The 62179-nt window shown below is 52.4% G+C and overlaps 23 protein-coding genes across 23 annotated transcripts in view; 10 read left to right on the plus strand and 13 right to left on the minus strand.

The window, feature by feature from the left end:
* Nucleotides 1-285, minus strand: part of BDV59DRAFT_145569 (putative 1-phosphatidylinositol-4,5-bisphosphate phosphodiesterase Plc1) — a 4057-nt gene extending 3772 nt beyond the window's left edge. The window contains exon 1 of the mRNA XM_073687265.1: nt 1-285. This exon is cut by the window's left edge and continues 3772 nt beyond it. The gene's annotated coding sequence lies outside the window, so the exon portion shown is untranslated.
* A 10565-nt stretch (nt 286-10850) lies between these two features.
* BDV59DRAFT_173336 (putative adenosine deaminase) lies at nt 10851-12317 on the plus strand. The gene is made up of 4 exons (XM_073688879.1): nt 10851-11032; nt 11116-11258; nt 11320-11986; nt 12058-12317. The coding sequence occupies exons 1-4, from the start codon at nt 10976-10978 to the stop codon at nt 12247-12249; spliced, it is 1059 nt and encodes a 352-aa protein (XP_073550644.1). The 5' UTR covers nt 10851-10975; the 3' UTR covers nt 12250-12317.
* A 45-nt stretch (nt 12318-12362) lies between these two features.
* BDV59DRAFT_199858 (uncharacterized protein) lies at nt 12363-14284 on the minus strand (the record flags this gene model as incomplete). The annotated part of the gene is made up of 5 exons (XM_073693444.1): nt 12363-13121; nt 13184-13401; nt 13428-13964; nt 14019-14169; nt 14231-14284. The coding sequence occupies 5 exons, from the start codon at nt 14282-14284 to the stop codon at nt 12363-12365; spliced, it is 1719 nt and encodes a 572-aa protein (XP_073550645.1).
* Nucleotides 14285-16784: 2500 nt separating this feature from the next.
* BDV59DRAFT_145643 (uncharacterized protein) lies at nt 16785-18125 on the plus strand. Its single transcript, XM_073687267.1, has 2 exons — nt 16785-17274; nt 17331-18125. Exons 1-2 carry the CDS (start codon nt 16905-16907, stop codon nt 17864-17866), a joined length of 906 nt encoding a protein of 301 aa, XP_073550646.1. The 5' UTR covers nt 16785-16904; the 3' UTR covers nt 17867-18125.
* Nucleotides 18126-18384: 259 nt separating this feature from the next.
* On the plus strand, nt 18385-19329 carry BDV59DRAFT_199860 (uncharacterized protein; the record flags this gene model as incomplete). The annotated part of the gene is made up of 4 exons (XM_073693445.1): nt 18385-18725; nt 18792-18950; nt 19021-19091; nt 19154-19329. 4 exons carry the CDS (start codon nt 18385-18387, stop codon nt 19327-19329), a joined length of 747 nt encoding a protein of 248 aa, XP_073550647.1.
* Nucleotides 19330-19398: 69 nt separating this feature from the next.
* On the minus strand, nt 19399-21865 carry BDV59DRAFT_173341 (nucleobase cation symporter-1 family protein). Its single transcript, XM_073688880.1, has 5 exons — nt 21390-21865; nt 21191-21261; nt 20879-21128; nt 20098-20822; nt 19399-20042 (listed from the first exon to the last, which is right to left on the minus strand). The coding sequence occupies exons 1-5, from the start codon at nt 21487-21489 to the stop codon at nt 19515-19517; spliced, it is 1674 nt and encodes a 557-aa protein (XP_073550648.1). The 5' UTR covers nt 21490-21865; the 3' UTR covers nt 19399-19514.
* Nucleotides 21866-22180: 315 nt separating this feature from the next.
* On the minus strand, nt 22181-26788 carry BDV59DRAFT_199862 (ribosome biogenesis protein URB2; the record flags this gene model as incomplete). The annotated part of the gene is made up of 3 exons (XM_073693446.1): nt 22181-25768; nt 25824-26669; nt 26771-26788. The coding sequence occupies 3 exons, from the start codon at nt 26786-26788 to the stop codon at nt 22181-22183; spliced, it is 4452 nt and encodes a 1483-aa protein (XP_073550649.1).
* Nucleotides 26789-26945: 157 nt separating this feature from the next.
* Nucleotides 26946-27980, plus strand: BDV59DRAFT_173345 (MICOS complex subunit MIC10). The gene is made up of 4 exons (XM_073688881.1): nt 26946-27010; nt 27069-27156; nt 27319-27469; nt 27544-27980. Exons 2-4 carry the CDS (start codon nt 27079-27081, stop codon nt 27591-27593), a joined length of 279 nt encoding a protein of 92 aa, XP_073550650.1. The 5' UTR covers nt 26946-27010; nt 27069-27078; the 3' UTR covers nt 27594-27980.
* A 31-nt stretch (nt 27981-28011) lies between these two features.
* On the minus strand, nt 28012-30274 carry mac1 (putative copper-activated transcription factor GRISEA). The gene is made up of 3 exons (XM_073687268.1): nt 29795-30274; nt 29579-29739; nt 28012-29523 (listed from the first exon to the last, which is right to left on the minus strand). Exons 1-3 carry the CDS (start codon nt 29827-29829, stop codon nt 28139-28141), a joined length of 1581 nt encoding a protein of 526 aa, XP_073550651.1. The 5' UTR covers nt 29830-30274; the 3' UTR covers nt 28012-28138.
* Nucleotides 30275-30436: 162 nt separating this feature from the next.
* Nucleotides 30437-31767, plus strand: BDV59DRAFT_145691 (putative mitochondrial outer membrane protein (Sam35)). Its single transcript, XM_073687269.1, has 3 exons — nt 30437-30819; nt 30897-31136; nt 31198-31767. The coding sequence occupies exons 1-3, from the start codon at nt 30565-30567 to the stop codon at nt 31591-31593; spliced, it is 891 nt and encodes a 296-aa protein (XP_073550652.1). The 5' UTR covers nt 30437-30564; the 3' UTR covers nt 31594-31767.
* BDV59DRAFT_173351 (class I SAM-dependent DNA methyltransferase) lies at nt 31125-32741 on the minus strand. The gene is made up of 2 exons (XM_073688883.1): nt 32483-32741; nt 31125-32425 (listed from the first exon to the last, which is right to left on the minus strand). The coding sequence occupies exons 1-2, from the start codon at nt 32573-32575 to the stop codon at nt 31718-31720; spliced, it is 801 nt and encodes a 266-aa protein (XP_073550653.1). The 5' UTR covers nt 32576-32741; the 3' UTR covers nt 31125-31717.
* A 244-nt stretch (nt 32742-32985) lies between these two features.
* On the minus strand, nt 32986-34377 carry BDV59DRAFT_145705 (cell division control protein 14). Its single transcript, XM_073687271.1, has 2 exons — nt 33959-34377; nt 32986-33895 (listed from the first exon to the last, which is right to left on the minus strand). Exons 1-2 carry the CDS (start codon nt 34212-34214, stop codon nt 33282-33284), a joined length of 870 nt encoding a protein of 289 aa, XP_073550654.1. The 5' UTR covers nt 34215-34377; the 3' UTR covers nt 32986-33281.
* A 631-nt stretch (nt 34378-35008) lies between these two features.
* On the plus strand, nt 35009-36488 carry BDV59DRAFT_145696 (FPP/GGPP synthase family protein). The gene is made up of 2 exons (XM_073687270.1): nt 35009-35432; nt 35504-36488. Exons 1-2 carry the CDS (start codon nt 35110-35112, stop codon nt 36264-36266), a joined length of 1086 nt encoding a protein of 361 aa, XP_073550655.1. The 5' UTR covers nt 35009-35109; the 3' UTR covers nt 36267-36488.
* A 114-nt stretch (nt 36489-36602) lies between these two features.
* Nucleotides 36603-37572, minus strand: BDV59DRAFT_199869 (Smr domain-containing protein; the record flags this gene model as incomplete). The annotated part of the gene is made up of 4 exons (XM_073693447.1): nt 36603-36942; nt 37056-37306; nt 37372-37472; nt 37542-37572. 4 exons carry the CDS (start codon nt 37570-37572, stop codon nt 36603-36605), a joined length of 723 nt encoding a protein of 240 aa, XP_073550656.1.
* Nucleotides 37573-40182: 2610 nt separating this feature from the next.
* gpaA (guanine nucleotide-binding protein subunit alpha gpaA) lies at nt 40183-41419 on the plus strand (the record flags this gene model as incomplete). Its single annotated transcript, XM_073691943.1, has 4 exons — nt 40183-40300; nt 40364-40706; nt 40758-41314; nt 41376-41419. The coding sequence occupies 4 exons, from the start codon at nt 40183-40185 to the stop codon at nt 41417-41419; spliced, it is 1062 nt and encodes a 353-aa protein (XP_073550657.1).
* A 160-nt stretch (nt 41420-41579) lies between these two features.
* On the plus strand, nt 41580-42147 carry BDV59DRAFT_145732 (uncharacterized protein). Its single transcript, XM_073687272.1, has one exon. It carries the CDS (start codon nt 41744-41746, stop codon nt 42044-42046), a length of 303 nt encoding a protein of 100 aa, XP_073550658.1. The 5' UTR covers nt 41580-41743; the 3' UTR covers nt 42047-42147.
* A 101-nt stretch (nt 42148-42248) lies between these two features.
* BDV59DRAFT_199871 (uncharacterized protein) lies at nt 42249-43435 on the minus strand (the record flags this gene model as incomplete). Its single annotated transcript, XM_073693448.1, has 2 exons — nt 42249-43058; nt 43217-43435. 2 exons carry the CDS (start codon nt 43433-43435, stop codon nt 42249-42251), a joined length of 1029 nt encoding a protein of 342 aa, XP_073550659.1.
* A 463-nt stretch (nt 43436-43898) lies between these two features.
* BDV59DRAFT_199872 (uncharacterized protein) lies at nt 43899-44720 on the minus strand (the record flags this gene model as incomplete). Its single annotated transcript, XM_073693449.1, has 1 exon — nt 43899-44720. One exon carries the CDS (start codon nt 44718-44720, stop codon nt 43899-43901), a length of 822 nt encoding a protein of 273 aa, XP_073550660.1.
* Nucleotides 44721-46449: 1729 nt separating this feature from the next.
* Nucleotides 46450-48360, minus strand: BDV59DRAFT_199873 (acyl--CoA ligase; the record flags this gene model as incomplete). Its single annotated transcript, XM_073693450.1, has 4 exons — nt 46450-46684; nt 46757-46860; nt 46947-47235; nt 47300-48360. The coding sequence occupies 4 exons, from the start codon at nt 48358-48360 to the stop codon at nt 46450-46452; spliced, it is 1689 nt and encodes a 562-aa protein (XP_073550661.1).
* A 205-nt stretch (nt 48361-48565) lies between these two features.
* On the minus strand, nt 48566-54657 carry BDV59DRAFT_173367 (nucleoporin). The gene is made up of 4 exons (XM_073688884.1): nt 54490-54657; nt 53487-54426; nt 50332-53433; nt 48566-50277 (listed from the first exon to the last, which is right to left on the minus strand). The coding sequence occupies exons 1-4, from the start codon at nt 54555-54557 to the stop codon at nt 48913-48915; spliced, it is 5475 nt and encodes a 1824-aa protein (XP_073550662.1). The 5' UTR covers nt 54558-54657; the 3' UTR covers nt 48566-48912.
* Nucleotides 54658-54792: 135 nt separating this feature from the next.
* On the plus strand, nt 54793-57456 carry BDV59DRAFT_173369 (bifunctional anthranilate synthase/indole-3-glycerol-phosphate synthase). Its single transcript, XM_073688885.1, has 2 exons — nt 54793-54870; nt 54934-57456. Exon 2 carries the CDS (start codon nt 54943-54945, stop codon nt 57238-57240), a length of 2298 nt encoding a protein of 765 aa, XP_073550663.1. The 5' UTR covers nt 54793-54870; nt 54934-54942; the 3' UTR covers nt 57241-57456.
* A 167-nt stretch (nt 57457-57623) lies between these two features.
* On the plus strand, nt 57624-58746 carry BDV59DRAFT_199876 (BRCT domain protein; the record flags this gene model as incomplete). The annotated part of the gene is made up of 5 exons (XM_073693451.1): nt 57624-57798; nt 57862-58077; nt 58138-58176; nt 58228-58328; nt 58393-58746. The coding sequence occupies 5 exons, from the start codon at nt 57624-57626 to the stop codon at nt 58744-58746; spliced, it is 885 nt and encodes a 294-aa protein (XP_073550664.1).
* Nucleotides 58747-59062: 316 nt separating this feature from the next.
* Nucleotides 59063-60325, minus strand: BDV59DRAFT_173373 (snoRNA-binding rRNA-processing protein IMP4). Its single transcript, XM_073688886.1, has 2 exons — nt 60174-60325; nt 59063-60107 (listed from the first exon to the last, which is right to left on the minus strand). Exons 1-2 carry the CDS (start codon nt 60177-60179, stop codon nt 59214-59216), a joined length of 900 nt encoding a protein of 299 aa, XP_073550665.1. The 5' UTR covers nt 60180-60325; the 3' UTR covers nt 59063-59213.
* Between the last annotated feature and the right edge of the window lie 1854 nt (nt 60326-62179).

The following is a 62179-nucleotide window of genomic DNA, read 5'->3' on the forward strand; positions in this document are numbered from 1 at the left end:
AGGGCGAATGAGCAGACCAGCCTTGGACAAGCGGCAGTGTTGGTTCTGGGAATGGGGAGCCAATGGCCAGGATGCAATACGAGCTGAGAAAGGGAACGTGTCTGGCTGAGCGCTGCAAAAGCCACGTCCTTAGCGGGATAGTTCAGTTTTTGATATCTGCATCTTGGCCCGCCTGTGGTGCAATGCGAAGGACCCTGCCGGAGAGCACTCGCGAAAAGGACAACGGAGAGGGAGAGAGAGAAAAGGATAAAAAAGGAAATCCCGATCCCTGATAACAATTGCGATGGACACGGGGTGCCGTGTAACCAAAGCTCCGCGGGGGAGATAGCTGCGAGGTTTTAATCGTCACTTCACGTTACCAAATGGAATGGCTTCGGCTTCCCCCCTGGGATCCGCTATTAGGAACTGATCTTCGAGCCGCGGATGTATTTCTTTTTCTCGTTTGTCTTGTCGTCGATGACCCCTCCTTCAGATCGTTGATCGTCCAGTACGCGGGGAAAGCTGCCTCTCTCTCTTTTTCTGCAGCCGGTGCGGAGGCGGACCAATTGGGAGAGTAGACTGGAAGAAACGGATGAGGTTCTGCTCTGGTGGAAGTCGAAACCACTAGTGAAATTTCACCGGGGTGGTAAGGAATAAAAAAGAGCAAAACAAGAATTACAAAGAAATTATGCAGGCGATCACGACGAACGGGCTGAAAATGCGGCGCAGGTGCTTCGTTGTCAGTCAGCAACGCCTCTCCACCTCCGGATGGAGTCAAAGGAGGCAATCGGCGTTGCGGCGGTTGGCGGAGGAGTCAGAGAAGCGGGAGACAGGAGCCACGGGCAAGGCCGATGCAAGCTGTGGTTGCAGGACAACTAGCCAACGCGCAGTATGAGGACGATGCAGGTGGTCCAAAAGGGGAAGGTTGACGGTGATGGGGAACAACCGGCGAGAACGTGGATTCGCGATTGACCGACCTAGTGCGGTTTCAATGATGTCGCTGTTGCTCCGGAGGGCTGCACGGTTACGTGGGATGTTATGTTGACCAGGACCTGCAGCGACAGCCGCCAGGATTGATGTAGGTCAGAGTCGGCGCGCGATGATCATGCGACGAGGGTGGAGGGTGTAGTGATGTTCGTATGTATGTATGTAGGTAGGTACTTTGTAGGCGAGGTCACGGTGCCCAGGAATCGAATCCGGCGATGACGAACTATTTCCGATAGGGCCGACAATGGCGAAGGAGAGAACGATTCGACACTGGGAGTTGGTAAGAAGGATGTCTGCTTGATTCTGTAGAGGAGAAAGAATGAGGGGGAAAAGAAAAAAAAAACGCCGGACAGGGGAGAAAAGGCGCTTTTTTGGGGGTGGGAAAAGAAGGATTTTTGGAAGGCTCGAAATTCGAAGAATGTTTCAATAATAATAATTATTGGGGAAAAGAAGCTGCAGTGGAGAAAACGACGAACGTGCCTTCCGTAAAGTAAAACGCTGACGTTGGTATTTCGGTTTTATAACCGTAAGACCGTTTTGGGTAACTTCAGTTGTTTCAATCGTAACGGGCGGTAAGAACTTCCAATTGGAACGGGAAGGAATCGATACGAAAACGACGGGCAGCGTTGGTACCACCATGGACTAGCAGATATAATGATGATCCAACAGACCATAGCCCGGAATGAATGAGGATAGAGGGTGGTGTTGAATCCAAAGAATATCAAAGCAACAAGATAGCTGCAAGTGTCAAGAATCCTCCGGGTGAACAACGATGGGGAGGAATCGGCGCGAGCAAAGGAGGAAGCCCTACGATCTATATACTAGCGAGAACCCCAGGAAGGGATGATGATTTGTTGGGTTAGGTATGTAGTCTAATCAAACCGGGCCGTTGTCGCTGGGCATTCATTCATCATCCATTCATTCATTCATTTCCCTCTTCTAATGACATGATTGCATACCGGACACCGCCTAGGACAATAACCCAATGACCGAATTCCACGGTATCTTCCAACGGCTTCACCACGACCACCGGGTGATGAGCTGACAATTTCTTCTTTCCCGCACTTGCCAGAATCCCGTGCCAACCGACAACTTGCCATCCGGGGACCTCCCAATTTCCCTTCATTGGATAGAGAGACCCCGGTCAGGGTTAAACAAGAGCCGCGGAGGCCAACGCGGTACCGTCATTTGTCCACCACCGATCACCCAACTTTACTCAATAATGGGCGACGACCTGGGAATTCTTTTCCATTGGACGATCATCCCTTGAACAGATGTCACCGTCAATCTTGCAGGCACGTAGGTTGACGATAGAGTGTTTCAGGTTTTTTAGGGGGCTCCATTGGAAAAGAAAATTATCGAGAAGAGAAAGGGGGAAAGGGGAGGATTCTCACGCCATGTTACCTCGTAGGACATTACCTCGTAGAACTCTGACGCTCATCCGCCGATTGTGGATACACATTCTAGAATCCCCTGAGTCTGTAACAGATTCATAGCCCTACTCTGGGAACATGTAACAAAATCTCCCTTGGTCAGATTCCCCTTGAGTCGATCCAAAAGGCCGCTATTCCACCTTAATAAACTCCTTCCAACCCGTTACCCACAATAATCCTTTGTCGCAGAAATTCCCTCCTGCTATTCTCGCCCCGACAGAGTGGTCTCCCCGGGGAAGAAGCAGACGGTGGATCTTCCACCGTCCTAACATCTTCCCTTCATTCTTCCTGGCTCCCCCATTCTCACCTCTGACGTGATGACCTCACGACCTCCTATCCCTGTCCATTGAAACTTTGCTTCTAGTGGCGCCCATCACTTTAGCCCAGCGTCCCCTGCCCTTCCAGCATCTCCATTTGCCGACGCAAATCCGTTTGGAACCCACGCTGATATGAACCGAACAGCTGGCCCAATGAGAGAATCCTGGGATTGACGTCCGACTATGGGTCACCTGATAGCAGGGACAGGGGCCGCTAGCACATCCAATGACTTGAGTTTTTTTTTTTTTTTTAATCAAAATAACGGCACGATAATAGACATGGTGGTTCTACGACGATGACGAAACTGCGGGTGCGACCTGGAAACGACACCGCCGGAAGAAAATCATCAACCAGACTGGAGACGGCTGAAGCCGCCCATCCTTGGACGACATCACAGTGGAGCTGGGAGCGGCACTCTCATGCCTCAACTCAACCACCTCAGATTTGTTGGTCGCTAGTTACAAAGGGACACTCTTACTGGACGCTAGTAGTCATAGGCATTCCAAATTGCGTTCAAGTTCAAGGGTAACAACCGTGATTTCGTCAGGAATTAGACAGGGACAGAAGAATTTTCCTAGGGTGATTTGAGTCATTCCAAAGGTGAACGCGGGGAAGAACCTCTGCCGAGTATTCGGATTACGAGAAAGAGTCTGAATTGCTCCAATTTTTTCTCGGTTGAGGCTGGGGCGTGGCGGTTGAAGCTGGCCGAGGCGGTGCGAAAAGGGGCCAGGATGGGGACGGATCGGCAAGAGAATGGAGCAGTAAGAATGATGAAACCATGATCTTAAACACTAGTTGGCAGATCCTTTGCAGATGGCCCAAAGTCAACTCCCAGGAGTCAACTATGGACAGCGACCGCAAAGGGACTATTACCTCATTCCCAACCAACGCAGTATGGAGAAGTCGCCTAACATTAAGGGGGATATGTAGTCATACCTTCCAGTAAGGTACAAGGTAAGGTACACATAACTCAGTTACAGAATACAGCTAGCGCAGCGATTCCCTAACCAGGATTATCCACGGTCCACTCCAAATCCACCACCTCACTCGTCCTCCTTCGGAGGGAGTTGACGCAAAGGCAAAATGGTTGCTCGACATCCTCACGTCACACGGGGGTTGACGATTACCACACCACCATTTCCGTGATTTATTACTGACAAGTTAGAAGAGCGGTCAGAAAATTCTCGTCTTGTGTTCTCTTCTACTTTCATTGGACGGCACGATTGATTGTGATTTGCACGTTGGCCGACAACGATGACGAAGATGGGAATGCGGATTCCCGCTGGCCAATTCTCCAGTTCGTTTCCTTCTTCTCTGCCCTATGAGTCCAGTGATCCCGAATCTTTCTTGGCTTTGGCCCTTCAGTGGACGTCGTGGTATTTTTAGCCTAACCACGCTGGCGCCCACTCTACTCCATCCTCGTGGGGGCTGCGGGACGGACTAGGACCTCCCAACTCCGTCCCGAGTCAGACGAGATTCCAGAAATTTTTGGACAGTGGGGAAGACGGGAAGGAATCATTTCATCAGCGTGGGTGACACACCGCGAACACCGGAAACGGTAACCAGAACACGACTCTATCTATGTCCTCTGTCCGTGTGCGCCGTATGGGTGAAGCATCGTCTGCGGGGCGGTTCCTCAACCCCGCACCTGGCTGAGCCTTGCTTGCTGCGTTGGCGAAGCTATCGTCCTCTTATCATCCAGGTTCTGTTGTATTATCGTGTGTTCAGCTCTCCATTTTCCGATGATGAGGCAATCTATCACACTTGTCTAAAGCCAATGAGCAATCTTTCACCCTGTCGACAAAGGGCGTCTTACTAAGCAGTCCCTCCCTGCTGCCTGTTACATTGGCGTGATAAAAGAATCATATGAAAGAGAACGCGATAGTTACGAGATTTCGGTAAAACAGGTCGTCATCTAGGTAAACCGGTCTAGTCGCCCGCGAAATACAGCCCTGGATCCAATCCTCACACCGCTACTAATCGAAGGTTCTCTCACCCTTCCACGGAGCATCCAGAGCACAGTGAGATTAACTATACGTGCCGAACTTAAATGTCTCACTTCTTCGGCACCCGTTAGCCTCTTCAGGATAAGGGTGCCCCGTCGATCCAATGACAGACACATGTGAGATCCAGATGACCTGGCATATCTGGTCTCCGTCAGGGCCTCTGCAGGTTTTGAATCCAAAACGTCGGTGACCAGGAATGTTGCGGGTGCGCACGTGTGTTGGCAGACAAAAGCGGGCAGCCCCATCGTCAACTCATCGGGCCATATTGCCCAAGTCAACTAAGAGGCTATCTCTTCTCCGACCGATCCGTGCATCGTGCTGTTGATGTCGCGGCTGTGGCGGGATCTGCTGTAAGCCAAACCTAGGTAGGGTGTTTCCTTATTGTCCCTCGTACTTGCCCATGACGCAATGCAGCCGCTGCAAAAACCGGGGGTATGAAGAAGGCTGCCAGGTGTAGCATAAATCCCGGGCATGCATATGGCACCTAAGATTTCCTGCCCCTCGAGGAAATTGCCGAACCGGTGATTTTCCCTAGCACATGTCTTGGGGTACATGGAAGTAGAACCCTTGAAGCACTTACATAGGATAGGAGTACATGCATCACGCAGGATAAATGCCTGTAAGTGAAGACTATGTATTACTTTTACCCCTCCTCCGCAGCCGATAACAAGAGGGATGATCAGAGGGGTTTTCTGTTTAGGTTGTGGCCGCCTTGCGTGCTTGCTTCACGAGTTCTGACCGCTTCCTAGGCAAGTCCCCAGGATCAGACCCTCAATCCCGTCAGCGGTCGACTGGGAGACCGGTGCTGCCAATCGTGGTCCACAAGCGGCCCTCCCACGGGCATCGTCGAATGGACTTGCGAGTCCGGCTCATGACTACTCAATGAGGAGAGATGAGGCATCGTGGTGTTGGAACCCGTGACCAACAGTTGACTTTTCTCATTCGTGTCGGCAAAGTCGGATGCCGGGCACTGCCGTTTTTACCGACTCAATACAGTAGGAAGCAGGTAGGACCGTTTTATGATGATCGGAGAGGCTATGGCTGGCTGACTGGCTGGGATAATGGTCGGGGAAATTGCCCACCTCCATTGACGGAAACAGAATGACCGCGAGGGGGGAGAGGAGGGGTGTATCTCTCTTACCAACGCTCCGTTCGTTGCTGCTGACGAACTGACGCCAAGGTTGGCGACTTACCTAAGCCAGACAGTGGCCGGAGAGGGTAAAGCTGGAGTCCTGAGTCCACAGGATATAACAAGCGAGGGGGTTGATTGGACCAGGAGCGGAAACAGGCAACGGGGACCCACTCTTGACAGCTTCCAAGCCTTTTCCCATTGCGGTCTTCCTTCTGCCCAGGATCTTGCATCCGAGACCTTGCTACGATCACACAAATTGGTTTGACGGTTGAATGAACGCTACGAACCACCGTCGTCCACCTTTCCCCTCCTATCATGGCCTATCAATTTACATCGGTGCCTAACTAATTCCAAGTGGATTCTTTTCCAGAGAGCGTTTGGTTTAATTTCCTGTATTTCAATACAACGTACCAAAGGAACTCCGTATTCAAATCTCCAGCTACCCCTCTTCCTCCTTTCCCCCCAGCGACTTTGGACTCTGGGGTTGAAAATAGGGGAAGTCTCTGAAACTTTATCAAACAACACATCAAATATGAGGTACATGTCTGCTGGTGTAACACGTTTAGTTTACATTACTTACAGGGAGGCTGTCCCAATGGTCCCTCAACTCTGTCTCCTGCGAGCGCATACTTAGTTAATCAACTCGGCGGAGGGTTTTTATGACGTCATGGATAGTGAAGCACGCAAGAGCGTATCGCCGAATAACAGCCATAGGGCTTGACTCTGCGTACCCCGGTGAGTTCGAAAGAAACAAAGGAAATTGACAGTATGGTATGCAGTATGACTGGAGACAGGGGGTAGACGGAAGAGCAGACATACTCCTTACACTATCTTCTATCACTTCCCGCCATTGTGGTTAGCAACCTCCCACATTAACTGCATTAGCGCGTACTCCGTACTGAGGTAATGGTAATCCATCGCGTCTGTATTTCGTTCAAAATTACCTGACCGTCTCGCATGACCGTATATCCAATACCTCCCCTCTGACTCAATACCAACGCTTTTCCTCCCTCATCATAGAACGCCGAGCGTTTACCCAAAAGGTCAACCCCCAAGCCGCCTAACCCTATCATATCGAGGAGGGATGGACGTTCGCAGGGTTTAGTCTAGGAGAATTTTGGCCTCTTAGGGCCATTCGAGAAGCACCTAAGGAGACGGATGTACCTCTCTAGTATCTATCCCTTCTTGTGATTTGGATCTTCAGGAGATCAACTAACAAAACGAGAAACCCCTCACTTTCTTTCTTTCTCACGTTCGTTCGGTCCTGAAAACCTTCACAAGAGTGATCTTTGAGCGACTCCGACATCACCAAGATGAGATCAAGTCGTACACGTATCCTCTGTCTTCCGTCTCTCTTGTTCGCAATAGATTGCGAAACGCGCGGACGGGAAGCAAAACGTTTGTAATTAATTACACATACCAACGGGCAGGCGTTTGTTCCCGACTGGATGGAACGTTGCGCCTCCTGAGCCGGGGTCCTCGTCATGATCGATCGTAATCCCGGCCCCATCGTTTTTATTGCTTTTTCTTGCCTGTTTTCTTACATCCCCGTCTGCCGCCCGTATCAAAATTTCCATCCATATTCGTTCTATGACACTGTGGGTTGTTGTTATTGCCTCGATCGCTAAAATTCCTAGCGAGGGTGACACAACTTATGATTGAGATGATGCCTCCAGCCTACCCGATAATTTTAAAAAGTAGACCTATACGCATGGAAGAATTAAAAACATTCGGTTGGGAGATACGTATGGAAATTCCCCTAGAGTACCTAACATTATGTCTCGTAACCATGTCAACCGAGAGACTTCCTCAGGTGGTAGCTATCTTTGACTGCAAAGGCCGCCTGAGGCGACAGTAACGGTACTTCTATAGATGAAATGCCTCCCTCCACCCCACTCCTGCAAGACGCAGAGCCTCCTGTCATCTTTCGATGCGTCTTCGATGCTTCAGGCCCTATCTCCTTCCCTGTAACCAATCCCGCCCCGCTCACTGCATGCTGAAGGGTGTCATCCGGCCATCGTGTCTTGATATTGACCATCGCAGCGATAATGCAACGATCTGGTCAGGTTTCGGACAGCTGGCTTATCATTCCGTCAAATAACGTGCTGTGGCTTGGTGGGAGTCAATAGTCGCTCAGCTTTCGAAGTGAGGCTTGCAGATATAACTGCCCCCAGCCTCGTGATCATGACAGCCTCTTTGTTTCTTTTTATTCCTTTTTTCTCTAGCCCCTCTTGCTTCATGCATCCACAAATTTTTTGTTCTTTGTTCTCTTGTCCTTGGGGCTAATTGCTGTCCTGCAGCGGACTTACATTCTAATCGAGCATTCATTGCGAAGTGGGCGGATCTTATTTATCTTCATAATATAATCATTGGCTGCAAGAAAGACCCGATATGTGTGTGTGTTGCTTCCGCAATCCAACTCGCATGAATCATTCCATCTCCGACGCGTGATGCTATCTGTGGGATATCTTCCCCAGTGACATCCTTGCATTTACCGGATGACATCCCGGCGCTCATCCTTCTGACCCCGAGCATTACATCTTGGGCGCACTGTCGGTACACCAAGTCTTACAGGGATACCAGCGTGGCTCCCTTCGCGTCTGTAAGATTCTGTTGCGCCATCGGCAAACCCTTGTTTCTGATCCATGGCATCGCATAGGGCAAAGGCCCACTCCACAATCCATCCATGCGGAGTTTACAGCCGCAAGAGGAATAATCCAACAAGCCAGTCCATTCTGGCTATTATTGTTGTCCTTGGAATTTCGGCCTTTTGATCACCCCTCCGCAGCAACAAGGCTGAGAAGGCCGGATCACTCACTCTTTTGTCTACACCGTATTAGCCCGTATCGAGCCTTTCTCCATCTCACACGAAACAGATACTTACACCACAGGCAATTGCGACAACAGCTTGAGTCGTTGGATTTTCTTTTTTTTCCCTTCATCCATCCTCTGACTCTCGGTCCGAACCGACTATATGCGCCACACCCGTATTCGAAACATGAATCAATTCAATTGCCTTGTGCCGAAGGAGATTAGAAACGGCCGCGATTACGAGTCGTCTTTTCTAGCCCATACATCAATTTACCGAGCAGGATAGTTTGGATCAGTGTCCCAGTCGCCGAATAAAATTGTCTGTGACTTGGAACCCGCTTGTTTCCATTATGAGCATCCTTGTTTCACCTCAAGGAACTTGCTAAAAATAGCACGCCTATGGAGCCGTCGTTGCTTTCTGGAATCCTTCGACAACAAGCCCAGCCGATGCACAAGGCCTGTGGACAGCTGGGATCGCACTGCGGGTCGGCGGCTGTGCACAGGGCCGGGTTACCAGGGTTCTCGTTGCCGTTTCAATCCCATTCGATGCAGCAATATAATCCATGCACCGGAAGTACGGCGAACACCGAATTATACAGGGAATTCCTCGGCTATGCATTTTTCGCTCCACGTACGGAGTATGGCCTAGGAAAAGTTCGCCCAAGGTCAATTCTAACCGGGAACCCTCTTACACAAACCAAATGCGCTGTTGTACCCCGCTGGACGACTGGTCCGCCCAAAATAATCTTCGAGTTAACTTTCTATTGATCAACTTTTGATCACCCCCGCCTCTCACAATCCTCGCGCATTATGTAGATCAACAAGGACTCATTACGGAGACCCTCCCCAGTCAATAGGAGCATGTTTGACTTGGCATGCTTCATCTGATTAATTACACCTAGCACTGATTCTTAATAGGGGTGGAACTGGCACGGCATGAAAGGCATCCTAGTACGGGCTCCCATTTAGCCCAAAGTATGGGGGAAATGGTCTGGAGACAACCGCACCAGTTCGGAGTCCATATTTGTGCAGGTATTGGCTGACCTGCTATGGTCAAATCTGCCTTGATCCGGACGGACTCGCATCTGCCATTTATTTGCTCCACTTTTCATAAGATCCGTTCTCTGGATCGCACAGCCCTAATCTACACGAAACAGTTCGACAAAGCCAGACACTCTATTGTCCAGTTTCCCACGACTGTGGGGATGCTAAAGCGACAGTGTCGGCGGAGGTGGTAAGATTCATTTGCAATTTGCCAAGACCCAGCAAGGCATATGCGGTGGAGGTCCGCGCATCCGAGCCTCAAGAATGAACATCCTCTATACGTACATGGAATGTAACGCCGCATCCCGGCCGGCAAGTCGGTAAGAATGCCCAGGCTTCTAGAAACTCAAAGAGCGGAGAATGCCGACAGTCGATCAGTCACGGCTCGCAGACGAGGTAGGAGACGAGACCTTTCCGTGCACATTGATGACAGACGCATCACCGAATAGGAGAACAGGGCATGGTTCGAACATATGCCTCGGCTGCTGCTTCTCTGATAACACGGGTACTGATGGTTCCAGGGTAGATCAGTCGAGCTCACCCTTGAGGTTGCCGCTGCCTATATCCCGTATCTCGACGGAGACCGTTGTTTGAGGTGACCTTTCTGGGTGCTTAGACGCCTCGAACAGAGACATTTTGCGACTTGTCGCAGGCATCTGTAGTCCAAATTGTCCCAACGGGACGGGGCACAGCAGATTACAAGGCATCGAGCCATTTCGTTTCAAATCAACCGAATCATGTCTGAAGAGGTTGGGAATTCGGCGTACGGTGTAAGAAATCGCTTGTCAGTGGTTTTGCGAACACAAATGTTTGCAAAGTTTTAAAGACTAAGTTAATTCTTGAGAAAAGGGTGTGTTTGGTTCCTTATGGCCAAGTGGTTGGCAGGAAGTTCGGTTGGCATGTACGTTTGGATAGCATCATGTTCAAAGATATATACTTTTTAGCAACCCCTTCTGGTGGAAAAGGAAAGCTGTTACTCAGACATGATAAATTGATAAATCACGCCATAAAGTTCTATAATAATTAGTCTTCCATATTTTCATACCCAGTGGTCTCGTTGGTTAAACAGAATCACAGAAGTGCAACGACGATAAAGCGATAAGTGAGGGCTTTGAGGTCACCTGCTCTGCCACGACAAAGAGCGATAGCGCCCTAGACCTTCACTTCCTCCCCTTCTCCGGCTTAAATATCCCTAGACGCAACCCTCAACATCATAGCGTGTCCTAAATCCCGACAACAGCATCTTCCTTCAGCTAGAAGGCATCATGGACGTCACGAAGCCGGTTGACTCGCAATTTACCAGGTTGTTGCCGAAAGTTGAGGTAGATCACACTTACCCCACCCATCTACACTCCCCTCTTAGGCCAACAGAAAATATATGTCTGACTCTGTATACAATGTCTAGTTGCATGCACATCTCAGCGGTAGTATCAGTCGACAATGCCTCCACGAACTCTGGCGCAAGAAAAAGGCGCGGGACCCGAATTTCGACGTGGAAGATCCGCTGGTGACCATGCCACCAGGGAAAGTGGATTATTCGCTCCAGACGTCAGTCCTAAACTCCTCCTTCTATCGCTGAGACGCTAACATAACCGCGTGAGTCGTGAAGCTTCTTCTCCGTCTTCTCCAAGTCAATTTACCAACTCTGCAACGACCTCGAGAGCGTAGCGTACTCCACCCGCTCGGTCCTGCAGGACTTCCTGAACGACGGCGTGTGCTACCTGGAGCTGCGCACGATACCGCGCGCCTCTCCTACCGCCACCTTCTCCAGGGAACAGTACTTCCAGACCGTCCTGGACACTATCGAAAGCTTTCGCAGATCCCAAACTCAAATGTCTGTCTATTTGATCCTTGGCATTGACCGGGGCAATCACACCGCCGCAGAGGCGATGGAGATCGTCGACCTAGCCATCGCACACAAATCGTGCGGCGTCGTCGCTGTCGACATCTGCGGTAATCCAACCAAGGGTGATGTCTCTGTATTCCGCCCCGCGTTCGAGAAGGCCAAGGAACATGGTCTCAAGATCACAGTGCATTTCGCAGAGACGCCCTCATCCGGCGGACATCCCGAGCTGAACACACTGCTCTCGTTCCAGCCCGACCGTCTGGGTCATGTTATCCACGTCCCCGAGGATATCAAGCGTGAGATCGCGCGGCGCAAGCTTGGACTGGAGTTATGCATCTCGTGCAATGTGCATGCAAAGATGTTTGACGGGGGCTTTCTGGACCACCATTTCGGGTATTGGAGACGTGAGGACTGTCCTGTCGTTCTCTGTGTAAGTTTTCCCGTGGTTCAGTTGACAGGCAGCAATTTTCGATGCCAGACAAGCGCTGATTCCTAGAGCAGACGGACGACGTGGGCTTCTTCTGTAGTCCAGTGTCCAACGAGTACCTTCTGGCGGCGGAGCATTTCCGCCTCAACCGCGTTGATGTTCTGAACATGTGTCAAAAGTCTGTAGATACTATTTTCGGTGGTGCGGCAGAGAAAACCCGCTTACGAAGGCTTCTGGATGCATTTGAGGCGACGTATAGACAGTGATCATGAACCACCACTCATCATTCAGCAATTGACAACTCCACTGTAGCGCTCAACTTCAGAAAAGACAGGACATTAAAGTGACCAAACTCGTAACTACATTCCTATCCAGGATATCATCCTTGCCACAGAAACTTCCCCTCTTTCAACGTCTTAATGACCCCCATAGGCATAAGCTTCCTGTTCACTGCTGCCAAGCTGCCATACCGTTTCACCATACCTTCATGATATAGTCCGGCAATCCACTGCCAGGAGGACGTCATCATCGACCAGCAAGTTGAGATTGACTGTAAAGTATAGCCCTCATCACCTAGCAACTCTTGATGCTGACAGAGTGTCGGGGTCTGCGGCATTCTGACCTCAGGCACACGGAGACGGTCCTTGTATGTGAATAAAAGATGAGAACTATACTCTGCGTGTCGAGTGAACTCCTCCAACGACGTGAACGTATCCTCATCCTGGGAGTTGTCTATGGCCTCTGCGATTGCCGAAACCTCCGCAGGACCATACTTCTCGAAATGCTCCAAAGCAGCCTGGTAGTCTGTCGCATCTGCAAGAAAGGCTTTTTGGAGACGCCCTGCGGGTGTCTGCTTGATGCCTTCACGCATCGCAAGCAGGGACACGTACGGGTTCAGGAGTTCTAGACCCCCAAGGTCGACCGGGAAGAAGAATGCCTCGGGGAGGTCGTGCATGTCGAAGTGGTCGGCAATCATCTTCTGCAGGTAGCCTGTGACGCCGTTGGGTGTATCAGGGAAGATACTGTGCTCGATGCGGCTCAGGGTCGATATGGCCATGTCAATGTGGGAGCGACCAAAGCATACGGCCGGCTTGGCGAAGTTGTTGACGAAGAAGCGGCCATAATAACCGTTCCACGCCTGGACCCAGGAGAACACGCTCTTGCAGGCAGAGAGCTGGCGCCGCGGATGCGCTCGTCTACTTCGCCCTGATCGATGATGAACCGGCCCTCTTGGGAGTTGAGCTTCAGGAAGCTCCAGCGAATATCACCCCTTGGGAGGGAATGAGCGAAGGTCGGTTTTCGCTCGTCAGGAGAGACGAGATCCTGCTGTATGTAGGTGTGTCCGTTGGCTTTCTCTTCAAGCTTGCTGTCTAGACGGACTACCCGGTTTTTCCGTCGTCGAATTCCAGCCCCATCACCTGGGCGAAGTCAACCAATGCGTTACAAGCTGCGAGGCATGCGGGCTCATGGCCCCAAAACCAGAAGTCGTCATGGAGATGGTAGAGGTGTGCGCCGTCTGTGTGCTGGTTGACCGCATAGTCCAGACAGAGAAGAACAGCTTCACCAAAGCAGGTTAAGAGCGAGTGGCTCATGGGCACGCCTCGTTTCCGAGTTCGTACTGCGGTGTTGGGGCCATCCGGGACAAACTTGACGGGTGGTTCGAGGAAATTCTTGAAAAATTCAAGCCAGTTCTGCGGGACTCCAAAGTACTCCAACACTGTAAGAATTGTGGCATGTGGGAGAGACCCAAACCACTTGAGATCTGACCGTACTGCAGTGAACTCTCTGTGAAAAGTATTGTGGATGATTGACTCAGTGATCAGCAAATGAAGGATGGAGTGTTTTGTATCCAGTGCGTTTTTGCTCTTGTTTTCGGTAGGACTGTCCTCATCATAGCCTGGGGTACCGTCGTCTACCGATGAGGGCAACTGTGTCATGAAATAATCTGACTTATAGATGTCGAATCGATATTTATTGACATCTGGTTTCTCAAGAAAATACTAGCGCCGTATGCTAACGTGGGCAGCGCGCTCACTTCCATTTTCAACAATAAGTTCATTGGCTGCAGAGTGATCCAGGTCCATATCTTCCTGGTCCAAGGCATTGGTGGGATTTCCTTTCAGCCGGGTTGTACCTTGCAATAGTCCCCAGGCATTGGATCGTAGGTCAGGGGCGTTGCTAGCAGCCTGAAGAATCTCGAGTCTTTGTTTCTCAAATTAATGCACTCTGCCTCGAAAACTCCTTGACCTTGATGTCGGTCATGAGATTCAGGGACTGAGGAAGGGCCGCGCTGGATGCCATTGTGGCTGTCACTCCATTTTTACAGGCCTGGCTGAAGCAAGAGATAGCACACTTATGCTTTAACGTCGTAGCTGCACGGCAAAGCTTGCCTCGCGAAACGAGTGGTAGAAATATGGATTGTCGCTTTTCCAAAGGTTTAGACAATTGAATTTATGAGTACGGAACGAATCTTGTTCACATTCAAACATGCTGCAGGGATGCTTGACGCATCGTTTCCAAACCAGCATCAGCCTCTGATTCTTGTTGCCCAATAGGAGGGAACAATCAGCCCCTTTCTCGAGAGTGGCTAGTTTTGAATTTCAGGCGGTAGCGGGGATTGATTCCTGACTATTGGCTGTCAAGGAGATTTATTACTTGCACCCCTTGCAGATAGGGGTTTGTGTCTTCTGACAGCCCTCACCTATTCAATCTTTGTTGGCTTTGCTTTTGCACTATGTATCCTCACGCGGGTCTTCTCTACGTTCACAAGGCAGAAGAGTCTGTCTGGGTCGACAGAGTGAATGAGGCTCGGCTCAATGGTCGCCTTTGCTCCTGGATATCGACTTTCCATCCCTGTAAACTTCCATGCCGCATAGAGGGGGGCTTCTTAAACGGCTCATACAATCTCTGTCAGAAATTTATATTTGAAGACGATACGACCTGGGTACTTCGTCTGCCTCGAGTCTCAAGTGTGAGCTTTAAATATGCTGACGAAAAGATTATGATGGAGGCAGAGGCACTTTATTTGATTGATAAAGAGACGTCTATTCCCGTGCCAGACATCAGAGCATGGGGATATTCAAAGGACAATCCATTGGAGCTGGGTCCTTTTCTACTTATGGACTTTATCGGTGGGATAAGTCTTGACGAGATATTCGCAGATGATCAATCAGGAATACTGAAGGAAGACATTCGTGACGACGACATAGAGTGTGTCTATAGGCAAATGGCTGGATTCATGTTGGAGCTGTTCCGAATCGATTTTGACAAACTTGGTAGCCTTCCAACGCTACAAACTGGATCCGCTGTGCCGGTACGCCCTTTGACATGGAAAGCCCATAGTATTCTCCACCAAGGCGGTGTCAACGTATTCGGTGCGTTTAATATGACCTTATCTAATGAAGCGTGAACTAATTAGTTATTTACAGGTGATCGGAGCAAAGGCTTTACCTCAGTTACTGAGTACTTCCAGTATATCTTATCCCAAGATCGCCAGCAGCTCAAAGACCAGCCGAATTCAGTTCTTGGCCAATATAGCGCCTGTGACGCACACGCGTCTCTGGACATTTTAGAGTCCTTGATACCAGGTCTAGTTGAGCCGAATTATAACTATGGTCCGTTCAAACTAGTCTGCGATGATTTTGGCCTCGGTAACTTGATTGTGAAGAGTCGCAATGATCTCACTGTTGTTGGAGTGGTCGACCTCGAGTGGGTATATGCAGGTCCAGCACAATTATTTGCTTCGGGTCCGTGGTGGCTTCTATGCGATCGGCCAATAAATGAAGCGTGGGATTATCGCAATGGAGCACCTCCCCAATTTACCAGCAGATATATGAGGTATCTAGACCTGTTTACCTCCGTGCTTAAAGAAGAAGAGGAAAAGATGCCAGGACACGAGAAAAAGGAGTTATCAACTCTCGTTGAATGGTCTAAAGCTTCAGGAGCTATGTGGCTCCATATGATACTCTCTGCTGGCTTTTTTGACTCTCTTTCGTTTCCATGCGGCCAGCTGCGAAGGCATTGCGGCTTACGGTGGTGGCTAGATACCGTCAAAGGGCTCGAAGACCGAGAGGAAGTGAAATCATTCGCGGAAGGCAAGGAGCATGACTTGATACAATACGATACACAAGTGGATCAAATTGAGGAGCTGAAGACTTTAATGGATAGTGGGCAGTTGACAAGACAGGATTTCGTGTCTCGCATCCGATCAATTCTACGAACTCAAGCCTGATGATGCGAGTGCCGGAGGAAAAGTGGAAGGGAAATGCCCTATTTAGGGAAATCCCTCATGTATTAAAAATGCGCGTTTTGGAAATAAAATGCCCTGGATGTGGGAGGTTATAAACCTTTGGGGGGGGGGGGGGGGGGGGACTAGCCAACACTTGGCGGGTGCAGTATAGTGGTGCGGAGCACATGCAAGTGATAGGCAACCACGGGGTCACTAAAAATTACGGGTGGAAATGAGGCTGTTTAGGGGCTCGGGGGGGGTCATTTTCGGCGTCGATTTCACAGGTCCTCATGGGAGATCTCTATGCTTGTGTGGAGCTGCCGTGGGACCAGGATCCTAATAAATGAAGTAAAAAGCCGGTCGATCTGTTTGAGGAGGACTCATCGTATTTTGCTATTTTCTGGCAGCGCTGCTACCTGAGTACTAGTAGTGTTTATATAGAACCATACGAATATATCAGAGTTGGTCAATATCGCATGTATGGCTCATGCCTGAGGCACTAAGATTAGTCAGCTGCAGCATCAGGTTTCGATTTCCACAGGAAAACTCAGATGCCAATTACTTCACCTGTCTGTGCCTTGCAAAGGGCCTGACCAGCTGGCGTTTCACTCCTTCCCCTGCACTATTTCCAGTGGTCAATGACGAACGATGGTCGGACTGGAGCATCGGCGGTAGAATCTCCTGGTTGAGTACATGCACACACTGGCGATCAATCTCAATGGCAAGGAAATGGGCAACGACTTCGTGTTTATCAACGTGAAAGAACCTAAAGACGCTCTACAACTCGCCAAGGAACCTGAAATCCGCTCCCACGTGTCGCGTCGTCAATGGCAGCAGTTTCACAGCCGTCTACTCAGTACGAAGAGAGAGGATGCGCGGTCATTATGCATCGAGACGGAGGGCTCGGGCATCCGGCTACCAGTGGTTGAGGGGCTGCACGAGTTGGAATCACTGCCACTGCCACCCTTGACTATTCCCCCTCCGCTCGGTGGGCTGCGGGTCGATCCTTTCCGATCATATCCAATCGCGTGGAGGCCGTACATGCCATTGCTCGTGGACAACTGTAAGTTCAACCCAACCCCCGAAATTGAACGGTCATTAATTGGATCAATCACAAAGACCTTATGAGTATGGCTGTTGACATCCCCGAGCTCGATCAGCCCGGCAACCGTGGTCTTCTTCGATCAAGCTGGTTTCCGCTCGTGATGACCGAGCCGGCTCTATTCCTCGTGATCTTGTTGCTATCTGCATCGCACTATGCATCGGTACAGGCCAATTCCACCGATCTTAGACTGAATCTTTTGAATCTCCGGTGGGAGGCTGTTCGAGCCATCAACGATGCTCTCGTTGGCCAAGCGCCAGAGGCGGTGAGTGATGCGTTATTGGGTGCGATCGCCAAGATGGCCAGTTATGAAGCCATGTTCGGGAGTATGGAGAACTATCGTGTACACATGCGGGGTCTTTCACGGGCTGTCGCTCTACGAGGGGGGCTCTCGTCACTTGGCCTGAACGGTTTGCTCCGACGGATTGTCGTCTGGATCGATCGCAATGCTGCCTTTTTACACGGTTCGACGCTCTATTTCCCGGGTGCTACGTTTGTCCCTGGGCAATCTTTGCCGGACCCGAATCCCGGGCATTTCCTTGGAGCTTCGTAATGCGACGGAGATGAGATTCAGTAGTCGGTACGCCCAAAGCATTACGCTACTGAGTGACCGAGAAGAAAATAATATTATTTTCCCGACCCACAAGCTAACTGAGAGACATCGACTACGTGGATTTTTGCGAGTTCTCCCTAGTACGTAATGTGGGAATCCAAGCTATAGTTCCCGAGAGGCCGTGGATATATGATGCAGCCGTGGAGCTTATCGATGCAGCTTAAAGTCAGATCTCCGATTTTCCTCCCCACTCAGCCCCAGATTCGCGAATCCCAGCCGTGAACTGGACCCCAATGTGGGTACTGATATCCCAAACGGGATAACGCATACTAAAATGGTCCAGAACCACGAACCACTCGATTACAAGCTCATGTGAATCTGGGTACTACACAGGGAGGAACCAGAGCCTGTGCTTCGAACCAGCTGGACTCTCAAACCCAGGCTATAAAAGCCCCCAATAATCCCAGAAACAGAATTCCCCATCAATCCCTCCAGCCCGCTGAAAAAATACTCCAGCAATGTCTCTATCCGGAAAAGTCGCCCTCATCACCGGCGGTGCGAAGAACCTCGGCGCTCAGATCGCCCGCGAGCTGGCCGCCGTCGGCGCCAATCTCGCCCTCCACTACCACGCGGCCAGTAGCAAGGCCGAAGCGTCCAAGCTCGAGGCCGAGCTGAAGCAGAAATACCCCTCCATCAAGGTCGCCTTCTACGATGGCGACTTGACCCACGCCGCGGCCGTGACCAAGCTCTTCCAGGAGACCCTGAAGGACTTCGGTCACATCGATATCGTCGTCAACACCGTGGGCAAGGTGCTCAAGAAGCCCATTACCGAGATCAGCGAGGCGGAATACGACTCGATGTTTGCGTACGACTGCTAGCATGCGAATCCCCGCTACAGAAGCCTTGCTAACCCCTCTGCCTGCAGGATCAACTCCAAGGCCGCCTTTTTCATCCTGAAGGAGGCAGCTAAACATGTCACCGATGGCGGAAAGATCATCACCATTGTTACGGCGCTGCTGGGCGCGTTCACGGGCTTCTATACCTCCTACGCAGGAAGTAAGGCGCCCGTGGAACATTTCACTCGGTAGGTGTCTCTGGTAGCCACAGCATACTAGGTGGTGGAAGGTCGCTAACCTCTTGTGCTTTTGTGCTAGTGGTGTCTGCAAGGAACTTCAGTCTCGTCGCGTTAGTGTCAACAACATCGCCCCTGGTCCCATGGACACCCGTACGTCTCCCCAGTTATCTACATATTGAGTATTGAGGATAGATGCAGCTAACCGGTTGTAGCATTCTTCTACCCCCAGGAATCCCCCGAGGCGGTGGAATTCCACAAGTCCAACGGTATGGGCAACCGTCTGACCATGGTGGAGGACATCTCGCCCATTGTCCGGTTCCTGTGTACTGATGGCGCCTGGATCACCGGCCAGACGATCTTTGCAAACGGCGGTTATACCACCCGCTAAAGGATGTAACTAATCAGGTCTAATTTGTGACGATGTCTAATGAACCAAATTTATCGTATAAAAAGTCCCCGTAGATAAACAGGGAAAGAGTGTCATTTCTCGTGTCACGTCTGGTTCTATCATGCCAGTCTGGTGAATAAAATACAGGTCATTAGAAGTAAAGTATATCAAGATCAAATCCAACATTAGAATACCGCCGCAGACCCAGCCTTCGGTCCCTTATGCTCGGAAGAGGATTCCGATTTCATCGGCGGCGGCACTTCGTACGACGTGTAGGGCTCGACTTCCTCGCCATCCGCAACAGACAACTCGTCCACATCCACGTCGACCTCGTTCCATGTCGGACTTGTCGCGGGGACAGGGAAGGCCAGGGTCAGGAAGTAGTACATGACGGCGGACACGATGAACCCGGAGAAGTAGTTGATGTTGTAGATATACTGGGCGCCTACGGGCACCTTGCGGCCCACGGCGCCGGCGAACCCGACGATGTTGACGAGAATACCGGAGAGATACGATGCGTATGCTTGCCAGGAGAAGCCGAACCAGTGCCGATAGGGGGAACCGTGTCGCAAGCTGTATAGGTCCTTGAGTTGCAGGTAGCCCTTGCGGACAATGTAGTAGTCACAGATCATCGGGCCAGCGATGGAAGACAGGAAGATCGAGTAGGCGGAGAGGTAGGTTGTAAATTGGTTAGAAGACGACACGAGATTCCACTGCGTTGGGGATTAGACTTGTGTATTACTTCACCCGGGATAACGGACAACGTACCGGACACATGGCGAGGCCCACGGCCGCGCAGATGTAGCTGCCCCGTCGGATGGTCAGGTATCGAGGGAGTAATGCGGTCAAATCCGTACCGGCGGAGACGGAGTTGGCGGAGATGTTGGTGCCCAGCTGAGCGAGGGCGAACCCGGTGGAGATGATGAAGATTCCGAAGCGCTCAGCGGAGCTGGCCCCATCCAGGAATTTACCCAGGAGGTCGAGAGGATTCCACACCGTCTCTCCGAAGATGACCGCCGAAGACGATGAGGCGATGATACCGATGAAGGAAGTAATCCCGAAGCCGATGGGGATGGTGAACAGCTGCGACCAAAGCGCATCCTTGGGTGTTCTGGCAAACCGCGAGAAGTCCGGGTCGTTCACAATCAGCGTGGCGAAGTTGCCTAGGCAGCTCATGATGGACTTGATCACCGCCCAGGCCAGCGTGCTGCCGTGCACGGTATGAGACTGATGGACGATGGGTCCCAGGCCGTTTGCACGGGAAATCGCCCAGGCAAAGAAAGCAATTGCAGCGATCGGGGAGTAGATGGCTTTCGCGGTGAACAGATGGCGGATCTTGTGGACGGGGAACCAGAGGGCGGGCAGAGAGAGAAGCCAGAAAATGAAAAAGCTGACAAAGTCCCTTGTGGTCACGCCCGAGCTGGCTGGGATGGAGTTGGGGATATTGTCATAACTGGGCCAGATAGAGCGAATCATCAAGGTGACACATTGACCTGAAGATTGTTTAATAATGCTGGGGTATTCGATCCTGAAGACGAGTCCGACGTACCTCCAATGTATCCCTGCACACCGTACCAGATCACCGCCATCGCAGCGCGGTTGAATACCGGCCAGTAGGAGCCCCAAATGCCAAAGGTCGACCGGCACACGACGGGGAACGAGACGTGATAGACGGCACCAATGCGTCCCGTTAAGCAGACAAAGCAGGCGGCAATAAAGTATCCGACCCAAACGCAGATCCACGACTGCCACCAAGACAGGCCATCTACGATCATGGAAGAAGAGATCATCCAGGTGTTCTGAGGGACGGACGAGGTGAGTGGTCCGTTGAAGCGAATCCGTGAGGCTGGATCAAACTCACTATATTCAATGAGTCGGCGATCCAGAAGGCGATAAAGTTCCACCATCTCCATTGACGACGTTCTGGTTCAACTGCATCGACCGAAACAATCGACAGATTTCACACGGTCAGTTATGTTCCCTCTCCCAGTGGACATAGGAAATGAATGGCAGCGTCGGGCGTCTCGAGGAGATCCGTCGGCCGGTGGTTTCTTTCTCACCTGGCCGCAAGTCATGGTTCGTCAACATCAATTGAGTGTTGGTCAATCCGGGCTCATTCGGCACCTCGATTTTCTCAACCCATTGCTTGAGCCGAGACATTTTGATGTTGATCTGGGTAGATGTGTAGGTATCGAACGGTGGGGAGAGGGCGATGACGGTGGGGGATATTGAAGGTTCGTGATGTAATGATGAAAGCGATCAAGCCCAACGTCGCATCGAGGAATCCTTTCAGGTCGTACAGTTCCAGCGAAACCATCCGCGGGAAATCTCTGGGGACCGAGCGATCTTTAAACCGACGCCGTTTATCTTGGTAGAATTGGCATGAGTGATATCGGCATCACATCTACCGCATAGGCAAAAGCCTCTCCGTCATGGTCCATGGGCTCCGGTCCAATCACCACCGCGCCTGAGGCAGATAGGACTCATGATGATCGCCTCCATGGCCTCTCGGGACGAGAATCCTGGATCCAGTCGGGATGATAAGCGTGATAGAATTGGCCGGCGGACCCAGAGGAGGAGCCCTTATCACCCTCCATCAGGGGCCATTGCTCGATTCGGTCGAGTAAGAGACCGCCGTTATCAGCGATAAGACACTCTGGGGGGGCTCCACTGCAGGGGCCTCGGGCGAGTGAGCGTGCAGCCGGTGGGCTGGGCATATCTAATCATCGTGGCGCTGACTCGATGGGATCGAGTAAGGAAATCGAAAGGGGCAGAAGACACGAGCATTAAGCTTAAATGAAAATGGGGGTCACGTGGTATATAGTACCCTACTGATCTTTACTGTACATCATCATCCCTTATTCCACTTGCCAAACTTCACGTAATCGTCGTACAGTCCCTTAAACACCGCCCGTCCAGAGACATCCAACCCGGCATTCAGCGCCCGCATCGTCTCCCGCGACATCACATCCAACACGGAATACAGCCCCGGCATAATCGCCGCCTTCACCTCGGGAGTCAACGAACCTCGGAGCGAGCTCTGGGCATACTCCATGATCAGGTATTGCAGGTACTGACCTGCGATCCGCTTGGCTTTCTTGGTCTGGTCTGTCAAGCCTTCGTGACCCACCCCGGACTGCGTCGGTCGTGACACAGCAGACACCGTCGGATCACACAGAGACGTAAGGAGGCGGGTGAAATGCACCGCGTGGGAGGCCTGAAGCGGGGAAAGCCAGTACGGTTGCTGCGCGTATCTTTTGTTCGGGAGCATGGAACGCGTGCGCTTCTTGGTGCGAGCGAAAAGGCAGTTGAGTAGCCGCTGCATGGCCGGCAGAATCAGATGGAATCGGCCTCCGAGCTTCTGGCGATGCAGCCCAAGCAACACCCCCATCAGCCTACACAGTCGAATGTAGACGGTCGCCGAAAATTCAGAGTTGATGCGGGGACCGGCCTTGGACGCACACACGGCAACAGCCGCCAGGAGACTGTCAACGTTCCACTGTGTGATGCAGCGAGTATGGTTTCGCAGCAGTATGTCCAAACATTCCGTGGCAAAGGTGAAATGCTCGATAGATGCACTACGTGGAAGCGATTCCGTCACGGCAGTGCACAGCCGAGAAAGCTCTTTCCCAGTGGCGCTCTCCTTGTCTTCAATCGGAGTCATCGAGGCGACGGCGAGCCCAGCGATCAGGAGATGATACTGGGCGTTGCTGTTATCAAACCCAAGCGTTTCGATATCCTTGACAACGCGTGTCAAACCGTCCACCGGCATACTCTGGAGTCTTGCACCAATTGACCGAACAAAGGCCTGTTGCTCGTCACTGTACATATGGTGGAGAGGAAGCGTCTCGGCGCATTGAATGACGGGCAAGGTGATGCTCCTATCTGACGACCGACCGGCCAGGACGCGACGCCGAATGAGCCGTCGCAGGCTGGAGTCAGAATCAACGGACTTCTCAACATAGCTCTCGATCTTGGACAGGAACTTCTCGACCTCCGCATGATCCATGGCCAGGTCCTCAAAGTCCTCCAACGCGTCCAAGGTCTTGATTAAAGTGATCGTCTCCTCAAGCTTCTGCTTTTTGCATTGGTCCTTGACCGCCTTAACCTCGGCCACAATAAGTTCAAAGACTTTCCGGCGACAAGCAGCCAGTTCGGACTCATCAAATACTCCAGAAAGGCTTCCACGATGGATCCAAAGCTGTGACAAGGAGATTCGAAGGAAGAAGCACTCCATGGAATCACGGTCGATGGACCGGAGCTTGGAAGCTTTGCCAGAGACCTTGCGATAAAGCTTCTTGAATAGCTTGCGACAATCCTCTGCAGACGACACAAGAAGCTTCGCGACAACGGCTCGGTGCAGTCTCCTGAAAGCCTTCATAATTTGAAGGTCTATCTCGGTCCCTCGAAGCGTGACAGCATTCGCGACATTCCACATCGGCTCCCAGTCACTAGTCAAGGTCGCTGATGACTTGGGCATGTCGGCCAACTTGGCCATCAGCGACAAAATGCCGACGGTAACCTCAGGAGTGCTGTCTTCTTGTAAGACAACCGCTTGCAGTAGATCTAATAAGCTTCCCCTCTGGCGCCGCGTGACGAGAGGTGCAGGAATCCTCTGAAGACTTTCGATATGTAGCTTTCGATTGGCCTTATCATCCTTGACCCGGGTTGAAAGAACGCTGATCAGATCGCCTGCAATTGAGGGAGTATTTAGGAGGTACTCATGGCAGGAAACGCTGACCCATGCTTGCAGAAATCTAGCACTCGACGAGGGCACCTCCAGAGTGGATAAAGAGTGGCATTGTGAAGTTGCCAAGGAGAGAATATGTCCAAAGAGAGAGCGCCGGGTCTCGGTGTCGATGCTCACCCAGAGACCTGGGGAACGTACAAGTGTCAGGAAGTAAGCCAGGGCCAGGTCTGTCGTAGAGCTGAGGCTATCGACACGGCCGTCCCATGGCGACGCCATAGACCGTGAAGCCTCCTTCGCGGTGCTTGACTGGATAAACTTCTCGACATCTTTCGTGAGCGAGTTGAATTTGCCCATGTGACCGGAGTCGGCAGACAGCTTCGCAATAGCAAGTGCAAATTGATAGGCTTCGAAGCACTCTATTGTTGCATTGCGCTTTGCCATATTATCCTTCTGATGGCGGCGTATAGCTTGCGCGGCAACATCCACAAGATTCTTGATCATGTCGCCGATGTTGCTGTCAGTTGATTGCACGTTATTTGCGATCAGATCGCGAACAAATCTCCACAGCCGCCATCGCCAGTGGAGCGCTTGCTTGGAGGACAGGGTCGAAGTCAGCGTCCCAACAATAGATTGCAAGTTATGGGCGGAATCCGCGGGACTCAAACTGCGGTTCCTGAAGCCAGCCTCCAATATGACAAATTGCGCATAAGCGCCAGGTGTATCAGCGATCTTTCCATCATCGGCTTTGATCTCCTCAGCAGCAGCCCGCATCTGCATAGAAGCATGCGCGGTAGCAAGGGGACTTCGCATCAATTCACCGTAAACCTTACACACGTCATCATCTTCCCATACGGCGAAGTGTGTCAAACTGTCATTGCCAGATCGCGCCTCCTCTATATCGATCAATTGTCCGTACCACAGCTCCATGAGCGTCGGGAGATCTCTTGCAGCCATGAATCCGTGTAGAAGAGGGATCACAACTCCACGCTTGATAGTGGCGTAGCTAGCATCAGATGGCCCACTTCGCCAATGCAACAAGATCTTCTCAAGCAAACCATTGAGCAGCTTGGACGAATCATCCAGGCCAGAGTTCGGCAGGAAGATGTCCACACCCAGCTCGATAAGTAGCGCAGTCAATCCCCACTGGACCTGTGCCAATCCGTCCTTGAGAAGCCCAGTATACGCAGCATGTGTGAGCAAAGTGTGCAAAGACAGCTGCACGTTCCGAGCGAGAACGACACGGAAAAGGCGTTCTAAGATGCCGACAAACTGAGTAAAATATGATGTGGAATTTTCGGCCTTCGTCAAGGAGTACGCCAACTCGGCTACAGCCACAAACAATGTCTCTAACCAAGGGGCCTCGTGCGTCTGCCGTCGAAAGGTATTTCGGGGTACGGAGCGACAAGCAATGTCGAAGCAGTCGGGCAGAAGCTCCGAAACCTTCAATGGCCCTTTCTTCACACTGCCGTGTTCGTTGGATGTCCCGTTAGCTTCCGGCCCGAAAAGAATCGGTCTAAAAGCATCCGAAACAGGCTGTACTGGGCTCCAGTCTGGTTCGTTGGCGGAATAGTCTATGCCCGATCCGCCTCTGTCGAAAAATGCTACCCGCGCGGGGATAACGACATGAAGTGCGACCAAGCGCTCAACTCCCTGAAGGACTTGAGCCCGCTCATCAGTGTCGAGCTGGATCGATCGTACGCAGGATTGCAGTTGCAAGGCGGGCCTGAAGCAGAACTTGGCGAAGCATTCCTGATGAACTTATTAGCACACCCACAGCCATCAAAATCGTTTCTAAACCACATACATTGCCCGCACCACTGTCGGAGTCGACCAAACGATTGGATCTTAGTTCCCAGAGTTCTAATATAGCCGGGAACACGTAAAGCAGATGTTGCAAATCGGTGGTTTTGCGCGCGTGGGAAAACTGCGAGGTAGCCACGGCAGCGATCCAGAACGATTTGCCCAGCGTTACGGCCGCCGACTGAGGCTCGCCTTTGAGCGCATGCTTTAGATGCGAGATGGCGGCATCTTCGACCCCAACGCTCCGACCGAGGAAGGCAACCAAGCTGTAAAGGCAGTCCAGGGCACGGATAAAGGTCAGGAAGCACGACGTGGGCGTACGGGGCTGTTCATCGATATCCATAGCATCTTGGTCGTCGGCCCCGACACGCTTTCTCTTTGTACCCTTCTTGTTTTGGTCTCCGGTCTGATTCGGTGATTCGCTCAGCGTCCTACTGGATTCTGAGTCCGACGGGAGGAGTTCAGTCGATCCGTTTTCAAGTCCAACGAAAATATCATCCTCCAAGTCGGCGACCACATTGTTCAAAATTGACAGGAATCTCTGATCCTTCAGTGTCGTCGCCAGCGTTTTCGTCGGAATCAAGTCGATGAGTTGTCTTAACAGGAGGAAGGAGGCCGGCTCGACACGATAGTTTTTCCCGGTCTTAAGCTTCTTCAGTAACCACCGGAGAACCCATTCTTCCTTCGGTGCAGCGTGCAGAGGGGCAGTAGGGGTCCGGTTGATCTGAGGATGGCTCGCACATAGCGACAAGTTCAGACCTATGATCTGAGCCGCCTCGTAGATCTGGGTGGTAGGGGATGCGGTGCCTTTCTCCAGGCGGAGTAGAGCCTCTTGCGACGAGCGCGGACGCTGATTGTATACACGAGTTAGTGAGGAACGAATTTGCATGAAACAGCTCGACGGGGGGCATGTAGCATCCGGACGACAGATAATCGCGAAAAAGCACTCACCTCCGCAAATGACGGCATGTCGAACACGACGAGTAGACGGTTACCACCGACGTGGAGGAGAGATATAGACCGTCCGGGAAAAAAAAAGTTGTCGCGGGCGGAACGTGACGACAGAACGCCAAGCCTGGTTTTTCCGACCGCCTTTGGCAGACTCCCGATCGTTCCCATCGAACCTCCTTGACAGCTCTTCCTCCGACTCAACCAATCCGCCCAATTGCTCCCCCGCCGCAGTTCCACACGGTTGGTGTTTCTCGCATCGGGACCTGGTGCTTCGCTTTTACTGATCCTCGCCCCTCAGAGCTATCGCAATGGCCGATAACAACAACTCCGTCGCACCGGCTCCTCGGGCCACCAAGCCCGTCAGCGAGGCTTTGCTGAACGAGAAGGTACGGGGGTTATACTCGTGGTCTCCCTCTAGCTAGTTTGAGTCATGGCGGCTGCTCCATGTCCTGCTCATCTCAAGAGCTCTAAAGGGCACCCATGACGTGAACTCGGCAGGATATCTATACTGAAAACTCTCTGTACTCGGGCTAATCCGGATACAACAGTGGGATCGCGCCGTTTCTTCTATGATCATTCGCTCCGGCCTCGGCCTTTCCTTCGGTGTTGTCTTCTCGGTCCTCCTGTTCAAGCGCAGAGCCTGGCCCGCTTGGGTTGGTCTCGGTTTCGGTGCCGGACGTGCTTGGGAAGAAGCTGACGGTACGTTACGATCTGTGTCCGATGGATGCATAATGCCCGACGTATCATGTCGCCTTTACTGATAAGTATATTAGCTTCCTTCCGTCGGGGAGACTCGCCTGTCAGAGATGCGCTGCGTCGGTAGACTATAAAAATGGGTTCAGCATCCGGTTGTGTATGATACCTGTATAGCGGGGAGAATCGATTTAGGTTGGGGCATCATTTGGACAGTTTAGAAACAACTCTAGACTTGCCTTACTTTCTAGCACGCAATTTCACCATTTCCTTTGTTGATAAGTGTCCGAATCATTATGGTGGGAAGAGAAGCCAACACCAGGTTGGCTCACTTATGGCTTTAGAAACAATAGTTCATGTGAGCAAATTATTCTTATCTTCAGATGGCATATGTTCTTGAGAATTCACCCCACATGAAGATAGAGAACCTGAGGTCCCTCACCTATACTCACACTACAAATGTACGCAGTCAAGGTCAGAATTACGGATCTTCACAGAATGGAGAGTTCAAATTGATACACATTTAAAAATAAGAGAAAATAAACAGAGTCGGACTTGTACAAATGGCCCAACAACGAACTCTATACATGGGTATCACGATCATTAGTCGTCTGAGATGACAAACTCGCCAGAGAATATGGACAAAGAAACGAAAAAAAACTGCCATCCTCCGACTTAGAGCATGGATGCCGATGAAGGAACAGTATGCATTTGGTTTGGCTCATCAGCTGACGAGACCACAGGTCCTGTCACGGGGGTCATACTGTGGCCCTCTGCCGCCGAAACAGGCTCCAGAGCAACTCCATTATGCCCGCTGTGGGTAAGGCAGCCGATACATGTGCAGTCATTTCCACACTGGCAGCTACCAGTCACATCCGAGCAACCAGCAGGTAATCCAACAGGATATTCCAAGGTGTAATATTGCGAGGGCTCCATCATCTGCTTTGGTACAGTATACTCAGAAGGTGGAGACGAGTAACCATTGTGGACGTTGGTTGGGCTGGCCGCATGCTCGGCGTAACGCATGGGCATCGACTGGGGCTCTTGGGAAATACTCGGATCGTAGTTCGCAAACGGATATTCGAGAGATGTAGTATTCGGCTGGCTCCCAGCTGAGCCGTTCTGATATCCCGTGAATGTTTTCAAATTCTGGTCGTCTCCATCAAGTGCTACCAGAAGGCCCATTTCCTGGACATGTTGTCTCGTAGTGTTGTTAAATGGATGGGAGGCACAGCCAAGACATTGGCAATTATCGCCACAGTGGCAGTCATGGGAGGGATCACCTTCACCCGGAGACGGATAGATGAAATTTGGAAATGATTGTGGCATAGCAGTTGGATATCCCATACTACCAGAGACAGCATGAGGTGAGAGGTTGTTCGACGTTTCTGGAGCAGGCTGCGTCATGTAGTTCGGCATGTAGTTAGAGAAACCATTGAGAGTCTGGCTGGCCAGGGCAGGTTGCATAAATTGACTCTGGGCTGCGGGTTGGAATTGAGGCCAATGAGGCGTTGAGATTGGCACATATGACGATGTGCCTAGATTTGTCGCGTATGAGGAATCTTGAAATGCATTTCCCAACTGTTCCATATGGCCATTACTAGAGGCGATTTCGGGTTTTTTGCAACACGCAGACTGAGAAGGCGCTGGAGCTGGAGTCGGAGCCGGGGCTTGGGATTTATGAGAGCAGCAGCTGCCACCTTCAAGTTTCACAGTGTCGTCATGATGAACTGTTTGGGCCACGGGAGCCCTTGGCATTTGGATATTTTGACTTGATCCTAAACCGTCGTTGGGTTTCTCTGGGCTTATGTTCTGGAAGGGAAACGGGGCAGGTTGGAAGGACGGCACATTGTCGACTTCGTGTTTTCCAAATTCAGGTATCGAATCCAAGGCTTTGGCGAGGTTCTCCGGTGCCAGCTTGATCTGCTTTTTGGAGGACTTCTGGATTTTGCCGGACGCAGGTGAGGGCGAAGGCGCAACAGGTGTGGTGCTAGTCGATGGGGCAGATTCGCCAGCTTCGACAGGCACCTGGTAGACGGGTCTACAAAGACAAGTTGATCCTGCATAAATATGTTAGACATGGGTTGTAGAGAATGAGAACAAAAAACAACTGACCTTTAGGAATCCGAATCATGAACGCATACAACTTCTGGCAGCTACAGGAGCCTTTTGGGTGAGGACATTTGGCAAGTGGACGTCCCGCCTTGGGTACCTTCATCATCATCCTGTCAAAGTGCTGACATTTTGAAGATCTATGGCCACGGATGCATGGTTCGCTGATGTCGGGTTAGGCAGGTGTGCAGGATCTCTTTAGATACTTGGAGAGCTTACCAGGACCATTTTGCGCCTTCTTCATCCAAAGGCATGTTAGATGGCAGATCGTATGTCCTTGGGAAAGAGTTTCAAGGAGATGCGTGTCGCATCAAATCGATCCCACACGGACTGGCGCCAGCAGTGAGCTGATCCTGCTAATTGTTCCTCCAACGCGACACGCAAGCGTCCTCTGGCCGGTACCGCAACAAAACAATGAACTCGCAGAGCTCATAAGAGACGAACAGGATTGCGGACAGTATGCGATATGCAGAGAGGGCGGAGAGTGTCAAACGAAGGGTGTGAACAACTGGCCAGTCGGAGGAGAAGACTGATTATGTCCGGAACAAATCGGGAGATTCACTGATCAGACAAGTAAACGGCGGCGGCGGCGGAGAATCCAGTAGGGCTGCAGGAAAGGACGCGAGAGATAGAGAAGGAATACAGAGGGCAGAGAGAGGAAACCAGCCTAGCAGCCAGCAGTGAAGAGACGTTCCTTGGAGTCCGGTCGAGTCACGTCTCAGCCGGAAGAGCCTTAGCGTCGCCCCGCCGGAAGTGGTGTGGGGGTTTTTCGTGGCTGCCTCATTCCCGAGGCAAGCACTGCTGCTGCCTCAGGCTGCACGATTCGGAGATGATTCCATTTGTTCGTCAACTTAATTCCCCCCGACATTCCTGAAGAACCGCGTGTGTTGGTGTCCCTCTCCCAGCCCTTCGTTCCCCTTCCGTTCTTCCATTCTCTCCCTTCTCTTCTACTTCTCGTCTTTCCGATCTCCTCCCCACTCCTGTCTTCAATGACCACTGACGGTCGTGATTCCTCCGGCCAGACGCCGGCGAACATGACAGTCTCGCGCGCCCGTGATTATTTCTCGGTCCCTGCTCCGATCAAGCGCTTCTTCGATCATTTTCCCCTTGTCACCTATCCTCCTAATGACCTCCCTCAACGCACTTTGCCTCCCCGGCGTGGTAATCGGCTGTTTGTCTTCACAGATGCGGCGGGTGCCCGCCATGGGAGTCCGTCCTTCAACCCGCAATGTCTGAAGTGGCAGGTATGACAGATCCCCGCGAGACTGGCGCATATCTTTAGGATGGTTTCGTTAACTTGGGCTTGCTTCGTCCGCCTCAGGCATACTTGAAATTTGTCGGCATTGACTTCGACGTCGTCCCTTCGAACAACCACGCATCCCCAACCGGCTCCCTTCCTTTCCTCCACCCCGCCCTGCCAATCGGCACCAACGCCCCCATCCCTTCCCACAAGCTCCAGAAATGGGCTATCGAGCAAGTCCACTGCGAAGAAGAACAGCAATTAGACGTGCGCTTCGAGGTATACGCATCGTTACTCGACCATCGGATACGGCACGCCTGGGTACGTGCCATGGCTCATTGCTAGTGTTATGTGAGCATGCAGACGCTGACCCCCGAAACAGCTGTATGCGCTGTATCTAGATGCCGAGAATTTCGACGCCGTGGCCCGCAGACTCTACGTCGACCCAACAACGACCAACCCCCTTGTCCGGACCGCTCTTGCATACGAGCTTCGCCAGGCGGCGCAGGCAGAGCTGCTGAAGACATCGCAGTACGTGGACGCAAGCGCGCTGGAAGCCGAGGCCGGCGAGGCGTTCGAGGCCCTGAGCACCCTCCTGGGAGATGACCAGCACTTCTTCGGCCGGCCTAACCCGGGACTGTTCGACGCCAGCGTGTTCGCATATACACACCTCATTCTAGACGACAAGATGGGGTGGAAGCAGAACAGGCTGGGACAGCTGCTGAAGCAACATGACAACCTTGTACAACACCGGGAACGACTGCTGGGCTTTTTCTAGCTGCAAGTTGGCGCTCCCAAAATGAAAATAGAATTCAAGACCTGTACACTACTAGCCAGCCCCATGTGTCGCATTAATCGATACCTCAGGATATCAACCGAGCCAGTACTTTCCTCTCACTCCCTCAGACCTTCTTCCGGAAACACACTCCATACCACACCGTCACACCGACCCATTTCGCGGCCCTCTTCCCGAGAACCTCCGCCAGCGCCGCATCCACCGTCCTCTCCCGAACAGACTCTCCATCCAGGTCTTCCACGAGAAACCCAGCCGCCTCCGCGGCGGCCAGCGTCTCCGCCACGGTATGCGAGTAGCTCGTGGGCCGAATCTTCGTGCCCGTCACCGGGTCAACAAACCCGGCCTGGCTGAGCGCGCCCATCTCCGAGTGCATATTCGTAACAAGTAGATACCCGCCAGGCCGCAGCAGTTCCGCCGCCGCCCCGAAAAACTGCCCCAGCGGAATATGCTCCAAGACCAGCGTAGAGAGCACGGCCGCAGCGCCCCGACTGCATTCCGGCAGTTGCAACGGCGTCTGGCGGAGATCGACAAGATCGAGCGCCACGTTCGACTGCTCTCCGTCCGTCGCCTTGCGGACGGCGTCACGTGCAATGTCTAGCATCCCGGGTGACGCGTCTAGGCCTACGATGTGGGCATCGCGCGGGGCTCGGTGGAGGAGTTGCAGGGTGTTGCGGCCGGTGCCGCAGCCCAAATCGACCAGCTTGAGCGGGGAGGGCTGGGGGTAGTTGGTGACTTTGTCTAGGAAGGCTGGGAGGAGACGGCGCATCTCGATGGTGTCGAGAGCCTGGAGGAAGTTGCCGTCCGTGTCGTAGACCTGCGTGTGGTGGATTAGGTGTGAGATTGGGTGGGTTCTGGAGGCGGGGTTGCTCACTTGGGCCCATTTGTTGTATGCTTCGACTGTTTCTACATACTGGACTGATGGGTCGTTATTGCTGGAGAGAGTCTCTTGGATTGTGCGGGTCATGGCTGGTTGAGTTATTTGGTGGTATTGAGCGGAACTTGCTCGTAATGAGTTGGTGGTCAGAGTAGACGAGTATTGAAGGTACTAGGTGGATGAATAAGTATAAAGCTTCTACTCGCACCATCCTTCTTTTTCTATATTCCTTGTCGCTCTGGGGCGACTTGGTGGGATAGCGTTGCGTAATGGATACTCTTAGCAATACCGACTAGTATGCATGAGTGAGTCACACCAATGCTGCATGAATTAACCCGAATTGCCTCCGCTGCTACTCGAAAGGACTTTACCGGGCTCATGATAGTTAATACCAGTGAGATATGCTGCTACGCCTCGGTCATACCTGGTAGATCTATGCCTTTCTTTCCAGGATGAGGCGATTGGGGCAATTACATACTACAGGACCTTACCGAGCAAAATCATGTCAATCAATTCTGCAGATTCTATTCAATGGACAGACATAAATAGCTCGTAATCATGCCAGACAGTGAGTCAAGGAGCGTGAGGAATGAGAAAAGAAAAGAAATGAAATGAGACCGTCGCATCCGTCATCCAAACGCCGTTCCAGACGGAAGAAGGAAAATGAGAAAGAAGCCGATCAAGGCGAATAGACAGTGACATAGGAAACCCGTCCAACCATACCGTAATCCATGCACACCGTCGCTCAATATACAAAAACACAAAGCCAATGATGCATCCTGTTCGGTTCTATCGCTCAATAGACCGTTGCGCCGAAAGGCGCCGTTTCCTTGAGATCCTCCACCAGGTCCTCCACGTTGTTGAGATACCTCCCGAGCAGCGCCTGCTTCTCGTCCGTCGTGCGCGTGTCCCGACCAGCCCTGGAGCCGTGGTGAGCGCCCGGCACGTTGACGCTCTTGGACACCGGTCCTCCAAGCTTGCTGGGGCTCCGCTGCAGTCCCGTGTTTGGTGCGCTCGTCGCCGTCATCGGGGTCTCCGGCATGAGGTAGAAGTACAGGAATTCGACCAGCTTCAGCTTGACTTCGCGCGACGTTGCGCGCTGTTTGAACAAGGAGGTGACGGTGAGAAGGCCATCGAGCTCTTCGAACGTGCGGGTGTTGGCGGGGTGGTCCAACAGGGCCGTGACAAGGGTGAGGAGAGTGGCGGACTGGATGGCCGGGCAGTTGATCGGGTCCAACAGGTCTAACAAGATATTCATGTAGATCTCGCGGGCGAAGAGGGTCCGCGACGGGGGATGGAGCAGCAGCGCGCCCTGGATCAGATCGAGCGTGGAGATGATGAGCAAATCATTGGTGCCGTTACTCCCGCGGCCGAGAAGATGCTCCAGGCATGTCACCAGGCGCATTGCGACTGTAAAGAGGGGTGAAAATGGTCAGCTTCCCATCTCAACGGAGGTAGGACAAAGGCACGTACCATTCCATTGGAAACCCTCTTGCAACTTGAAGAATTCTCTGAATGCAGGATCATCCTTGAGCTCTGACAAGGCCTTGGGGACCGGTTGTGGAGTTCCGAAGGACAGCAGCGACCTCCGTTTGTCAGACACTGGCTGTTTCGACTTGGACAAACATATCTGCGCCAGAAGACCTTCGACCTGACGTAACCCTTTGCGGACCTTGTTTGGCTCGTACGAGGAAAGATAATCGAACGAATGCGCCAATAACGTCTCCATGAGGGGATGGATAGGAAAGGGGGTCGATGATAGAGTGACCGGTTGAGAATAAGATGGGAGAAGAGAGGAAGAAAGAGAGCAAACAACAGCGAGGGATGCTCAACGCTGTGCCAAGAAAAGATGCAACTAAGAGCGATGTATGGGAGGGGAACACAAGGGTCTAAAAAATAGCATCCGATCGAACCCAGTCAATAAAGGACGAGAAAGAATAGCGTGGTTCATCTTCAGCTCTGTCCATGAGGCTGGGATTGTTCTCCACCGCCAGCACATCAGGTCCGTGGTTGCCCGGGAAACACGCGGTATCCTTGGGTTCTTGAAGAAGATCCATGATCTGCTCTTCATCTCAGCTGACGCCACAGATGTCTTTGATTTCTGGTCCATCGTCAGTTCGTCAATTGCCCTGTTATCTTCTGGACCAGTTCGCCTGGAGTCGACCATCGGGAGCGAGGTATGACATGCCAGGATTATTGGGCCGGCATGGCCGAGGGAGGAAACTCTGCAGAGTTCGAGTACAACATTCCAGGGAGATGATCCTGGTCCTGGAATCCGGAGTCCGAGGTGACACAATCGAGACTGGACATCGTGTGGAATTGCCAGGGTTGAGAATGGACGTGGCTGAGAATGCAGTCGGTCACTGACAGGATTCAATATGACCTGGGTCATGTGACACGGCGGCCCCGGAAAGGGTGACATGTGATGCCGCGTATCGACGTCAGAACCATTCTCCGCATCTTTGCATCTTCCCAGCTGCCTACATGTTCCGGAGTGAATCCAACTCGTCTATCCCCTTCTATATAATCCGGGGAAGCTAGCCGCCTGCCTAGTCCTGGTACCGAACCTGTGCACACTCGAAAAATCCCCGCACGGGACCAAAGCAACCTCATTGACCTCCACCATGTCTTTTCCAGATTCACACCTCCAACCCCCCGCTCCAATCCCCCCGCGAATCAGCTCGGCCGGCATGGGCGACGGTGCTTCCAGGGCCCATCGCCATGCCCGCAACCGCTCCAGCGTCGATGGCACCAAATACAAAGATGGCCAGTGGTCAGTGGAGAACGAGAGGATCCTGATGGGCCCTTACGACTACCTGTTGCAGCATCCCGGGAAGGACATCCGTCGCCAGCTTATCAACGCCTTCGATGCTTGGCTGCAGGTGCCACCTGACAGTCTCGCCGTGATCAACAAGGCGGTCGCCATGCTGCACACCTCGTCCCTTTTGTGAGCATATGCCCCCCCTCCCCGGTTCTGTCCCGGTTTCTTGCTTCTAACCCGCTATCGTCCCGGCTTAGAATCGACGATGTTGAAGATTCTTCGGCCCTCCGACGCGGCGTCCCCGTCGCACACAGCATCTACGGCACCGCGCAGACCATCAACTCCGCCAACTACGTTTACTTCCTCGCTCTCCAGGAGCTGCAGAAGCTCAACAACCCGGCCGCCATCGACATCTACGCGCAGGAACTGCTGAACCTCCACCGCGGCCAGGGCATGGAGCTCTTCTGGCGCGACACCCTCACCTGTCCCAGCGAAGACGAATATCTGCAGATGGTCGGGAACAAGACGGGCGGGCTGTTCCGGCTGGCGGTGAAGCTCATGCAGGCCGAGAGCCGCTCCGGCAAGGACTGCGTTAGCCTGGTCAACGTCTTGGGGTTGATCTTCCAGATCTGCGACGACTACCTCAACCTCGCCAACACCAGCTACGCCCAGAGCAAGGGCTTCTGCGAGGACCTGACGGAGGGCAAGTTCTCCTTCCCCATCATCCACAGCATCCAGTCGAACCCGCAGAATCACCAGCTGCTCAGCATCCTCAAGCAGCGCACCACCATCGAGGAGGTCAAGATGTACGCCATCAGCTACATGGAGAACACCGGCAGCTTCGTCTACACGCAGAACGTCGTGCGCGAGCTGCGCGACAAGGCCCTGCGCCTCATCGACGACATCGACAACTCCGGCGCCGGGAAGCAGCCCCAGGGCCAGAACGGTGATAAGGTCCGCGCCATCCTCGACAAGATTACCGCCACCACGCTCTCCGAGTACCCTGTCACCCGGAAATAGGCTATCACGCTGGTTGCTTTGGGTTGCTTTTTGGCTTGACGAATTGGCTATGCATGGGCGGTGTGGCGTTGCGGTTAGGTTTCCCTTCGCGGGAGAAGGGTGATGTGATGATACCCGTTGATCATGATTGATGACAGCAATTTGAAGATACCTAGGGATTTGGATTTTGGCATGGTGACAGGAAAACTAGAACCGCCTTGCGATATTTTGAAAATTAGATCTGTTTATTCTAAGTGATTGGAAAGTTTGCTTGTCCAGGGTATACCGATCCAAAAAAGAAATACATGACAGCAGAAACGTGCTCACGTTCCATACATAACATCTCGTATTCCGTCGTCACATCACGATACAGCAAGCCTTTTCCAGCTTGCGCACAACACGGGGCAGAACAGCATTGACCACCTGCTCGACCGGATCCTGCTGCTGCTGCTGCTGCTGTTGGTGATGCGGCTGCGTGTGTTGTTGCTGGTGACCAGGATATTGATGGTGGGACTGGACGTGGTGACCGCTACCCCCGACAGCGGCCATATCAGCCGGACCACCGGTCAGATTGACATAGATGCGACCGGCATTTTCCTCCGTGGCGTACTGGAGGCCGAGTTCGCGACAGACCTGTTCGACGCGCGGCTTAATCTTCTGGACATGGTTGGCGGAATGGTTTCCCTTGCCCACGATGCTGTGATGTGGCGGTTAGCGCAGTTGACTTTCAAATGCGCCGCGACATTTGTGCGCCAACTAGGCCGCGGCCGCGGCCGCGGCGGGCGAAGGAAGGAAGAAAGGGACGCCTACACATGGAGGTGGTTCTGGCCGTGGGCTTTGGCGTATTTGATGCGCTCTTCAAGGATCTCCTCGGCCTCCTCGACGAACTGGCCGTGGAGGTCGATGGTGTCGGGGTCGACGCGACCGTTGGCGTTGTTCTCGCGGAAGATAAACTCGGACGCCTGCTTGTTGTACTCCTCCATCTTGCGGCCGTGGGCCTTGCCCTGTTCGGAGAGTTCCTTGGCTCCGGCGCCATCGCCGCTGGTATAGGCTTCTTGCGACTGGGGTCTGTCAGTCAGTCGGTCGGTTGTGGGCGAGGACGGGATGAGATATATGGCGCACGCACCCGTTGGAAGCAGGAATTGCGCTTGGAGGCTTCCTGGCGGGCGAGGTCGCGCAGGCGATCGTATTCGGCCTCGGCGTCGGTGCTTTGCTCGTGGTTGAAGGCTGGGTCCCGACGGGGAGATTAGTGAGGCCGTTGCGAGCGCGCGATGCAGGGATGCGGTTGGGGCTTACCCCGAGGGCCCATGTAGGACAATTCGTGCATTTTGGAGGTTCTGGAATGCGACGCGGCTGCGAAAAGATCCAGCGAAGATTGAAGGCAGACGGAACTGGGTGGGGATGCGCGGGGCCAAGTGTAGTGTATAAGATGTATAAGATGTACAGGTGATGTATAGGTAGGGATGATCAGAGAGACAGGGTCATCGCATGGGGAACGAGTCGAGCATGGCGGTTGAGCACGCAGGAAACAAACGAGGGAGAGATCGGATCGCGGATCGGAGAATGGATGAATCGGCGGTAGTCAGTGGGCGGTGGAGCCTCCGATCGGGCATCCAAGGGAGTCCGTCAGTCAGTGAGCAGGCAGAGTTTTCTCGAGATTTTCAGGTACGGCAGACGGAGGACTCCGAGGATGGAGGTATACACAAAATTCCATGGATGGACTCGTTGTTCTACTTGCACTCCATGCGGATGGGAATCGTTCTACTCCGAACTGCGTATGAGTCTGTTCACATCATCCACCGACTCTATGCAGTACATTTATTAACCGATGAAAGAACGAGGGACGGGTCCAGGGGCGTCTGAAAAAAGATAGTGTGCAGCATGGAAGACGACTAGAAGTAATAGAGAGTGGAGAGCGCCGGTTAGTCTGCTGGCAAAACCATGGTTAACGTCGGGATTGGATGGGTTCGACTTCAGCTCATCAGCGGGAGATCACGATTCAGCTGTGGAGAGAGGAATCACATCAACATCTGCAGTATGCATACTGCGTACTCCGTAGGTAGGTAGGAAGTACTCTGATCTTCCGAGTCGTCGTCCGGCTGGCCGACGAGTGTGACTCCGTGTCAAGATCACCTTATGTAACCTGGCCGGAGAGACGAAGACGAAGATCGACATCAGTTGGAAGGAGACGTGATTTTCATCCGAATATCTCCACCACCAATGGGGAAGCATAGGAGGGACCATGCGGACTAGCGTCGTGTAGCAAAGTGGGCTCTTCTCCACGGTCCATCCACGGTTGATATCCTGGAGAACATGGATGGGAGAGGTCTCAATTTTGTGGTCCAGCGGGAACCAAGACTTTCTGGAAGACCTAGTGGAAGACGATGGTGAAACTGATGGATCAGAGGGAGAAGGACTGGCGTCTGAGATGGTTGATCCGATGCGACGGAGAACATTGGGTGCGTGGGACAGAGGGGTTGAGACGCCGCCGACCAATTGTACTGGGGCCCTCTGGTATCAGCCCGTCAGCTGGAACGATAAGAGCACAGCATCCTACTGCGTACGGAACAGAGTATGCATCCAGATGATGGCGTCATAGTCAAGATAATCATAAGATGTGCGGCATATGCAAGATGAACAATTGCATCGGTTGGCGTCCTCCGTAGAGGATGGTGTGCTGAGTGGTCTCTGATAATGGCATGGTCTCAGGTACTAGCTCCTCTCCAAGAGTACCGGCAGCGCAGATCTGCATGAACGGAAATTAAGTATCTACATGCGAATCCGGAGTCGTTCACCGTCTTGTCGGGGGGAAATCTACCTGGTGATGCATCCATCACCCTCCTCTGGGACTCCTGACTCTGTCCTTGGCCTCTGCTGCGCCAACGACTCCGTCGTGAGTATAATTCAGGCCGGTGAACGTCGTCTGAATCGAACTTGACCAAAAAGGGGATCTCCCACCGCACCCTCTCATTGGACCGCAACCCCCTCCATGTCTCCACCCGCCTCCAGCAGCCTCCCACCAATGAAAAATATCCCCCGTACCCCACTCTCCCCTACCGACGGGGTCTGATTGGTGAGCTTTCCCCCTTATACTGCACTCTTTTCTGCTTCTCTGACGCTGGTCGGACGCCCCTCTTTTTTTTTTTTTTTACCCTTTTCTTTCCCTCTTCTTACTGGGTAAATCCCCCTTACTGAGCTTATTCACCTGCTTCTCCTGATTCTATCATCCTCTCCTCTCTCTCTCTCTCGTCTTTCCTCTCTCTCCCCTTTCTATTCCCCCTGTGCCAAATCCTCCTATCACTGCGTCCATTCGGGGTGGTCATTTTTGTGATCTAGAATTCATCTCGCTGCTTTTCTTTTTCTTCTCTCTCCCATCTTCTCCCTTCTTTCTCTTCTCGACCTCTCCGCCGCTCTTTCGGACCAAACCTATTCCCGTTTCACCGTTTTCGCCTTCCCGCTTCCTCCCAAAAGTCGCGCCCTCCATCTTCCATTTTCCATCCCCCTGGTCTTCCGTTTCGACGGTGCCTGGGTTTTCTCTCAATTCCATTCACGACTCAATTCAATTCCCTTCCATTCCAATTCTGTTCAAGTAGCCGATTCTTAATCTCGGTTCGGTGTTTGGTAAGTTGCTGTCGGTCAATCTCCCCATTTGATGTATCCACTGCAGCCTCCTTGCATCCGCACGATCACTGGGCCTGCGAGCAACGTCTAGCCTGCTTAACCCTTTGCCTCCGGTGATGTCGATGTCTCGTCTATTTGTGGCTCATCGCAGTTTTGTCCCACGTTGAGCGTCACCGACTCTCTGATTTCGATCCGGCGCCGCGCGGAGATTTCCCTGGACTAACATCCTCTTCCTCCCCCTTCTAGTTACCGTCCATCCGATTCTTCCATCTTTACTCCTTTTTTTAATTCACCCGATTAATTCACTACCGCCAAAATGGGTTGTGGAATGAGCACCGAGGACAAGGAGGGAAAGGCCCGGAACGAGGAGATTGAGAACCAGCTCAAGCGGGACAAGATGATGCAGCGCAACGAGATCAAGATGCTTCTTCTTGGTACGTTGGCCCCTCCCCTATAGATACTGGAACAACGTTCGGTGATTAACCTGGCGCCTTCAGGAGCCGGAGAGTCGGGCAAGTCGACAATCCTCAAGCAGATGAAGCTCATCCATGAGGGCGGATACTCCCGGGACGAACGGGAGTCGTTCAAGGAAATCATTTACAGCAACACTGTGCAGTCGATGCGTGTCATCCTGGAAGCCATGGAGTCGCTGGAATTGCCCCTCGAAGATGCCCGGAACGAATACCATGTGCAGACCGTCTTCATGCAGCCCGCTCAGATCGAAGGCGAGACTCTCCCCCCTGAGGTTGGCAACGCCATTGGAGCTCTGTGGCGCGACACCGGGGTCCAGGAGTGTTTCAAGCGGTCTCGTGAGTACCAGCTGAACGACTCCGCGAAATAGTAAGTGTCCCGTGCTTCCTCCAGATCCGGTCCATTCGCTGACGGTCGCAGCTACTTCGACGCCATTGAGCGCATCGCCCAGCCCGACTACCTCCCCACCGACCAGGATGTCCTTCGCTCCCGTGTGAAGACGACCGGTATCACCGAAACCACCTTCATCATTGGCGACTTGACCTACCGGATGTTCGACGTCGGTGGTCAGCGGTCCGAGCGGAAGAAGTGGATTCACTGCTTCGAGAACGTGACAACCATCCTCTTCCTGGTCGCCATCTCCGAGTACGACCAGCTGTTGTTCGAAGACGAGACCGTCAACCGGATGCAGGAGGCCCTCACCCTGTTCGACTCCATTTGCAACTCCCGGTGGTTCGTGAAGACCTCCATCATTTTGTTCCTCAACAAGATCGACCGCTTCAAGGAGAAGCTGCCTGTCAGCCCCATGAAGAACTACTTCCCCGACTACGAGGGTGGTGCCGACTACGCCGCTGCTTGCGACTACATCCTCAACCGCTTCGTTTCCCTCAACCAGGCGGAGCAGAAGCAGATCTACACCCACTTCACATGCGCCACCGACACCACGCAGATTCGGTTCGTCATGGCCGCAGTCAACGGTAAGCTTCCCCCCATTACCAGCTGCTGCTACCCGAACGCCATCGCTAACCTCCCACGCAGATATCATCATCCAAGAGAACCTCCGTCTGTGTGGTCTCATCTAATGAGTGATATCCTTTTGAGTACGGTTTTTCTTCCTTTTAGACCGTGTGCCACGTGGGTTGTATTCTGCCTTTTGCTTTTCTGGATGTGTTCGTTATACCTTGTCGCAATTTTCAAGAACCTGGCGTTGAGACATTCATTTGTCTTTCTCTTTTCTTATTAATCTTTTCCATATTCCCTTTGTCTTGAAATGATATCTAGCCGGCTCTTTGTTATCAGCATTACCGATATCCATCCCATGACACAGAGCAGGAGTTCTCCTTTTTCTTTGTTGCTCTCCATCTTCTCTTCTCCCTAAGCAGCGGGTTCTCTGTGGATGCTACCGGATGTCTCGCCGGGTCAGTTTATACTTCCTCTGTGTTTCATGGACTTCCCGCGGTTTCTTCTCGTTGCCGTTATCTCCTGTTACCCTCTCTTGTGATTTCCCCGTTTCCTATTTTTCATGTGTTTGTGATCTGAAAGCTGGATATCCCCTCCTTTCCTTGGTCTCCCCTCCACTGGAAGCAATGGGCCACGACAGGGCTACGGGCACGGGGATCGACAGGGGACGTGGGCGAACATGTCTTGTCTTTTTCTCATGCGTCATGCCGGGTCGGCCATTGGGTCATAGTCAGAGTCTAAGGATGTAAAAATACATCTGCTTGTACTTGTTAGGTTGTATTCTGTAAATAAGAAGACGAGAGAACTGAGTCTAAGATTGGTCCCAGAACCACAGTCCATGCAAATCGCTCGTAGAACACGTCAATCTCCCATCCCAGGGGAGTCGAAAAACGCCATCATCACCCCAAACTCCCCGAATCGAAGCAAAAGTAATCCAGTATCCGCTCAACCTCAAAGCCGCAGCTTCGGCCCCAGAAACACAATCAGCACCGCGACCAGCCACAGCCCAAAGATCCACGCATACAGCATTATCCGCCCCCACCAGCCCTTCCCCTCCGTCATCCGCCGCAGCATCCCCATCCGCCGCTCCGCCGCCTCCATGTTACTCGTCGTCCGGTCAATCCCGTCCACCGCCCGCTGCAGCACCGACTTCTCCGACTCCAGCGACGACTGGAACGCCTGCGACGACGTCTTCAGCTGCGTGGCCAGCGACAGCAGCGAATTCGTCAGCTCCTCCTGTTCCGCGCGGTGGTCGCTGAGCGTCTGTTCTGTAGCCTGCAGCTTGCTCGTTTCCGCCCGGTGCTCGTGCACAGACGACCCCGTCGCCGTGGCCGTCCCGTCCGCAGCGGCGTGACTGCGGTTGCGGAGCGTCGACGCTGCAGCCGTAGGGGTCGACTCCGGCCGTGCGTCCGTGGTCGTGGTCGTGGCCGGCGGCGAAGCTTCCGTGGCCGTGGCCGTGGCCTGCACCGCCGAACCACCACCCCCTAGAGCCATCGTCGCCCCTTCCTCCTCTTCCGCAGACGTGTTCCCCTCGTCCGGCGTGCCCAGCAACAAATCCTCTACCGCGCCCGCGTCGGACTCGTCATTGTCGTCGCGCAGCGCAGCCTCCGCGGCGATCTCATCCAGCACGTTCTGCAGACGCTTGAGGGTCTTTCGGTGGCGCGAGAGGCCGGTTTGGACCTCGTGGCGGCGCTCAAGCGGTTTGATTTGAGGGAGGCTCCGTTCGAGCGTGTGGAGGGTGGTGCGGGCGTAGTCGATGTTCTGACGTGTGCGTTAGCAGCCTGGCCCAGCCGGGGTTTCTGTCTAGCCCTGTGCTCTCTCTCTCTCTCTCCCTCTCCCTCTCACTGTCATCGTGTAATCGCCATCGTAGGGTAGACGGCGAGGCGGGGAGGGGAGGGGATCGGGAGGGGGTTACGTACAGCCCCGACTCGCATGCGCTGGTACTCCGACTGGCGGAGCGGGTTCAGGTCCGCGGCCGGTGAGAGGAGGTTATGTTCGAGACGCGCGAACAGCCGGGTCAGGCTCAGAACCTCCAGGTCTGTCGGGTCGCCGGTGGACTCGTGCGTGGTTATTGTCATTTTGGGGGGGTTTTGTTGGGGGAGGGTGATGTTGGGTTGAAATGCTGCGTCGACAGGCATGGCCGTTTGGTGGATGACTAAGCGCATAGAGGGAGCTCAGATGTAGAGAGACGGAGGTGTTGTTCAGCTGCCCGCAGGACGATAGTCCCGGTGGATGGGAGATTTTTTTAGGGAGATACATATATACATAGGGTCTAGAGAAGGACAGGTTGGATATGGTGGGAGTCTTATTCGCCTAACGTTGTTTTATATAAGGATCGTCAATCGTCATGAAGGAGAAGCCCAAGCAAGCTGGAAGAGAAAACAAGAAGTACTAGTAATGCGAACCCGTCCGTGCCTCTCCGTCTCTATAAGTAATCTCATCTCGCCCGTCCGTTGCCCCGAGATCACCGGAAACGACAGAAAAGACCAAAACCAAAAAGCCAACCGTAGGGACCACCGAGTGTAGTCGGAAACGTGGACGTATGTATGCATAATACCCCAGAACAACGACAAAACAGGATAAAACCGAACACCGCCGGGCCTAGCTGTACTCCAGCATCGCCCGACGCCACATACGAGCACCCTCGCTATCCACCCCGTACAGCTGCTGCACTGTGTGGCTGCGCTTTTGGACAGGCTGAGGCTCTCCCGCCTGGGACACGCCGAGGGCGAGTTCTGGGAGATCATCTTGACGCCACCCAGTCGGTGAGAACACAAGCGACTGCGGGTCTTCGAGCTCAGCGAACGACTCGTCAGACGAGCCGCTACGGCTCGAACTAGTGGGAGGAGCAGCAGCAGTAAGATCTGACCAGGCGTGTTCTATCGAACGCGTACCACCGCCACAACCACCGGGGGCAGGAGTCGGGTTCGCGTGCGGTGGTGGATCGGCAGCCGACGACGACGGCCCTAAGACTTCCTCGCCTTCCGCCAGGCACGCTTGCGCGGTGGTGGTGTTGGTGGCCCCGGCCCGGGCTCGCCGCTCGCGCCCCAGCACCGCGGCGAGGTAGCCACTCGACGGCAACGCGGTGAAATGAGATAGCGGCTGCAGGATATCGCAGGCGGAAGGAAGAGCAGCCGTCACTTCGCGCGAGTAGGGGGCCTGACGGCCCTCCCTCGAGGGATCGTGGCCCACTCCGTCTGCTCGCTCCTTGCCACCGTCATTGGACGGATGGGGATCCATTTGCCTCTTGGGCGCTGCTGCTGCTGCTGCTGGTGCCGCTGCGAATCGGCCGCCCCAGACACGACGTCTGATACGCTGCACCAAAATCAGAATGCACAGGATGAACGCAATCGGAAATGTAATTCCAAATAGGTAGATCTCAAGCTCTTTGATGGCTGACAGGGGGGCATTTTCGGGGCCCATCGCCTGTGCTCGCTCGCCGTGTACTCTACTCGCCTCGCCAGCTGACGGGGCTAGAGTTCCACCACCACGGTTTCTGGGGGCTTTTCGTGTCTGATAGCTGGGATTGCGTGGTGGATTCTTGAATGACTTTTTCGGGATCTGTTTCGAGACCCCGAGTGGTGCGATTGCGCTGGTGATGTCGAGGCTCCGGGGGCAACAATAACCAAGTATAGGCTTCCGAGGACGTCCAGGCGCAGTGTGACCGGAAGAGGACGGACAATCCAGATTATATCCTTCAAGGCAGAGAGGGCCAGGGGTAAAAAGCAGGTACAAACGAAAAGGGTATCTGAGATCAAGTCTGGGATGACTTATACGACTCTTATAGTGGCACAGAACAATATCGGTCCCCTATGCAAAAGGCAGAGAAAAATCACATCCCGGTCGTCGAATGATCTAGCGAGGGAATGGCCACTTTCTAATAGTGTTCCAACAGAGAAGCCAGATGACTCCACCATGCAGGGACTCACGCAGTGTATGGCGGGAGCGAGTCGACTCTGAAGCAGTTCCGGTCTGGGAGAAAGAGAGGGGTGGAAAAGAGGGGCCTGTTTGGAGCCGGTCCAGCTGTGTCATGATCAGCCACGAGAACTTGCTACGAGCAGAGTCTACGGTAGTCCCAGAATGCATGGCTGTCATAGGACAAGGGTGGACCGAAAAGTTGGGAAGAACGTCCCCTGTTCAGCTGTCGAGAGAGTGCGCCACCATTCAGCAGCGCCGGGTTGCCGCTAAGTTCCTTAGACGCGCTTTTCCCACCCCCTCCTAACTGGCATCCGCTCTATAAGGCTGGTGGAGAAGGAAGATGTAGGTCCTCTGGAGCTAGACGAAGGGATTGTGTCTGAGCTGGGGTGGTACAAGAGATGTATTATGTACGCGGTATATAATACTTGGGATGGAAGAAGTAAAACGACGCGAGACAACAGTATACCCCATGCGGAAAGGTCTCATCCCGTGATCTCCCACCTGACTATCATTTTCCTCATTCTCTTCCTCTTCGCTTCCTCTTCTCTACTCACCTTCTTTTTCTTTTTCTTTTTCTTTTCTTCTCTTCTCTACTCTCAGCTCAGCCTCGAACTCCGATCGTCATCTCTGCCGATCCGCTTCGTATCTCCGTGGTTCGCCGTGGATTTCTCTTTTCCAACTCAAGTGGAGAACGGCGAACCCGCGTCCGTCAGCTAGCCATCAATCTACTGCATGGCATTCCGTTGGACTCTCCAGTCAATACAATGATGGACTCCACCCCTTGCTAGTCGCCGTTTCCAATAACTGCTCTGGCCAACCAAGTCGCGAGTCCTCTCGATCATAATGGGATGGCGTTTCCCGCCAGTTCCTCCTGGACGATGATCTGTGGCGGCGTGGCGCGGCCTCACCGAAATCGATAGATGTCTCTCCGCACAGTCTTCTTACTCAGTACAAATCATCGTGCATGATCGATCCCTCGCGTTCATCCACTGTCATTGGTCTATCGATCAATTAGATGTCTTTGTTGCTACCCACTCCGCCACACCACCGGGGCGTCCCAACGACCTGGTCCCTCGTAACGCATGCTGTCGATCTAGTAAACTCAAAGGATTCCAAATCCAATCGCCCTCCAATGAAAAGACATCCGTCACTTGTTGGACCTGATATTCGACTGATCATTGTACCCCCGCCTATCCGCCGTCCAATGAGAATGGAAATCCTTGTTTTTCTATCTTTATAGCTTGGATGCAATCCCATTCCTTTGGGTCTCTTCCTTGGCCTGTTCTCGAAGCACCTTTCGCAGGATCTTCCCGGATGGGTTCTTAGGGATCGCCTCCAGGAAAACAACTCCCCCGGTAATGCGCTTGATTGGCGACACTTTCCCACTAACGAATCCCACGATATCGTCTACGGTGGCACTCTGCCCAGGCTTCAAAACGATATACGCCCGAGGACGTTCATCATCATTCCTATTTGTTGGCAATTGCAGGTTAGCTCACCCGGGTCATCCGACTCATCATTCTCGACAGTGGAGATCTTACACTGGGATACCAATGACGGCCGCATCGGCCACAGCGGGGTGCTCCAATAAAAGAGCCTCCAACTCCGCTGGTGCCACTTGGTTGCCCTTGACTTTGATCAACTCCTACACCGTAACGGTTAGCCACCACTCACCAAACCGTATGGGCACTCGGTGTCGCCGATGGGATGGCCCAAGTATCACTAGCCTACCTTCTTGCGGTCCACTACGTGGAATTTCATTTCGTTATCGACATATGCGATGTCTCCCGTCTTCAACCACCCATCGGGGGTCTTCGTCTCTTGCGTCGCTTGCGGGTTTCGCCAGTACCCCTTCATCACATTCTGTCCTCGGACCCAAAGCTCGCCACGCTGGTTGAGGCCTAACTCGGTGACGCCGTCCTCGGCCATGATCTTCGCCTCACAATTGGCGTTCAGCTCTCCAACCGATGCAGAAAAGCTCTTCTGGTTCGGATCCCAGCCCAGAAGCGAGCACGTAGTCCTACGAGAACGATTAGCTTTGGATGCGTTGCCAACTTCGGAAGCCTTAGGATAGTCAAACTTACTCTGTCATGCCCCATCCCTGCTTGATGTTGATCCGTCCCGGTTCCCACAGCGCCTCTACCTCCTCGCAGACCTCCCGACCCAAAGGTGCAGCTCCACTGCCAACGGCCTCAACACTGCTGAGGTCGTACTTGCCGCTCTTGACGGCCGGGTGCTTAGCCAGCGCTACAATAACAGGGGGCACCAGGATATAGTCCGTGATCCGGAACTTCTCCGTGTACTCCAACATCTTGATGAAATCGAACTTCGGCATCATGTAGACGGGAATCCCGCGACTCAGCGCCGCAGCGATGAAGATGTTCTGCGCCATGGCATGGTACATCGGCAGGAAGCAGAGCCACCGCGCCCGGGCCTGTTTTTCCTTCCAGTCCGGATTCAGGTAGAACATATGATTGAACTGCATCATGTTGGAGCAATAGTTCTTGTGCGAGATCTCCACGCCCTTGGGCCGCCCTGTCGTTCCGCTAGAGTAGTTGAGCGCGAGCGTACGGTTCGCCTTCGCCGGCGTATCCAGCTCCTCCCAGGCGAAGCCCGTGCCTTCCTCCACCGAAGTCACTAGCTCTCCCCAATACCGACACCCCTTGACACCTTGTCCCTGGCCGTCATAAAGCGCGTTGTTGAAGACGAAGACCCGATCGCGGCCCAGGCCGGCGATCTCAGCCGCCTCGATACCGGTGTCGATGCTGCCCTCTGCGCAGACGAGGTATGTCGCCCCACTGTCCTGTAACTGATATGCCAGCTCCCGTGCGACAAACGTGGGGTTCGCGCCCGTGAATACGCCCCCGGCCATGATAGTACCCATGAACACCACCGGGAAGAAGAGGTCATTGCCCGAGAAGAGCAGTAGCCGATCTCCGGTCTGGAGTCCGGACTTGCGGAGTCCCGCTGCGAAGCGCTGACACCATAGTCGGAAATCGTACGTGGTGAAGTAATGCGTGTCTGGGCGCGCCGCTTCCGAGTAGCTGCGGTGTGTCTTGGAGAGCGGATGGGTTGGCGATGTGAACAGCAGCGATGCGAGGTGGGTGTCCGGGATTTCGATCTGCCAGCGAGATTTGAAAGGCATTTTCGGTCAAGGAGATTTGGTAAGAGGTGCAGGTTCAAAAACGAGGTTGATTGACAGCTCTATGGGAGATCAGGGCCTCACACTATATTTATACTTGGGGCGGTCTGGTGGAGTTTTGACACAAACATCACTCGAAGCACATAGAATGTGAGCATAACTCATGAACAACGGGTCTTCCTAATGAAAAAGCTCAACACTAATGCCTCTGCAATCTTACCAAAATCTCACCAGCTTGCGCGTTTACCCCATACACCTCCCCCGCCGTTGCGGTCGGTTAATGAGGGGGTGGATGTGCCCAATCACCGTAGCCCAGAGTTGGAGATCCCGAGGAGAAAACAACCATTAGCCTCGGCTGCCCGCTTACTGATCGACTCTGACCTCATCTTCTTCAAGGCGGACACGCGGTCCGATTCCATGGCGGCCTATTGGAAGACACACCCCGTTAGTGTATACTTCAACATGGAAGATAGGTAGATTCGATGGACACCTGGCAAAATCACCACTCGACAACACTATTGCTCCTAGATACCAAATAATACATTATCATCATCATTACGCCTCCTCTCCTCCAAGACATACCAACGCTGCCTTCAATTCGCCCACAATCTTCTCCTCCAGCCGATTCTCTGCACCAGAAGATGCGGCGTTGACAGGTTTCTGACGCCACAGCTCCAACTCTTTCTCACTGGTAGCCGCGATTCGGCTTCGGAGATTCTGCCTGCGCTCGAGAAGCTCTTCGATGTCCTCCTTGACTTGGGTCTTGTCCCATTTGAGCTCCTGGATAGCCTCACTGTCGACCCCGATGCTCGCACCTGCCTCCCGAAATTGGTTCAGGATGAAAGATATCAGCGCCAGGGAATAGGCCTCAGACGCCATACTCAAGCAGATCCGGCGAGTAGTCGACCCGGAAGAGACGGCTGTTCGTCCAGCCGCGAAGGACTCCGCCGCTCGTTGCAGTTGCCCTTCGAACTGGTTGAGGAAAGCGGCAACTTCGGGGGCGGAACGGACGACATGGTAGAGCAGGTTCAGACAAAGCGGGAGGAACCCACCCGTCCAGATAGTGTACATCCTGGGCACGGGATCAAAAGGTCCGAAGCCCTTGGATTGGCGGATGATGTTGGTCAACCGACACGTTGAGAGTCGGTTCAGAACCACCTCAACCGCGAGATGCTCGGCGAGCATGGGGATAGTGGACAGCTTGACCAGGAAGGAAATGCTGATCTCCCCGTACACTGGGTCCCCGGCCACGGCTAGCTGATCCGCCCAAGAAAAGAGCGAAGTAGCGTGTCGCGCTGTATCGTTATCTGCAATGTGGTACACCATGTGCTCATACAGCCGGTCGACATTCTTCACCTGCAAGCAGCTCTGCAGAATCGCCGTCAGGATGGCGAAGTCTTTGGGCGTGCACTTGTCCGGTTGCTCGTGCAAGTAGGCAGTTAGAGACCGGAATCCTTGGGCAACTATAACCTTGATCACCTCCACAACCAATCCTAGGTCTGAAGAAATCTCGGGCTTCTTGCTGATAGCTTCAGGAGCTGCTCGAGAGGGCGTGTCGAGATGGAATTGCAAGGCTAGGAATAGTACGTTCAGCAGCGATCTGTAGTATTCCGTGTCGTCGTTGGCCAGAGCTTCCTCGTAGGTTGCACGGCGAGTGCGTATTGTGTCCCACACCACACTAAGCAAGCCGAAGACTTCGGCACCTTTGGCTCCGATCTCCACAAGCCTTTGAAGCAGACCCTGAGCGAAGTCGACCCTCGTTTGCTGGATTCTGTCAAAAATGGCCTCTTGTGGTACGCCGTTCATGTTAGCCATGAGGCACTTCTGTACGACCAAAGCCATTGATTTTTGAACCTCTCGATCCGTCATGAAGTCGGCGCAATGCTCGATGGCGAAAAACTTCCAGCTATGAAGAAGAGACTGCCGAGGAAGAATGTTAGATATTTATCATAGTCCCTTAGAGTTGATACATACCACTTGCGCCTCAACTAGCGACAAATTCAAGTTGGCCCTTTCAAACTCCTGTGCGAACCCCTGGTTTCGAGTGCCAGCCCAGGCAAAATCATAAGACAGGAGCTTTTCGGCGAGATGGATGTCATAGCAGTAGTCGGAGCCGAGACACCGTGGCTGCAATGGCGTGCGTTTGAAGTCAACTAGTTTGCACCCGGCATAACGCATTTCAAAGTTCTTCTTGAGGTTTGCGTGAAGCGATGCATTGTATCCTGAGACTTCAACCGCATCCTTCGCGTACCAGGACACGAGAGGAATCAAGCTTTTAAAAAAGGTACGGTCCTGCATCTCCTTGGCAGAATGCAGATAAACCGTGCAAAGATCGGCGACAACAGCGGCGATTCTTGTCGTAAATATTTGGTCCATCGTGGACAAAGAGGATATCTTCAGTTTGGAAACATAATTCACAAGGCTCATGAAGAACTGAGGATGTTTTCTCAACTCCGGGGTCGCCCAAGGCCAATGTTCTTGCGCTTGCGAAACAAACTCCAGCAATGCAAGGGCCACTTGCAGGTCAATTCCATCGATGTTAGAAAGCATGTCAAGAGCAACTTTCAAGAAGGGCGTCCCTCTCATAGCAGGAGCTTTTTGGTTGTCCTCCTTCAGGGTCTGACGAGGAGATGACCCAGTAAGGATATAGACGGCAAGCCACTGTTGTCGCTTGCTGATTAGTGCTGACAGTAGACGCCATATCGCCAAGTTGAGACGTCTGTCGCTTAACGGCCCATCAAACTGGGACAAAATGTCGAGGAAGAGACAAGACGAATCTGCTCCTAGATGCCCGACCAACGACGGGGGCTCATTCTCAGAGTCCAAAGCCGCGCCTGAGATAAGAGTGTCAAGAAGAGAAGTGACGGGGAGCCGGTAAATGTCATGCATCGCATAGAGTTTTACAAGGACTGGAGTTGCCTTGAATAGCTGCCCCTCCAGGAGCGATGGCGAGGAGGTCAAATACTGGGCTGACTGCAACAGCCGAGTCGAGAGCTCTAGAGTTGACCTCACCTGGTTTCCCATTAGAACCAAGTATCGAAGATACAACGTGGGAGGGGTCTGGAGGCCCTCGACAATCAGACGAAGGATGGGGTTGAAAGGGAGATCAGCTTCCGACTGTGGTCGTAGAACGTCCACAAGGTAAGTTGCCGAGGACGAAAATATGCCAGTTACTTTGGCGTCCAGTTTGGCAGAGTCATTTGCTCCATAGGCGTAGTAAAGTATCCTTTCGAAGGTGTTGCCAAGGGTCGAGTTGATCTCAAACTTCTGCTCCAGAGCATTGAATCTCCAGTTGATGCTGCTATTGTAGACTTCGACCATGGTACGGACGAAGTTCAACAAGATACCCCTCATCATGTGCGACGGCATACTAGCAGTCCAATCCGAGACATTCGTGGCCTTTCCAGCAATGGCATTCGGGCTTCTCCTTAAGACTGCACGAGAGGCTGCATCATTGACAACCGCCTCAAACAGACGGATACAACCAAGGAGGAACGGGTATTCACCTGATGTTACCTCCAAGGCGGAAACAATCGCCGTCAGGATACCGCCTTTACCTTCAGAGCGTAGCAATCTACTCCGAGAGAGGAGAGGCCACACTCTGCCAGGAAGAATAGAAATCAGGGCACAAATAAACCGCAGACAAGCAATTGTAGAATCCAGGACTCTTTCCGCCCCTGCCTTCGACCCAATGTTTGATAAGTTGCGCTCGAATATCTCGAAGACCAACGAGATAATGTCGCTTTGCCGCGAGAGACCATCGCTTGTCAATTCCAAAATTCTTTTGGCACCAGAGTTGTCATCATCTTGCACAAATGAGTCTTTCGTTGCGATGAGGAGGTCTGCCAGCAGTCCTATGACTTCTGCAATAGTGTCATCTCCCCAGCCTGAAGTGTATCCTCCATTGTCGTTCCACTCTTCTAGCCAGCTCCCCAGGTAACTTAAGCAAGAATATTGATGACGCCACATGATAACAGCAGGCCGAGAGTCTGAAACAACCTGGCCCACGGTCGAGGTCGGAATCTGCGACGAACCCGTAACGATCAGAGCATTACTGGACTGATGACCGGAGGATGGCCTTGCTCGAGCAGTCGAGCCAAGCATCGGGAGAGACTGATTGAGGGTGACAAAGTTCGCATTTTCGTCTTCTCGGATTGTCTCATAGGCCTGGAAATCAGGTGGCAGGACCTGTGTAAAGGTACACATGTTTTCAAGCTCACTCAAGACCGACGGGGTCCCTTCCTCATTAACCAGGTATTTGCTAACGAGGCTGCGGCAAAGTTTCAAGAAAGGGATTGTTTCATATGGAAACCGAGAGCGGGCTATCCGGAAGATGTTGTCCATCAACACATCATCCTGTAAGAAGATTGAGCGGGGGTCGTTCGGCGCTGGAGAAACGGCACCCACAGGCCATGAAGACGAAGTTGATGGGCCGGTCAGAATCGCAAGCACGGACTCGACTATTTCCGGGGAGTAGTCTAAGTATACCACAGCCACACGAATCACATCTAAAAGCGCTTCCCTGGCCGCGCAGTTCGACACAACATCGTCAACCGCAGAAGTAGCACCCACTTTACATGCTAACGCAATAATCGTGTCAAATGCAACTAGTCTTATTGCGTCTGACGTGAGAATTGCGATAGAATCATCAACCGTGTATTTTGGCGTCCTTGCGTTCTCGAGCAATTCTTCATACAGCGAAAGCTCTGTGGTGCCGTCTGTGTTCGAATGAGGCGTGTTTGACTGGAAGGAATCCACTGCGCTGTGGAATTGTTCGAGTTCGCGGGTCTCCTTATCATTCAACGCTAATTCCCTCAACGTATTCAGTATGAGTCCCCATACAAATGCCGCCGGATTCGCTGTTTTCATGTCGGCGGCGGAATTGACAAAAATTTCATTTATTTGGCCAATATCTTCCTTTGAGAGGAAAAACGGTGTCTTGGACGCGGGCAACGGGTTGGTCATGGTCTTGTTGATGATTGCGGGGAAGGCAATCGGTAACTTCATGAAAGCAAGAGTAGTCAAGGAAACGAAAGCCTGGAGAGGTAACAGCACTTCGACTGGATCTTCGCATGGCTTGGGAAAGTTAGTACCAGTGATATTCCATAGAAGGATATAGGTCTACTCACCACTTGGAGAGGTTCCAGAAAGCTATAGTCGGCCATGAGACGAAGCCAAGACAGAAGGAGCTGCGCCGAAGGGACTTCTGACGATGCTTGGAGCTGTAAGAATAACATTTGAAGTATGTGCGATATCTCTTCGACGGTAGTGGTTCTCCACAGGTCTTCCACAGCTTCACTGCTCTCCGAGACTCCCAACCAACCACCATCCCCCTCGAGCGCCTTGAGCCTATTTTCGATGGCATTGATACCAGCCTGGATTGACGAGCGCCATTCGTCCCCAAGAAGCCTGTCCTTGAAAATAGATGCCCCTAAATTGCGCAACAAGCTCACCTGGTCATCCGGTTGAGTGCTAGGGAGGGCTTTCCGATCGAGAGTATGGGGCACGTGAAGCGCGAGGAGCTTCCGAGCTGTCTTGACGAGATGAACCTTTTCCGATAGGTAAAGGTTCTGTATCCGAATACGTCGGCTGTTCTCCGAGGCAAAATCGGACGCGTTGTCGCGACGGGTGCTCTTTTTGAAGATTTCGGCAAAGCTGGGCCCAGCCAATGACACTCGGAAATTTTCAACTCCAGCTGCATCTTGAAGACTTGTAGCTTCTTCGTCCGCAAATCTGGCTAGAAGGCGTGCGCTAGGGCGGTTCTGCCATTCTAAGACAACGATTCGAAGAGCGCTGATTTCATCGATGCTAGCTTTCTGACTCAACCAAAGGGCATCTGCTTTGATCTCCTTCAGGTCGTATGATCCTTGTGCGGTTGTTTCCGCATGAATCGCAGCGGTTTTCGACTCAAAATCGGACTTTGACTTGGTCGACGGCGAGGGAAAGGATTTCAGGTAGTTGGAAAGGAGATGGATGTTGTCGGGGTGCGATAGAAAGGCATGGAAGCTACCGGCGTCGTCGACGTCATCATTTGGATTGCATGTATAGAGGAAAGCTCTCTTCCAGGACCTAGTGAGACACGACATGTTAGCTGGTTTCTGTTCAATTGCGGCAGCCAATATTCGCGCGTACAGAAGCTGAACGTCCCCGGAGAAGCACTTGTCCAGGGACGGGAAATAGGCTTCCGGGACGGGAGCCATTGGCGGGAACAGCTATATCATTATAAACTTATTGCAAAACGATATAGCAGAGGAGGGGAAGCAGGGTAACGGTCGTAATGAAGGAAGATCAGTAGCTCAGATGGTCAGAATATTCAAGGTCAACAACATCGGGAATAATGAATCCTGCCTGTCTGGGTTTAGCGCTAGGCGGTGAGCGAACATTTTGTGCAGATTGGCCCTTCCAACCCGATTGGGAAAGCAATCCGACTGAGCATGCTGTGCGACGCCGCCTTGCTTCATTTGACTCACCGTCACCCTGCCCAAGTTCAATCCCTCCTTCTGCCTGGAGTTTGTGAGTTTCTCCTTTGCTCTCTACTCAGCATCGGTTCTGATCTAATCGTTCCTGGAACTCTAGACTACAAACATGGCGGACTCCGAACTCATTGACTACTCTCCCCACCATCCCACCAAGGCCCAGCAGCTGGACTCGGCCTCGAACGTGATCCTCATTGATAACTACGACTCCTTCACCTGGAACGTTTACCAATACCTGGTCTTGGAGGGTGCGACTGTCCGTGTATTCCGCAACGATGAGCTTACTTTGGATGAATTGATTGCGAAGAAGCCCACGCAGTTGGTCATTAGCCCGGGCCCGGGTCATCCGGCAACCGACGCTGGTATCAGCAATGCCGCTATTCAATACTTCAGTGGCAAAGTCCCGATTTTCGGGGTGTGTATGGGCCAGCAATGTATCATCTCTTCGTTTGGTGGCAAGGTTGATGTTACAGGCGAGATCTTACATGGGAAAACCTCGGTGGTGAAGCACGACGGCAAGGGTGCTTATGAAGGCCTGCCAGCCGCCCTCGTCGTCACCAGATACCATTCTCTTGCTGGAACGCACTCCACTATCCCTGACTGTCTGGAAGTGACGTCTACTGTCCAACTTGGGGAAGATAGCAGCAAGACCGTCATCATGGGTGTGAGGCACAAGCAACTCGCGGTGGAAGGCGTCCAGTTCCATCCGGAGAGTATTCTCACGGAGCATGGACGTACAATGTTCAGGAATTTCCTGAAGCTTACTGCGGGCACATGGGAGGGTAATGGAAAGCTCCCGACTCAGCAGTCCCTCACAAATGGCATTCCCAAGGCGGACAAGAAAGTTTCTATCCTAGAAAAGATCTATGAACATCGCAAGGCTGCTGTTGCTGTGCAGAAGCTGATCCCATCGCAACGCCCTACAGATCTTCAGGCTTCTTACGATCTGAATCTCGCTCCTCCCCAGGTTTCGTTCCCTGCGCGCTTGAGACAGTCCGCCTATCCACTATCCCTTATGGCAGAGATTAAACGTGCTTCGCCTTCAAAGGGCATGATTGCTGAAACAGCCTGTGCTCCTGCTCAGGCTCGTCAGTATGCTAAAGCCGGGGCCAGCGTTATCTCAGTTCTCACTGAGCCTGAGTGGTTCAAGGGAAGCATTGATGATTTGCGTGCCGTTCGCCAAAGCTTTGAAGGCATAACTAACCGGCCGGCAATTCTGCGAAAGGAATTCGTCTTCGACGAGTATCAGATCCTGGAAGCTCGCCTGGCCGGTGCAGACACCGTCCTACTCATTGTAAAGATGCTCAGTGTCGATCTTTTGACGAGATTGTATCACTATTCTCGGAGTTTGGGGATGGAGCCTCTTGTTGAAGTGAACACACCGGAAGAAATGAAGATTGCCGTCGATCTGGGGGCTGAAGTCATTGGGGTCAACAATCGTGATCTCACGAGTTTTGAAGTCGACCTAGGTACAACGAGTCGGCTAATGGACCAAGTTCCGGAAACCACCATTGTCTGCGCACTCAGCGGTATTTCTGGACCTAAGGATGTTGAAGCTTACAAGAAGGAGGGCGTTAAGGCGATTCTTGTCGGGGAAGCGCTTATGCGGGCAGCTGACACATCCGCCTTTGTTGCAGAGCTTCTTGGAGGAACGATAGAGAAACCTCTGAAGAAATCCCAAGGCTCACCACTTGTTAAGATCTGTGGCACTCGAAGTGAGGAGGGAGCTCGAGCCGCAATCGAAGCGGGTGCGGACCTGATAGGCATTATTCTTGTCCAAGGACGCAAACGCCTCGTCCCGGACGACGTTGCTCTACGCATCTCACAGGTTGTTAAATCAACCCCGCGAGCCGCAGTGGCTCCTCCGGCTGTCGCCCAAGGCACGTCCACTGCGACATCCGTGGACTACTTCGATCATTCTGCTAATATTCTACGCCATCCGACTCGCGCTCTACTGGTGGGTGTGTTCCAAAACCAACCACTGCCTTATATCTTGGCCCAGCAACAAAAGCTCGGTCTCGATGTGGTGCAATTACATGGCTCTGAGCCTCTGGAATGGGCTAGATTGATTCCAGTTCCGGTTATCAGGAAATTCTCCCTCAACGAACCTGGAATCGCACGGAGGGCGTACCATGCCCTCCCATTATTGGATTCTGGTGCTGGGGGCTCTGGTGAATTGCTTGACCAAACCCATGTTGAGCAGGTTTTGAATAGTGATAGCGGTCTACGGGTTATCTTGGCTGGTGGTCTTGACCCGAGCAACGTTGCTGACACTATTAAGCGGTTGGGCAAGGCAGGACAAAATGTTGTAGGAGTCGATGTCAGCTCCGGTGTTGAGTCTGATGGTGCTCAAGACCCAAAAAAGATCCGTGCCTTCGTCCAGGCCGTTAGAGATCTCCAGCAGTGAATTTCAATTCGTTATTACTTTCGGTTTTTCATGCTTCAACGACGATGATATATCATGGGCATTTTCAGACTACGAGAAGGATTCGTTACTCTATGATTCACTTACGGGTTTCCAAAGTCCTCATGTATTTTGTGTTTTTAACTTGCGTTAAAATAGTCACTTTCGGGTCACTCTATCTTAAGGTCTAAGAATCTAGCATCAGTCATATTTCTTTAACCTTTCTGTCATTACTTTCCTATCACTTCTAGTCCCCCCATCGAACACATCCCGGCCTTCATCTCATCCCTACTCACCCCTGGTCCTACATATTCCCTGCTCCTCGCAGGTTCTTTCTTTTCTCTCATTCGAATACCTCTCATTCTACCACTCTCTACTACAGCACTATGGGAAAGTCTTTCGAAAAGATCCACGCTTCATCTGCTGGTTTCGTCGGTGGAACTGGCCGGAAAATCGTGCAATGGGTACGTGCCAACGGAGGCAAGTATTCGAAAGATGTGGACGACAAAGTCACTCATCTAATTACAACCACGAAGGCCTTCAAGGAGAACGTCGGGGCTGGTACGAGTGTCTACATGATACCCAAATGAGAATAGTTTGGCTAACAGAGAATTCATTCCGTAGTCCGAGCTGCCAAGAGACTCAGAACTATAAAGATCGTGTCTTACGACTGGCTGGAAGACTCTTTGCTATCGAGATCTCGCAAACCGAGACGCGAGGGCCCATATCTTCTCGATTCAATCCTGAGAGCCGAAAGGAAGAGAGTGGAAAAGTCGGAGAAATCGGAGAAGGCATTGAAAGTCCAAAAACAGACTCCAAAGAACAAAAAGCGTACTACCGGTATAGTCCTATATTTTTTTTGTTTTACATACAGGAATTTTTCTCTAATTCAGTTCCAAGCAACACGCAGGCGAGCTTCCGTGCCTGATCCAGAAAATTGTAGGTTTTCACATATTGCTTCAAAGGTGAACTATTAATGTGTCGACATAGCCGACTCCCATGTCTGTTCGGACGAGACGGGCACGGTGTATTCCGCTACTCTCACCCGCCAGCTGCCTTCTAAAGCCTCTAGAGAAAAGTATCAGGTCAAGGTTTGTTAGACTCACAGCTCTCGGTGATTTTATGATGACTTTACTAATATATGCGAATGAGTAGGTCTACAGATCAAACACGGAACCACACAGCTATTCTGCGCATTGGAAGTATTCCCGCATTGGTCGTGTCAAATCTGAGATGATAGCACCATTTGGAAGTTCGCTAGAGGTTGCGATATCCAAGTTCGAGCAGTTTTTCGAGGCCAAGACAGGCAAGAAATGGGCAGATAGGCTGGATGGAATTCCTCCTCCAAAGCAAGACGACTCAGGAGCACCGCTTGCATTCCACGAAGGCTGGTTCCATTACGATGGTGAACGCTCTTTGATATCAAATTTTCTTCGACAAAGTGCAAATGTTGCGGGTGAGGAGCAACCTAGAGACGGTGCGAAACAGGAAACGGCCTCTGGTCCCTGATTATACTGCACGTCCCAGTCGGCCGCAACCTGGAAGAAACGGTGGAGAGGAGCCCAAAGTTATCTTTTATTTTTTTTATTTATTTTTTTTTTTAATTGCGCCCTGAATGTACATCTTCTTAGCTGATGATTCCTTTATTCCGGCTTTGGAAAGTATTCGCAAATATGATTTTGCTGAGGGTTGAATGTGCGCAACAGCTTGAAATGGCGATGCGGTGAGAAGCTTCAGCTACTCCATTTTCCACTACCACTGCATACTCCGCGTATCGTGGCGCTTTAGGACAGCAATACCATGACGATGGAAAACAATTACCTAGTAGGAAAGAAAGTTAGGCCTTTTATTTTCTTCCAATTGGGTATACGATATTGACACAGATTGCAAAAAATAAAACCTCCATATGCACCTTTTTTATCCCATCCCACTTAACACCACATGCGCCGGTTACTACCTTATCCCAAGACAAGAGCTCACAGGTAATCCTTCTTTTTGCTGGTTCTGGTATATTGTGTAAGGGCCCATTCAACATCGCCGCTGGAGCCTTTCTCCATGGATCCACCACGAATCTCGAATAACCTCATGGTCATGCGAGGTCCAACCTCCGCCAGCTCCACATCCCGATAGCCCGTCTTTACAAAAACGTGATGTCGCACCTCGATACTATCTTCCTTGTTCACAAAACTGACAACACGGTTCCCCACCTTACCCGCTTCACGTGGAGGGAAAAGATGCTTAAGGATCTGAACCACACGGGCACCCAGTTTCGTCTTGAAGCCTTCAAAGATCAAGTGAGGGTAACTTTCTGACACTGTTCCGCGAGCCGCGTTCGGGATATCCGCGCGAAGGACAACGTTGTGTAGGGAAAAGCTGGCAGTTGGACCGTGTGGAAGATGGGAAATAGTCATCGCAGTAGGAGTACCACGGTGCTCATGCAGCAAAACCATATCGGTCAACGCCGCCGCATTTGCGCTTGACACCAGGTCAGGAAGAACAAGATTTCCTCGATTCAATCGGATGGAGGTGGGTAGAAGAAGACGGATCTCCTTGGCGAACGTGTTCAGTCGCACCGAAGGAGACCGAGAGGTTGTGACAATCGGTCGTGGGTCGACGATTCCGGAGGTCAGGGCATATTCATCGTCTAAATCCAATAAATCCGAGTCCTTATTTTTCTTATCGGCGGTGGGGAGCGATTCATCGTATTTGAAATCCTCTCGAAGTTTCTTATCGTCCGCGATTGAAGGATCAAGAGGTTTTCCCGAGGCCAGGGAAGCCTTCAACTGTGCTCTTTTTTCGGCAATAGAAGCATCACGGAGAAGCAGAGCTCTCCGATAGAGATAATCTCTGCGCTCACGGGCTTGACGGCGCTGGGAAGGATGTTAGCAGGCCTGAATATAATGTAAGTATTTGATGGGAAGGACACTTCCACGTACCAACATCTTGGCTTGGGGGAGAGAGATATATAGGTGATCTGAAAATGATTCTGGTGGGACTTATCTGTTGGCGGCAACTTTTTTTCAGTTGCGCTAGTGGTCTGTCTCGGCTCCCCTACAGCGGCGGCAAGCCGTCCGATAAAACAGCGGAGCCGATCGCAAAGCACCCTTTCGCCGTGCCTGTTCTTTGAACCTCGACTACTTTCGTTGGCCACTGCTGTGACGGAGGGACCTGTGAGCTGAGGCGATAGTTCAACAGTGTAAGTGCTGTTTCCTCTCTCTGTACCTGCAATATCGAAAAGTGAGACAGGATTGCTAAGGCCGAACCTGATCTAGTCTCGCATTCCTTTTGCCCCTCTGCTGTGGCTTGCTGGAGCGCAGGAACGGAGCTCCTATACTCACTTGTTTCCTTAACAGGACGACTGGCTTGTCCTGGACGTTCTTTTTGTTCTGGGATTCGACTTCGTGGATTCCTTGGGATCCCGCATCAAATAACTTCGTGCGTTCTTGCGGATCAGACTAAACCCCTCTCTTCCGGACTCCAGGAGAACGACCATCATCAACCAACATCCAATCCTGACGGTCTATTCGATCATTGAGCGAAATAAACCATGGCAGCTATCGGTGATGAATACACGGCGGAGCTGGACGAGCCAACCTTGGGTCGCCCGCGGCGACACGATGACGACGAGGAGGGTTCGGATAACGGAGATGATGAGTTGGAGAGCACAACAAGTGCCCCAGCCGCTGGTAATATGAAGCACCAAGGCCATGTTGAGGAGGAGAAGGAACTTCCCCCGCATGCATGCGCGTGAGTATCTCATACCCGTGACACGGTACTCGGAATTTCGCTAATTATCCGATCATCTTTTAAGGTACTGTGGTATTCATAACCCTAGCAGTGTCGTCAAATGCCTTTCGTGTAGCAAATGGTTCTGCAGTGCTCGTGGAAATACCTCGTCTTCCCATATCGTCAACCACCTCGTTCGTGCGCGCCACAAGGAAGTCCAGTTACATCCCGCGTCCTCTCTTGGCGACACCATCTTGGAATGCTATAACTGCGGAACCAAGAATGTCTTCCTGCTCGGGTTTATTCCAGCAAAATCAGATACAGTCGTTGTCTTGCTGTGCCGTCAGCCGTGTGCGGCCATGCCGTCTTCTAAAGATATGAACTGGGATACTTCGCGGTGGCAGCCGCTGATTGAGGACCGTTCGTTTCTCCCGTGGCTTGTAGCGGCGCCATCTGACCAGGAGCAACTTCGGGCTCGTCACCTAAGTCCTCAGCTGATTGCGAAGCTCGAGGAAATGTGGAAGGAAAACTCTCAGGCCACATTTTCTGATCTTGAGAAAGCCACAGCTGTGGATGATGAGCCTGCTCCCGTGCTTCTGCGCTACGACGATGCGTTCCAATACCAAAATATCTTTGGTCCACTGGTCAAAATCGAGGCAGACTACGACCGTAAGCTGAAGGAGTCTCAGTCCCAGGATGGCTTGATTGTACGCTGGGATCTCGGTCTGAATAATAAACATCTTGCTAGTTTCATATTGCCTAAACTTGAGCTTGGTGATGTGAAGCTTGCCGTGGGTGATGAAATGCGCCTCAAATACACCGGCGAGTTACGTCCCAAATGGGAGGGCGTTGGATATGTGATCAAGATACCGAATAACCAGTCCGACGAAGTGACTATTGAACTGCGGGCCAAGGGTGACCATAAATCAGTGCCCACGGAATGCACTCACAATTTCACAGCCGACTACGTGTGGAAGTCGACTTCCTTCGATCGTATGCAGCTTGCCATGAAGACGTTTGCCGTGGATGAAATGAGTGTTTCAGGTTACATCTTCCATCGCCTACTTGGTCATGAGGTTGCAGCTGCACCCATGAAGACACAGATGCCCAAAAAGTTCAGCGTCCCAGGACTACCCGAACTGAACGGCAGTCAAATCAACGCTGTCAAGAGCGTTTTGCAGCGACCCTTGAGCTTAATTCAGGGTCCTCCTGGAAC

Source organism: Aspergillus ambiguus (assembly GCF_047715705.1).
Source record: "Aspergillus ambiguus strain CBS 117.58 unplaced genomic scaffold BDV59scaffold_6, whole genome shotgun sequence".
NCBI lineage: Eukaryota > Fungi > Ascomycota > Eurotiomycetes > Eurotiales > Aspergillaceae > Aspergillus > Aspergillus ambiguus.

What these genes read in the sequence shown, in the direction of transcription:
- BDV59DRAFT_173336 (XM_073688879.1), top strand. Translation starts at nt 10,976, where the DNA reads ATGGACGTCACGAAGCCGGTTGACTCGCAATTTACCAGGTTGTTGCCG. An exon ending in GGTTGTTGCCGAAAGTTGAG is followed by an intron (nt 11,033 to 11,115) that starts GTAGATCACACT and finishes TACAATGTCTAG; the next exon opens with TTGCATGCACATCTCAGCGG. An exon ending in GTGGATTATTCGCTCCAGAC is followed by an intron (nt 11,259 to 11,319) that starts GTCAGTCCTAAA and finishes TGAGTCGTGAAG; the next exon opens with CTTCTTCTCCGTCTTCTCCA.
- BDV59DRAFT_145643 (XM_073687267.1), top strand. Translation starts at nt 16,905, where the DNA reads ATGCACACACTGGCGATCAATCTCAATGGCAAGGAAATGGGCAACGAC. An exon ending in GCCATTGCTCGTGGACAACT is followed by an intron (nt 17,275 to 17,330) that starts GTAAGTTCAACC and finishes TCAATCACAAAG; the next exon opens with ACCTTATGAGTATGGCTGTT.
- BDV59DRAFT_145691 (XM_073687269.1), top strand. Translation starts at nt 30,565, where the DNA reads ATGACCACTGACGGTCGTGATTCCTCCGGCCAGACGCCGGCGAACATG. An exon ending in CGCAATGTCTGAAGTGGCAG is followed by an intron (nt 30,820 to 30,896) that starts GTATGACAGATC and finishes CGTCCGCCTCAG; the next exon opens with GCATACTTGAAATTTGTCGG. An exon ending in ATCGGATACGGCACGCCTGG is followed by an intron (nt 31,137 to 31,197) that starts GTACGTGCCATG and finishes CCCCCGAAACAG; the next exon opens with CTGTATGCGCTGTATCTAGA.
- mac1 (XM_073687268.1), bottom strand. Translation starts at nt 29,829, where the DNA reads ATGCCTTTGGATGAAGAAGGCGCAAAATGGTCCTG. An exon ending in GAAGGCGCAAAATGGTCCTG is followed by an intron (nt 29,740 to 29,794) that starts GTAAGCTCTCCA and finishes ACCCGACATCAG; the next exon opens with CGAACCATGCATCCGTGGCC. An exon ending in CATGATTCGGATTCCTAAAG is followed by an intron (nt 29,524 to 29,578) that starts GTCAGTTGTTTT and finishes ATATTTATGCAG; the next exon opens with GATCAACTTGTCTTTGTAGA.
- BDV59DRAFT_173345 (XM_073688881.1), top strand. Translation starts at nt 27,079, where the DNA reads ATGGCCGATAACAACAACTCCGTCGCACCGGCTCCTCGGGCCACCAAG. An exon ending in AGGCTTTGCTGAACGAGAAG is followed by an intron (nt 27,157 to 27,318) that starts GTACGGGGGTTA and finishes CGGATACAACAG; the next exon opens with TGGGATCGCGCCGTTTCTTC. An exon ending in TGCTTGGGAAGAAGCTGACG is followed by an intron (nt 27,470 to 27,543) that starts GTACGTTACGAT and finishes TAAGTATATTAG; the next exon opens with CTTCCTTCCGTCGGGGAGAC.
- BDV59DRAFT_145705 (XM_073687271.1), bottom strand. Translation starts at nt 34,214, where the DNA reads ATGGAGACGTTATTGGCGCATTCGTTCGATTATCTTTCCTCGTACGAG. An exon ending in AGAGGGTTTCCAATGGAATG is followed by an intron (nt 33,896 to 33,958) that starts GTACGTGCCTTT and finishes CCCTCTTTACAG; the next exon opens with TCGCAATGCGCCTGGTGACA.
- BDV59DRAFT_173351 (XM_073688883.1), bottom strand. Translation starts at nt 32,575, where the DNA reads ATGACCCGCACAATCCAAGAGACTCTCTCCAGCAATAACGACCCATCA. An exon ending in CATACAACAAATGGGCCCAA is followed by an intron (nt 32,426 to 32,482) that starts GTGAGCAACCCC and finishes CACCACACGCAG; the next exon opens with GTCTACGACACGGACGGCAA.
- BDV59DRAFT_145696 (XM_073687270.1), top strand. Translation starts at nt 35,110, where the DNA reads ATGTCTTTTCCAGATTCACACCTCCAACCCCCCGCTCCAATCCCCCCG. An exon ending in CTGCACACCTCGTCCCTTTT is followed by an intron (nt 35,433 to 35,503) that starts GTGAGCATATGC and finishes GTCCCGGCTTAG; the next exon opens with AATCGACGATGTTGAAGATT.
- BDV59DRAFT_173367 (XM_073688884.1), bottom strand. Translation starts at nt 54,557, where the DNA reads ATGGCTCCCGTCCCGGAAGCCTATTTCCCGTCCCTGGACAAGTGCTTC. An exon ending in TCCGGGGACGTTCAGCTTCT is followed by an intron (nt 54,427 to 54,489) that starts GTACGCGCGAAT and finishes GTGTCTCACTAG; the next exon opens with GTCCTGGAAGAGAGCTTTCC. An exon ending in CGCTAGTTGAGGCGCAAGTG is followed by an intron (nt 50,278 to 50,331) that starts GTATGTATCAAC and finishes CTTCCTCGGCAG; the next exon opens with TCTCTTCTTCATAGCTGGAA.
- BDV59DRAFT_145732 (XM_073687272.1), top strand. Translation starts at nt 41,744, where the DNA reads ATGTCTCGCCGGGTCAGTTTATACTTCCTCTGTGTTTCATGGACTTCC.
- BDV59DRAFT_173369 (XM_073688885.1), top strand. Translation starts at nt 54,943, where the DNA reads ATGGCGGACTCCGAACTCATTGACTACTCTCCCCACCATCCCACCAAG.
- BDV59DRAFT_173341 (XM_073688880.1), bottom strand. Translation starts at nt 21,489, where the DNA reads ATGTCTCGGCTCAAGCAATGGGTTGAGAAAATCGAGGTGCCGAATGAG. An exon ending in GAACCATGACTTGCGGCCAG is followed by an intron (nt 21,262 to 21,389) that starts GTGAGAAAGAAA and finishes CGGTCGATGCAG; the next exon opens with TTGAACCAGAACGTCGTCAA. An exon ending in TGTGCAGGGATACATTGGAG is followed by an intron (nt 20,823 to 20,878) that starts GTACGTCGGACT and finishes AACAATCTTCAG; the next exon opens with GTCAATGTGTCACCTTGATG.